Genomic DNA, 72,089 nt, shown 5'->3' with positions numbered 1-72,089 from the left:
ATGACCCAACTTACAAAATTGATGGGTTAGTTAATATTAAAAGCGTTAGAAAGCATTTTCTCTTCTGAATTATTTTTCAACATTCCTCAATTTTTCATGTGTTGAAAAAAATCGTGATAGTCAATGACCACTTAAGCTTCTCTGTAGATGAGATGTTGCGGGTTTTATTTCAGTTATAACCTCAGGTTAGAAATAATTGTCCCTCTTTTTTTTTAAAAAAAAAAAAACACCATCATGAGAAACATCAGGGAACTTTCATTAGTCTCGACATTGGGAATAGCTAAAATAAATGAATAAAATAGTTCCCATCATTCAAGAAACATCTTTCGTTTTAGACGGAAAAAAGCTACTAATTAATAAACACATACAAAAATATTACAAATTATTCCGATGTCTATCTTGCTTTTCATTACTTTAATTTTTTTAACCATGATATCTTGCTTTTTTGGCTCACTAGCATCTTGCTTTTTTATTTTTTAACCATGATATCTTTTTTTTCATTATTTTAATTTATTTTTTTAAATTAAGATTCTCTTTCATCTTACGGCTCACAAGCATGTCCAAACCTACCAAAATGATAGTCAAGTCAATATTAATAGGGTTAAAAAAAAGATAGTTTTTGCAGCTAAAATATTTTTGAACTTTTACAAATATAACCTATGTTATAGAAATAAATTAAAAAAATAATATAACATTTGTTATATTTTATTTTATGATTAATTTATTATTGTTTGGGCTAAAATATGAAACGTTGCTCAGGTAGGTTATAAGGCTAGTTGGGCTGAGTAACTGAAGAGTTAGGCCTAATACTAACAAAGGGGTTGGCCTTAAAGTTCAATAAAGGCTATGATAAAATAAACATGCCGAAATCTCGTCAGTTATAAATATTGGACTGTTGGAACAAGAAGACACGATCTCGAGTAATTTCAGAATCTGTGGACATCATGACCAAGTATCTTGGTGAGACGGGCTAATTACCAAAATTGGAGAACACAAAATAAAGACCGTGCCATAAGTTTCACGAGATCTCTAAGTTTTCGGCAAAACGTGCTAGGTCTTAAGAGAGAAGCTACCACCACTCTGATATTATAAATATAAAATAAAGACACAGAAGAAAGATAATCAACACTCAATCAAAGACTCGCATTTTTATACCTTTTAGCCTTTAGTTTTATCAGTTACTTTTACTTTCAATTTAGACTTGTAACTTCCCGCATTTCAATAAAAATCAAACACTTGTTCTACCAAAGCCTTGTGTATCTTTTATATCTGAGTGAACTATGGTAAAAAAGCTCGGGACCCTTTTGTTATCAATTGAGACTCAGCGTCTTTGGCACGCCTAGTATTTGTTGTTCACCACGAACAATTTTTTGGCACACCTGGTGGGACCTGTGTAACAAAGATGGCAAGGACGAGAAAAGGCAAAAGGACTGATGAAACAGGTGCTGGTTCTCACAAACTAGAAGGGACCTCTACACACGCAGGGTCAAAATGCTTAACATCTGATGCTGAAGTGGCTAAACATCGTGAGCACTTAATGCTGATGTTAATAGATAGCAGCAGCAGAAGCCTTGTCTAAAAGCTAGGAAGTAGACAAGCTAACCTACTGATCACATTCAATAGTTTGGTGGCAGAAGTGTTACGGGAAATTCAAAACTAGATGGATAAGCAGCTAGAAGAGAACTAAATGTTCTTTGCACTACCCTGAAAATGTCAGAATGCATAGAGAAGGAACGACAGCAGATCATAATGCAGGCTCTGCATGATGGCATGAAGAACATAACTGTATCATTAAAAAGCACTCCTTTAAAAGCAGGCTTAAATTTAGGGCTGTATGGAGGACAACAAGCAGGAATCAATATAGGTGTTGGCCTTCAGGGCTGCCTACTTGTAAGGGACATTCCTAACCCTTAATTTTTTCTCACACTAATCCTTTAAGTAATCATTTGTATTATTTACAGGAATCCAGCATGAATGGCCGGGGGGGTATGGGAGTGGTCCCGGAGCATCAAAACAAGCCTCAGAATCAACTAGTGAACATGGAGGCCTTGAAGGATATTATCTAGGATATATATGAATCGAGGCTGAGGCCAATTGGTTGCCCCACTTTCTTAAAGCCATATCTAAAGTACATAGATAGGGACAACCCATACCCTCAGGGATATTGATAAATGATAATTTTACATATTTTTATCCTTTTAATTTAGACTTTTAAATATTTATTTGAGGCTAATTGAGTTTAATTAGATATTATTTAATTTTCTTAGCCAATATTCAGTTTTAGAATTTTAACTAACTAAATCTTTAATTTTAAAATATAAATAATATCTTTAATATTTTTGCACAGGTGCTATTTAATTTTATTTTATTTGTGCAGATTTTCTAGATTCAATTTGAAAGATATTGATGAACAATATTTTGGATAAGAAGAATATGGGCATGCTTGGAGATCAAATCAAGAATCAAATCTTTAAAATTTTATTTGAATTTATTTTGGATTATTTAGTGTAATTTTTAATTAGGGTTATTTAAGGTAGTTTTATCTTTTTAATAAATTATTAGTTTTTATTATAAAAGAAAGAAAGAGAGACGCAGGGGAGAGGGTCCACTTTTCATATATATATATATATATGAATAGATGGGGGACACACAGAGGAAGCACGATCTGGGAAAAAAAATGAAAGAAGGGAAACAGAGCAGCCATCGCCATTCGTCTTTCCTTCCTCCAATTTCTTGGGTGATGGCTTCTCAATTTTTCATTTCATGTTGTTTGATTTTTAATTCTATGGAGAGCTAATTTTTTTGGTGTGATCAATCACAAACCATGATCCTAAATTTTAATCAGAGTCTTTAATATTCAGGGAAGATTTTATTTTAGCTTTATTCCAATTTTCTCTTCTTCTCTCTACCTCTAAATTTTATGCTTTAATTACTATTACTGATTAGAGTAGCTTTATTGCATAATTTTTGAGTTATAAATTTTATCTGAGGTTTTAATTGCTATAATCGATTGATATAGCATTGTAAGAGTAATTTGGCTTGGCTTGGATGATTATCCATGCTTTGTTTTTGGTGTGGCTATAAAACAATTGTTAGGTTGTGGGTTAAGGGAGATTTCAATTAATCTATAACTTAACTTCTTGTTTAATTCTTGAATGGTAATTTGAGAAATATATAATAAAACCAGAATAATAAAGTTGAATAAAATTAATTTATTTTGTGGACGAGGACGATTAAATTTAGGTGATTAGATTGTGATTGATTGCGCTGCTTATTCTTGGTAATTTTCTTAGTTGAATTTCCTCTATTTATTTATTTCTAATTCAGTTTTTAATTTCATTATAAACCCCCCCCATTTTTTAGCTTTTCATAATCATAATTTAAATAGTTACTCTATTGATTCTTAGGGAGACGACCTAGGTTGCGCTTTACTGCAAAATCTAGTTTTTATTAATTTTGGTGCTATTTGACAGTAGTGTCAGATATAAGATCCCTGACTTCATGCTGTTCTCAGGGGATGAAACACAATCAACGCTGGAGCATATTAGGAGGTTCACAATCCAATGTAGGGAGATTGCCAACTATGAGAACTTCACCAACTTAAAGTTGAGATTATTCCCAAACACTCTCATGGGCCCGACATTAATATGGTATACCTCTCTGCCTTGCAACTCGATCATCAACTGGATGGAAATGGAGCAGAAGGTTCATATCCAGTACTATAAGGCAGAATTGGAGGTCAGCATAGCAGAACTTTGCAAGCTCACCTAACAGGTTGGGGAGACAACGGACCAATATTTGGTAAGGTTCAAACAACTAAGGAGCAGATGCCATGTGTTGCTTCTAGAAACTGAATTTGTCAAGCTAGCACAAGCAAGGCTGGGTATAAAGCTTTGAAAGAAATTTTAGGGGATGAAATTTTAAGATTTCTATGAGCTAGGGGCTAAAGTATAAGGATATGAAAGCTGAAGAGATTCCTAAAAGGCCAAATGTAATTCAGTACACCTTTGACACCACCAAAATAGAGGAAATCTTTGATTTCCTCCTCAAAAAAAACTTAATCTCCCTGCCTGTTGACCACAAAATCCATTAGGAAGAACAGAGAGGGAATGAATGCTATAAGTACCATCACTCGTGGAGTCACAACACCAAGGCATGTTAGGGTTTCAAAAACGTCATCCATGACCAGATCAATAAGGGAGTTCTTAAGTTCCCTAAGGAAGAATCTATGGTTGTAAACGAGAACCTGTTCCCACCATTTGCCATAGTCAATATGGTGGAGATAAACTCCAACAAATGATGAATCGAGAGAAATGATGGTAAGCAAACAGATACAAGGCCTTAGATTATCTAGAACAGGGAGGAAGTGGCTCAAGAAAGCTCAAGGACAGTGTAAGACCGCTTAGGGAAACCTATGAGCTCGACTAGTAGGAACTGGACTTCTAGATGGGACATTAGCCCAGAAGGGCAAAGCGTGAAAAGCCTGGGCAACTCTAAGGTGGTTTGAGACCGCCTGGAAGAAACCCAGGACATAGATAACCAGTAAAATGTAAAGAGGAATGGCAAACAACCCTCGAGATGGGATATAGGCTTGAAGGGATTGATAATGACAGAACCAGATGGATCTAAGGTGGCTTGGGACCGTCTAGGGAGCCGTTTGGTAAATTTAATTTCTTTGTTAAGTACTCAGCACCACTAAGAGTAGGTTAACCATTCATATGGACACCAATAGGTTAGGATGTGGGCCCTAATGGCCTACCTTTACTACTATTAACATCATCAGAAAGCACAACAGAGCTTCCTTCAAAACTAAAAGTCATTAAGGGCTCAGGCAGGTTTGTTACACCATCTAACAATGTGCTGCCTCTAAAATAGAGAGTCGTAAGGCACAAAAAGTTCCCAACTGTCTTGACCAGAACTTGGAAATGATGTCTTCAATGAAAGTGGGCTACAAGAAATACCTCGAGCAGTAAAAAACTAAGGTACAGGAAGGCCCTAACGTGCAGGAAACTAACAAGTTTAAAAAGAAGTCCACCGAGGATAAGGATAAGGGGAGTGAGAATGAAAATCAGTGTGATAAGACCATCCACATTAGGGAAATACCTCTTAATTTTTGCTACGTGGTTTCATTAATGCTCCATTCTCAATTTCATTCTACTATTAATAAGACCCAGTACCAATATGAACAGAACTCCTCGGGGCCGGTGTACATGGGCCCGTATCAATATTGCTCAATAGAGCCAAGAGAGGAGGACGAGTATGAATCAATAAAGACATGCATGTAAAGAGAGAAGGCTATAGAGCCTGTCTGCCAAGTCACCTCACAAACTGTAGAAGAAAGCTAAAGCAGGCTGTCTTGGACAAATCAAGTGTTAAGATGACCCAGCACCTAAAGCCTTTTATGCATGTAAAGCACATTTTGATGGGAAGCTAATGATTAGGGTCTTAGTGGACAATAGCTCAACAGTGAACATACTGCCAGTGAGACTTGATGCCAACTAAGGTATCCGTTGTAAGGTTCACCGGGATTGCCTTTAAGGTTCTCGGCATATTACCATTATAGGTTAACATCCGGACTAAATCCTCTGTGATGGCCTTTTTCATGATCAGCACTATAACACAATATCAGGTCCTCTTAGGTCGGGACTGGATCTATACCAATGAGTGCGTACCTTCTTTACTATATCAGATACTTCTTATATGGACAGGGAAAGAGGTAGAAATAGTCTAGGATAAAGATAAGCCATTCACAACAGTCACTGACTTTGTGGATACGAGGTATTATGATGTTGTTATGGGCCTGTTTACATTTTAAAGTATACAGGGAATCCTTTCATGCAAAACAACAACGAACATTATAGTGCCTCTAACATCACAGAGGCGCGAACCCATCATAGAACTGGTAAATGACTGAGTCAGATAAAAGAAAGGTCATAACAGCCGCGACTATTCAAAAGCTATGGTTGTACAATATACAAGAGAGACTGGAAGATTACGAACCTAAAACGTTTAAGGCTGAAGTCGTATATGAAGATGAAACCCAAAGGATAATGCAATTACATGAGCTACACCCTGCACCTCTAAAATTTAAAGATATAGCCCCAGAGATTCAGGATCCACTGGAAAAAGTAAACCTCAAATCCCTAATGAAGCCGAGGATTACTTTTATTAGCTTACTATTAAATGAAGAACAAAAGAATGCCATCAAGGGAGTACTATAGGAGCTTAAGGATTACTTTGCATGGAACTATGATGAAATACTAGGGTTGGCAAGACAGCTGATTAAACATAAGCTTCCTATAAAGATAAGTTATAGACCGCACTAATAAGCCACCAGTAAAATGTCAATTGAGGTGGAGCTGCGAGTAAAGGAGGAGATCAAACGCCTCCTATAGGCCATATTTATACGGCCTTACAGGTATGCCTAGTGGCTTTCAAATATAGTTTCAGTAATAAAAAAATGAAAAGCTGTGAATTTGTATAGATTTCTGAAACATAAACACAACCACACCTAAAGACGTGTATACAATGCCTATTGCAGACAGGTTGATAGATGCTGGGGCCGAAAATGCTTTACTATCATTTATGATTTACTTTTCTAAATATAATCAAATATTCATCATGAAAGAAGACATTTACAAAAACCACTTTTAGGTTCCTAGACTCTATTGGGACATTTGAATGGGTAGTCATGCCATTCGGTTTGAAAAATACTGGGACCAACTATTAGTGGGCTATGAATTTCATCTTCCATGGTATAATAAGAAAATATCTGGAAGTATACATAGATGATATAATGATTAAATTTAAGAAGGCACACAATCATATTGAGCATTTGAGGATGAGTTTCCTCTGAATGAGGAAAGTAGGCCTTAAATTAAATCCATTTAAGTATGCTTTTAGTGTAACTACAGGCAACTTCCTTAGATTTTTGGTCCATAGAAGGTGGATTAAAGTATATCAGAATAAAGCACAGGCTATCTTGGGAGCAAAGGCACTAAGCAGCGAGAAAGAGCTTTAAAGGTTCTTAGGTCATGTCAATTATCTTAGCCATTTCATCCCAAATCCAGCAGGAAAGACAAGAGAGTTTTCTGAGCTCCTAAAACATAAAGACGCCGAAGAATTCACTTGGACCAGACATCATTAGGCGACCCTTGACAAGATTAAAGAACACTTAATAAAGACTCCGGTCTTAGTAGCCCCGAGGAAGAACACCCTATTTTTATTGTATTTAGCTTCCATCGCCACATCCATAGGTTGTATATTAGCTCAAAATGTTGATGGGGGACGTGAGCAAGCGGTCTATTATTTAAGTTGGAATTTAACTCCCATAAAGATTAGATACTCAGCTGTGAAAATAGCATGTTTAGCATTATATTATGCTTGTACTAAATTGAGGCATTATATAATAAACACAGTTGTATATGTGGTTTCTCATTGTGATTTAATTAAATACATACTTAATCAGTCAATCATGATAGGTTGTATAGGAAAATAGAGCTTGACCTTAGCAAAATTCTCATTAATATTCTTACTTCAAAAATTAGTGAAGGGCCAAGCATTAGTAGATTTCCAAGCAAGAACTACCTATTTTTTTAATAGATTCGAGGCGTTAGGTGCTTAAGTTCGATGGGTCGAGTACTGAACAAGCATCTGGGGCCAGGATAGTAATAACTTCTCCTACTGGGGTAAAAATGATATTAGCTCTTCAATTAGATTTTAAATGTACTAATAATCAAGTGGAGTATGAAGCACTACTCACAGGGCTCGATATTCTTCAAGAAATGAGAGCCCGTGATGTGGTCATAGAAGGGGATTCTCAATTAGTCATCAAACAATTAACTGGTGAGTATAAGTGTACAAGCTCGGCTCTAGTAATATATTATGCTGGGGCTTCTTAAATCTTAAATGAGTTCGAGACTGTAACATTGACTCACGTTCCTTGAGTTCGGAATTGGGAGGCCAATAAACTAGCTCAAATAGCATTAAGGCTAAGGCTGTCACCTAAACTCATTAGGAAAATAATTATGGTAGAACAAAAAGAACATCCTTTGGTCTCTTGACGTGGTTTGACAGTAAAATGCGGTGTGATCTCGCAAGGGTTAGCTCGAAATTGGTGATATAATTTCAAAAGTTGTTTGCAAGATTCTAGCCAATGATATCCTTACAAAATGAGAATACACACTCAATACTTCATTCTGATTGGAGATAAATTATATAGAAAAGGCCCCAATGGGTTATTACTTAGGTGTTTGGCCTTTACTGAATATATGAAGGTCTTAAAATAGGTGCATGAGAGAGTGTGTGGGACCCATCAGTTAGGGCCAAAGATGCAGTGGTTGGTGTAAAGGCATGGATATTATTGGCCATTAATGGCTAAAGATTACATCAAATATGCTAAAAGATGCAAGAAGTGCCAGACTCAAGGGCTAACACAACAAGTGTCAGCATCAAACATGTATCCGATTATCAAACCATGACCTTTCCAAGGATGGGTTATGGACGTAATACGAAAAATTTATCCAGCCTCATCCAAGGGCTACTCATTCATCTTAGTAGCCATAGATTATTTCACAAAGTAGGTAAAGGCCTTCTCTATGAAGAAAGTGGAACAGGACGACGTCATTAACTTCATACGTGAGTAAATTGTGTTTCATTTTGGGATTCCTTAAATGATTACAATGGACCAAGGAACAATCTTCACTAGAAGCAACTTTAAAGCCTTCGCTGAGGAGAGTGGGATTAAATTGTTAACGTCCTCACCATATTACCCTCATGTGAATAGGCAGGCTGAATCTTCTAACAAGATAATCCTTATAATTCTAAAGAAGACAATCGAGGAGAACCCTAGGGAACGGCATGTATGATTCCCCAAATCACTATAGGCATATCGAATGTCAAAGAGAGAAGCCATGGGCAGGAGCCCATATGTGTTGACATACGGGAACAAAACTATTTTGCCTATGGAAATAGCAGTCCCTTCTTTACGCGTTGCAAATAGTTTAGAAAGACCGTCTAAAGACTACAATGAAACTATGATAAATGAGTTAATTCAGTTAGATGAAATACGTTTACAAGCACTAGATCATATGATCACCTAGAAGAAAGAAGTTTCAAGCATATATAATAAAAGAATAAAAAGGAAACACTTTCAGGTGGATGAGCTCGTGTGGAAACTTGTGCTACCACCTAGTTTTAAAGATCAAATACTTGGCAAATTTTCACTTAATTAGGAAGGACCATTCAAGATAAGCGAAGTGCTTAAAGGAAATGTATATATGTTATCTAACATTGACGGGACTCCACACAGACGGGCTATAAATGGAAAATATTTAAAGAAATATTGGCCATAATTGTAATATAGTTTGAAGAATAAAGAAACAAAGGACCTGAGGCCTAGAATAGCCTCAAGGCATACAAAGGACATACAATAATAAAAAGAATTTTGCTCTTCATTCCATGGGAATTATGTTACAAGGGACGTATAGTACAAATTAAAGAAAAAAGAATAAAGAATAAAAGTATATATGTCCTCTATTTACAAAAGGTCTGGAGGATTTCCCACGTCACTAAAATTGAGTCCAGCTCATCAGATAGGGTCTAATATTGACTAAAGGCCATCTCGAATTCAAGCATGGAATGAAGCTTTTCATCTAAAATGGCTCATACATCATCCAAAGCTTTAGTCATGACCTCCAGTTCAGATTCAACTGGACCATCTTCAGCTTCAGCCCATGCCAGCTTCTCTTTAGCTGCTGCTAGCTAGCGCCTTAAGTCCGCCACCTTAAACAGTAGTGCCTAAAGATGATCCACGTGAGGAGCGATCTCTTAGACTCGATTAGTGGTAGCAGTCATTTGAGTCTTGGTGGTGAGATACTCATCCATTGTAGACTAATTATTTTCAAATAGTCTGAAAGAAGGGAGTGCTCTTTACGGTAAGGATTGATGATACTGTAACACACCGAGACTTGAGTGCAAAGGAGCACCAGCTCATGCATGTAAACCACCTTCTTTATAGCCTTGGGAGCCTGAATCATCTCCTCATAATTTTACTTGGGGATGAGGAGTAGGTCTCAGCTGAGTTTAAATTGCACAACCCTCCAAGTGTATAACACCAAGTCCGTTTCAGGGATATAGATGCGAGCTAGAAGGGTATCAATAGGAATCGCCTCCGTTGATGCAAGTTAAAGAAAAAGAAGCAAGGTTAGAAATGAAAGAAAAAGAAATGGACTTGAAGGAAAGAGCAAAACAAGCTAATACCTAAATCAGGTACATGAATGTTTAGTTTTTACCCATGGAATGGTGAGGGTTATATGTGGACCGTGTAGCTGATCGCAAGGCATTCTTTACACGGCCCGTCAATATGAAGGAGTCAGTTTGACCCCATATCAAGACGCCTTGGGTGGAGGCCAACGCGACTATCACATCCTCCACGAATGGAATGCTAGTAGCTGCAGGAATGACGACAGTTACTACCTAAAATCCTTTCAAGGACCTCTTAGAGCCCTCGACCTCTAGGGCTCTTACCAAGCTGGTGGGCGAGATCAAACTAAGAGGAGGAACCATCCTTGGGGCCTCAGTAAAGGTAAGACCTTTAACTTCATTGGCCCCAAGCTCTTGCTCCTGGCCAATAGCAACGCCGAGGTCTTCTGGACCACCAGCACTATCTAGGGCCGTGGCAAAAATGGCTCCCTGAACCTCAATGGTGGCCCCTTGATCTTTTACATGCCCCATCACCTCCCGAGCCATATCCCAAGCAACTTCAAGTGGATCTACGGGAATTGGCTTGAGGATTGCTGTAGAGGCAACCCTTTGGGAATCCATGATTGTTGAAGGGTTGGTAAAGGTAAAGGAGGTGACCACCTAAGGGTCTGGCAAAGGCTTAGGTGTTATAGTGGAAATGACCACTAGAGGGTCTAGGAGCTGGGTCTCCACCCCTCCACATTAAAGGGGACTCACCCTGTCGTCGTCTAATTCTGCTGACAAGATCATTGTCCGCTAACGGTTGTGCAGACGCTTTCCCTTTTGAGGAGTACGTTTAGCTAGAAGAGGAATGGAGGAAGGATGATTGATAGGACGAGGTATTGTCTTCTTCCTCCTTTTAGAGTCAGGCGAAGGAGATGGAGCCCGCTTCCTCTTGTTGGGTCCATCTCCTTTGTTTGGACGGCTTAATGAGTGGGTCTTCTTAGCCTCAAGCTTCTTTGGGATCGAGACATGGGAGGATGTGTTGTCCTGATCCATCCCTTGAATAACGATCCTCAACGAAGGGGCTGTTTGGGTCAATGTTTCCCCTTAAGAATGTCATTAGCATGTGAGATTGTGACCAATCACGGCCTATAAAAAGTTAAAACAAGTTAGACTTCATTATAAGGTAAAAGAAGGAAAGGTAGAAGAAAAGTGAACACATAAGATAATACTTACTGGTATGGCTTTTTATTATGCACCTAAAACACTGGGGCCACTATTTATTGAAGTGAAGGTAGATGTCTTTATCTATAAGCTCCACCTTGCATTATCTTTAGGCAGTGTGTGGGACGGCTGTCTGGTCGATAGCCTCCCAGTCCAACAGCTTCACACTAAGCTGGGGGGACAGCCCCCGAGGGATGTATTGGCTCAATCTAAATTGGCCACCACCAATTGATGATAATACGACTCCAAGTAAATCTTCAAAGACTTAGAGGAAGAGCTAGTATATGGTAGCCACATCTTTCTGGGAGTAATGGCTAAGAGGAAAACCTCATCCCTTACTAATGGGGCGGGCTTATTCTTTCAGTCCACCAAATGTCTATACCAAGTAAGAAGGCTGTGGTCCAGAATGTTAAAATCCTTCAAGGTCTTTCATAAGGACTAGCTATGCTGACTGAAGAACTCAAAGAAATTCTTCGAGTCGACTAGAGAATGACTACCCAAAAGGCAAGTGAAGGGGTGCTTGGTGTGGGAATCTTCAAGGAAGGGTTCCCGATAAAGAAGAGGGAAGTAGGCCGTTATCCATAGCTTCAAGAACCAAATGGGCCTATAAAAGTTGCTGAAGGGCTTCTTCATTAGTGACTCCCTTATGCCATCATAGAGGCGGCATGAATACATTGTCCCTAAAGCTATCTGATTGCTGTAGAGGAGGGACTGGGCAATCCTTAGGTGTAGCTGCACGGGCTTCCTACCCCTGGGGCCAGGATCTATTGGCTCAGCAGGATCTAGATGAAGACCAAATGCTCCATAGGGGTGACAGGCCCATCGATCGGCTTCTCAGAGAACAGCTTCATGATCTTCATATAGGAGCTCACACTCCTAATCTTGCTCTCCAAGTTAGCCGAGCTGGTGATGAAGGAGTCATACCTCTCAAGGATTTTGTAGAAGTTCTCTTCTTTGGTGATGGGTAGCCCCAAGTACATGAAGACGTCCCATAAAGTAATGGACATGGGACTTAACTTAAAAATGAAGGCATTACAACCCGGGGCTCAGAAACTTAAAAGGGTAGTCAGAAGGTCGACCAGGATGTAGACATTAGCCAAGAACAGCTAAATAAGGTCATAGAGATCCATCTCCTTCCATAGGGGCGCATAAGTCTGCTTTAAGTGCCTCACCCAGTTGACCCAAGCATGAGAAGACCGGGGCCAATTCTTAAGTTTTTGGTAGGATAACCCAAGGAAAGGCAAGGTCGTCTAGGCCAAGACCAAGTTGTGGATGGAGGTCAGCGGCTATGGATTTGGTTGAGTAGGGGCTGTCACTTCAAACAAGTCGGGTGATATAGTTCGGTACCTGACATTGCTCTTATTGGAGATTTGAAAACTCCAAGGAGAAGTGCTAGAGAAAAACAAAGAGTAGTTAGTGTATTCCCCTAATAGAACATAAAGGCTGAATAGGAATAGTAAAAAGCTTATCAGAAAGTGACAGAATCATGGAACGAAGAATTCTCCTATAATGAAAATAAAGAAATATCAGAATAAGGACCTAATCTAGGAAAATGAGGGTTTTAACAGTCAAATACATATCATCACAAATCCACCGAGAGAGGCAATAGGATTCCGAATAGTTGCTAGAGAATTAGGCAAACTTTCGGTAGATGCGGAAGACAGAGTAATAGTAGAGGTGGCGACAAAAGTAGAAGAAGCCATTTGAGAGCGAAGGGAAGATTGGAGCAAGGGAGTAAATGCTTGAATGCTAAGAAACGGCAAAAAGGGCAATAGAAGTGACCAAAAAAAGAAATGAGTTTATATTAACAAAGGACGCTCAGAAATGAAGTGACGTTTCAGTTTTTCCAAACATGCCATATGGCTTATGTTATTAGCCACAAGCACGCGGGGGCATTGTTTAGGCTAAAATATGAAACATCACTCAGATAGATCACAAGGCTAGTTAGGTTGAGTAACTAAAGAGTCCGGCCTAATACAAACAAAGGGGCTGGTCCTGAAGTTCAATAAAGGCCATGATAAAATAAACATGCCAAAATCCCGTCAATTATAAACATTAGACTGTTTGCCCAAGAAGACATGATCTCAAGTAATTCCAGAATCTGCAAACATTGTGATCAAGTATCTTGGTGAGATGGGCTAATTACCAAAAATGGAGAACACAAAATAAAGACCATGCCATAAGTTTCACGAGATCCCTAATTTCTCGACAAAACGTGTTAGGTCTTATGAGAGAGGCTACCACCACTTTGACATTATAAATAGAAGACAAAGACAAAGAAAAATAAAAGTCAACACTCAATCAAAGACTCACATTTTTACACCTTTTAGCCTTTAGGTTTATCAATTAGTTTTACTTTCAATTTAGATTTGTAACTTCTCGTATTTCAATAAAAATCAAACACTTGTTCTATCAAAACCTTGCGTATCTTTTACATTTAAGTGAACTATGATAAAGGAGCTCAGGATCCTTTTGTTATTAAGTGAGACTTAACGTTTCTAGCACGCCTGGTATTTATCGTTCACCACAAATAATTATATTTATCAATGAATGCCGTTATATATGAATAATAAATTTCTTATAAATTTTTAATCTTTTAATGATAAATTCTTGTATATTAATCTAAACCAACCTGTAAATTTAGAATACTTATATAATTTAAAAAAACTTCAACTCACATCCAAAATATTCTTTTATGTAGCTGGCCGATGAATCTGTCCCCGTAGGTCATTTCGACGCCGCTAAACGAGGGGAAGGAAAGAAGAAAATAGAGGAGCCGACGCGCATATGGAGATGGAGGGTTTGAATAATGACGTGGTGTGGGTTTTTTTAAAAAAAAAAACAGAAGCGTGGATCCCACACTATTTTTGTCTTCTTTTTACATGTTCTTTTTTTAATCTCAAACGGTACATTCTATTCAAATATTTCTGCTTAATTACTATTAATTCTAATTAATTTTTAAAATTTAAATTTAGATGTTACATGTCACAATTCTAAATTTTCAAAAATTTAATTTATATTTTTTTAATATAAAATTTCTCTTGCGGCTGAACCAATTTATTCAATATTTTCCGAGAAGAATTGATCATCATAACTTCAATTTAGTGCAACGTCACCCTTTTATATATATAAAAAAAGTCTAATGTGACCCCTAAAACTTCAAACTAGTGTAAATTGTCTCACTTTTTATCCTTATTAACTATCACGATAATTTAATTTACAACTTAATTAGTTTACGAACACATTTACTTATAAATCTTAGAGGTTGATTTGTAAATTGCATGTGAGGACTTGTGAATAATAACGATATTTAGGTTATTAAATGTTTAAAGTATAGTAATATTTTAATAAAATATTATCAATAAAAATATTCAAATTACTTACTATCACTTTACGATGATCCGTCGACCGGTATATATATGCGGTCAGTCAAAAAGATTTGTCAAATTGCTATTTTGACATTTTAGATTAGTAAAAATTTAAAAATAATACTAGTCCTTTAACATTTATTTATAGTAAATGAAATTTCGGGGTCTAATTCAGTATTACTTTTTTTTTAGAAGAAACTTATTTGTAATTTTTAGAGGATTATAATTTTTTTAATTACTAACGCTCAAAGTAACATAAAATTAACATACGGTTTGTTAATATTTCTGGACTTTGGGACGACATTGCACAAATTTTTCCAACAAGAAACTAACAGCACTTTCTGCCATTTCTTATCTACAGAGAGAGCACGCTTGCTCTAACGATGGATTTTGAAGGATCAACCGAACATATAATTCCTAATTCGGATGGTTTTGAACACATCACATGCCTTCCTACCTATTTCTCTTTCAGTGATGTGAAACATCAGGGAATCTGCAGCAGAAAAATAAAACCGCAGAGACTTTCACTCACTATTAGAAAAAGATTCTTTTTCATCAAACATGGAGTTCACCTATGCACCACCGAATCTACATTGTCGGCATCCAAAATCTAAAAGAGATAATGTATTATTAGAGTTGTCTTTGATGATATCTTTTATATATAAATGCATAATATATAAATATATACTATAATAATATTTCAAGAATCATCTATTATGTAGATAAAATATGGACTAGCCCACATAATTGTATTATAGCTGTTTAACTTGAGAGTTAAATAAGCATCGTCACTAAATTGATTCTACTAAATTATGTCGACTCTTTCTAGTATTAAAAGAAGAATTATTTTCACAATCTCAGATTATGTATTTTCCTCTTTTGTTCTCAAAGCCCTTTTTACTAAAATTTTATTATATACAGTTGATCTCTGTCATAATTTATATATAGATCTAGAATAAAAAGCATATTAAAATAAGTAGTCTTGTACAAAGTATGTGAGAGAAGTTGAATGCCCCAACCCTTTTTACATACTACCTCTGGTTCTTATTAAATTAACATGAAAATAAAATTTATTAAAATTAAATAATAAAGCAAGCAAAACTATAATTAGAACCTAACATCGTGTGGGTAATTTGTATATCTTCAAACAAATTCTAAGATCAGTAAGGATCCTACCTACCTACCGATTGGCTTTGCTTCTTTAATTCTGGTAGCTATAAAATATAAAGAATATATGATTATTGTTTCTTAGAGATTTCAATTTTATTTGTGAATCTTAAATATAATTTATTATATTGTAAATTTTTTAAAATTTAGTTTTATGATAATCGAGGAGAAAAAATATATATTTTGAAATAAATATTTGTAACATTTTAAAAATTTAAATAAGAGTAAGTGAAATACTCTTATGGACGCATAAAAAAATTATTTTTATGGAAAAAGCTAAACGTGGGAATGATCCTGTTTCATCATTTCTCAGCAACTTCTTTCGTTTCACACTGGAAAAAGCTGGTAATCAAGGAACAAAGGCAAAATTATTGCAAACTTCCAATGTCTATCCTGCTTTTCTTTTCCTTTTTTTTTTATTAACAATGAAATATCTTGCTTTTCAATTTTCATTACTTTTTTATTTTTAAATTAACATTATTGTTCCATCTTGTGGTTTACGAGTATGTCCGACGTAACCTAGCTGCAAATTAATGGTTTAATTAATATTAATAGAGTTCTTTTTTTTTTTTTTTTGCTCGCTCATTTGGTATCTGGACAAATAGAGTTAAAAGATAGTTTTATTCTCTCTCTCTCTCTCTCTCTCTCTCTCTCTCTCTCTCTTCCCGGGAATACAAGCCTACGAAAATTCCGTGCAAGAAGACATAAAAAATTACGTCATGTCATATTTCATGAGGTCATCCTGAAGGCAAGGCAGATGATTAAAAATAATTATATTTAAATTGACTTGAAAAACTTAATCACTTCATGTATTAACTTCTCTAAACATGTATTTGAACGTGATAATTTCATTTTTATGACAAAATTTCTTTTTTTTTTTTTGAGAGTTTTCAAAAAGGATGTTGGATGAGCAAAAGACTTTTTATAAAATCAGAATGGATATTCATTTTTAGTGAATTGCACATTCTAATAAAGATTAAACCTTTTTAAAATTTCCTAAAGTCATGCCATAGTACTAGAGTGACAGATTTAAAGAATCCTTTAATTCAATTTTCTTTCTTGTTATGCATGATTTCACTATAAGTTGTAACTCTACCGGGTCTCACTGAAATTCCTAACGTATGTTTCAACATTTATCTAATTTCATGTAGCGGAAATACACAAACGTATGAGAAACATCGAGGAACTTTCATTTCTCTATACATTGGGAAAGCTAAAATAAATAAATAAAATACATTCCATCATTTTTGGTTTCACACAGGAAAAAGCTATAAATCAATAAACACACAAAATTTGCAAACCTTTAGTGATTTTCTTGCTTTTCATTTTTTTTATCATGATATCTTGCTTTTTACTACTTTTTTTTTTTAAAAAAATGAAGATTCCTTTTCCATAGTGTGGTTCACTAGCATGCCACCAATCACAAAAATTGGGAGAATTACACTGCAAGCTCCCAAATTCAATATATATTAAAGGCTCAATAGAATCTGAAATAATTCTATGAACCCAAAGACTTCTCTTTCAAATTTTTTAGTAAACAGATAGAATTTTTTCTTTATGAATGAATGGGCCTTTTACTTTGTAAAATAAACAAATTTTTTGAAAATAAATGAATTTTAATTATTATTTATAGACATTCTGTTATAAATTACATATGGATAACTTGTAAATTTCTTTTCTTTCAAGAAGTGTAAACCATATGGACTATATAAAATAATTGGCATTTTGTTATAAATAAATGAACATTGAATGTTATTTACAGAGTTTCTACTGTAAATTTCATCTAGGTAACTTATAAATTTCCTTTACTTTAGTTAGTGTAAACTACATGGACTATATGTAATGAATGAATATTTTGCTATTAATAAATGAACTTTAAATGTTATTTACGAAATTTCTATTGTAAATACTATTTATGTGACTTGTAAAATTTCTCTCATTCAACAAGCATAAATCACATGAATTATGTAAAATTAATGGACATTTTGTTGTTAATGAATAGACTTTAAATTTTATTTATAAATATTTTGTTGTATATTTTACAAAGGGATAGTTCCATTTTTTCATCCAAAAACTTAATTGTAAGAGAGGCATTTAGACTTACAGAATTATTTCACATTATATTAGCCCTTTAATGCAAATATGTTGGTTCTACTAAATTATGTCCACGCTAGTATTAAAAGAAGAATTATTTTCACAATCTGCGATTATTTATTTTCCTCTTTTGTTCTCAAAACCCTTTTTATTAAAATTTTATTGTATACAATTGATCTCTGCCCACAATTTATAAGTAGTTCTTGAATGACAAGTGTATTAAAATAAGTAGTCTTGTATAAAGTGTTTGCGCGGGGTTGGAGGCCCAATCCTTTTCACTTACCACCTCCAATCTTTATTATAAGTTATTTTCAACTATCTTATTGGAATTAAGGAAATGTGATTAATTAACTCATTAAATAGATCTGTCTTAAAATTAAAAAAAAAATTAACTTTTTCCTATTAGAGAGAGAGAAAGACAACATTTGAAATGTCATATAAAAACACTAAAGTAAAATTAAATTCTACTTTTAGTTGTATAAATAACCCTTTGTATAACTTGTGTTAATTAAGGATACGAAATTCTCTTATAAAAAGTCATATAATAGAGATAAATGTGAGTATATTTGCAGATGTGTATATACACACAAAAATGGGTGTGAATACACACATACACACATGTATGCATGCATCCATGTATGTTTGTATGTATATTTATATGCATATACATGAATATGTATATCTTTTATTAATATACATATATATTAACATATACATACATATTGATGTATTCCTTTTTACAAAATTTGAAGATTTATCCTAATTGTTTGGCTTAAATCATCAATCTATAACGTTTGATTAAACAAATATATCAACCTATTATGACATGTGAAAAATAAATCGAAAATATAAGCTTTTTATATAATTTTTATAATCTTTTTCTGAAAATTAGTAGTATCTTACATTATAGTTTTACTTTAAATATTTTTAGTTTTCAAAAAAATTATATAATTATACATAACTTAACATCATCTAATGATTTCTTATGTTACAACACAACATTTATCTTCAATTTCTTTTAGAAGAGATTAAACAGACATGGCAATTGATGACGAAAACTAGAATGATCTAACACAATGCAGGGTCAGTAAACTTCAACATTAGCACCTGAAATGAAAACAAACAGGCAACAAATAATTAATATCCGTCAATTTTTCATGTAGCTGAAAAAATGATCATATGAAAAACATCAAGGAATTATCATTACTCTACAAACTGAGAAAAGCTAAAATAAATACAAAAAAAAAATTTCATCTCGGCAACGGACCAAGAAAAAAATGATATGTGTGATTCAAGATTTATGTCTAATGTAAATATTATGTTCTTAAAAAATATGTAATTATAAATATTCATTAAATAAGCATGATAAAAAAAATTTATTAAAATTAAATACTAAAGCAAACAAAACAATTATTAGAACCTAACATCGCGTGGGCAATTTATCTCTCTTTAAACAGATTCTAAGATCAACAAGGATTCCACCCACCTACCGATTGGCTAACCTAAATATACAGATATTTTAAAACCATAAAAATAGAAAGAATAATTTTTACGTTATAATATTTCATATTTTATCTAAAATATAAATTACAATATTCAGAAATTAAAAATAAGTAATATAAGTTTAAATTTTAAAGCATAAGCCAATGTTTTGAAAATTAGATTAGATAACAAACCAAAAAAGTTACTGGGTCATGAGAATTTAACCTATTAGATCTAAAGTTGAAACTAGTGAAATACTTCCTCTAGCCCGCATTATAAGACCATTTCTAAAAGATATACCCGGTTCACATTATAAGTCATTGACAGCTGAAGACTTCTCATTTCAAAATGAAATTCCAAAAATGCCAATCCACTTTACTCCATCTTCATTTAGCTATTGATTGACATTTTTGTTTAGTTGGCGTGCTCTCTCTCTCTCACTCTGTCTTTAGCTTTTTCTCTCACCATCTTTGCTCTATTTCTGTCAATCGCCTCTCTACCGCCGAGCTCATTGTTCCTCTACTGCAATTCCTCTTCTGTTGTTATTCGCTCAAGTGTCGCCAATCATTTTGTGGTGTGAAATATCTCTGGATCTTGCCGTTCAAGTTCGATAGAGGAGCGTTTTAAGGGTTTGTCGTGGGATCAACTAATGGCATGCATAGTGGACAATTCTCTTGCCAGGGAAGAAGATTCACAGCCACTCGAGTTCTCTGGAGAGATAACCTCTCTGAATTGAAAGATTTTGAGGGCTCCTCGTCTGAATGATTCTTTAGCAATGGTGATGCAGTTCTAGGGTTCACGAAAGCAAGTGAAAAGAAGATAGTCCACCCTTTTGACCTGAACAAGTTTCCATTCTCAAAGGAATACTATGCATACATGACTGAGGAAGAGAAGGACTGTAAGCGATTTGTGTATGACACTTTACATTATATGCTTTGATTTGTCTAAAATTTCTATACCTTTTGTGTAATTTTGGTTAATCTAGAATTTAAGCTTATGCTGATCAAGGAGTAGATGTTAAGCTCATGGTCTATTAGTCTAATGGATAATGATATTATATTGTGGTAATCTTATTGTGTTAATTATATTTTAAAGGTTATCAAATGTGTATGTCGTTATGATCCTTCTTATGGCAATATTATGTTCTTACCCTTTTATAGTCTATAGTATGTTATCAGATCATGAGTTGGTATTTTAACGATAAGGATTCATCACCAGGCTGTTCTTCTCTTTGCTTGATGTGCCAGATTCACTACTTTGCCTCCCTACTGATATTGAATAATTTCTTTTTTATTTTCTTGTAAATGGCAATATGGATGATTAAACATGAGATTTCTGTGAACCACCTAAGCCCCTATTTACTGGTCGCTAAACTAAGTATGGTAGCTTGCTGTTAAATATAATTGTAGATTTGTCACCAAAAAATATAATTGTAATTGTGTAAGAGCTTGAGCTTGTTCAGATTACTTTTCAGAATCAAAATGGGAAGGGGCCGAAGAGGGGAAAGGTAGAAATGTCTCCATTGTTTGATAACATGTTTGTTTTTTTCATAAACTACATCATTGTGAAATATAGCGAAATAGGGGTTGTTTTATTGATTGAGTAAGTAGTACTAGTGAATTAATTTCTCTTGTGTCAATTGGTTCAGATTTTCATCACTTTGATCAGTTTTTTCCTTTATGTTCTTTGTTTAACATCTATTAGAAAATAAATTGTTTACAAAATATTATTCCTTTTATAATTAGGGGTTGTTTATTTGTTTATGATCAGGGGTTCTTTATTTACAAAATAAATACTATTCCTTTACAAAATAAATTTATGATCAGGGGTTCTTTGTTTAATATTGTTTAACTTTGATTAGTTTTATTCCTTTATGATAGGGGTTGCTTAACATCATTTTTCATTACCAATAGCATCTTTTACAAAATATTAATTGTTAATATTATGTGTTGCAATTTACATAACAAATTGTAACACAAAATATTAATCACCAGAACATAGGGGATTTATAGAAACATCCACCCTTTAATCTCAATCATCCGTTTACTTATGCTAAGTGCTCCAAAACTTCTTCAATTAGGTAAGCATCACACTTAAGTTGATTAGGCAAGTCACCTAATTCTTTCCATCACATCCTTCTTCAAATGGCTATGCTTATACTTATTTGAACCTTTGTCCTTCATAATGTTAATCATAGTAGCTTGTAGTGTTAGGAAGATCCTATTCAATTGCTTGAATGTGTAAACTTCAACTGACTTTTCCACAGTGACAAGATCATCTATAATTTTAGGTGCTTCTTGGTGTTGTAGTGCTTGAATAGCTCTAAAATAACCAAGATCAAAATTGTTTAAATCAGGGGAATTTAGGGGTTTAGAAATCAAGAAAATATCAAACCCACTATCACTTGCTGCCATATGAAAGTCCACATCACTATCATGAATGTGACAAGGAGCATTATCTTGTTGAACAAAAATGGTTTCACTTGTATGACTTATTGGCCATTTGGCTTTGATTTTTGGTAACACCTTATCAATTAAGAAAGATTTCATCACTTCTTTTGTAATTGAAGTGATTAGTTTTGTTTCCATTATACCTCTACTCCTGTTCATACTCCTTTTCCCTGCTGCCTCTTTTGTAACAAATGGAAATAACCTAATCTTCCCAAAAAAAAATTCATTTCCTAGTGCATCAAATCGAGACCTAGCCATAGCAACTAGGAATATAACCTTACCAATATAATTCTTGTTTTTGCATGTTCGATATGGTGACTCTTCCTCTATTACCAAGTAGTAAGTCTGGAATTTCTTTGTCATGTAAAACCATTTTTCATCAATATGGATTATGTTGTGCATTGATTGAAAAGTTGGATCATTTGGTATATATACTTTCTTGTTCTAGCATGGACAAACACTACCTCAATCTAGCAAGCATGTTTTCTTCCTTCAAATATGGTTTGATTACACTGGTGTGGTGCCATAAAACTCCTTTTTTTAGTCTGATCAGTGATGTCTTGTTAACCCCTAGCATACTAGCAAGAGACCTATAAGTAGTTTTTTATCGTACAGGAATTGCCATGACTTGTTCCATGTTCACATTAGGTCTCTTTCTTCCACACCTGTTTGTCTTTCTATGAGTTGCATCACTTGTTTCCTTAACTTGATTCCAAATGTGTTAAATTACTCTCATTGAAACTGAGTATGCTGAAGCTATCTCTCTTGTTGTAATACTGTTCAATTTACCTCTGCAACTTGAATGTAACAAAATCTTATAAATGGCTACACGTTCTTCATTTGATAAGAACCTTTTTTTACATGGTGGTTGGCTTGGTGATTCAATTGTATTACCTCCTGTATCTATTTCTATTTGAAGAGTTTATTGACATTAGATATCAAAAGTCTATACAAGTTTATGTGCACCCCACTTTCTATATAAAATATGAAATTATGTGTGCATAACTTAATGTACAGCGAGTAAGTTAATCATGCCTCTGGCTCTCACACTTGTTCAATGAAAATAACCTTTATTTTCAAGAAACATAGTAAGAGAGTTCCATTCAATTATATGGGATTCACATGTATTCATCTAATAAAACAATTTGTAATGTTATAGTTGATAAAGAAGTTGTTAAAGAAGAAAATCCATCTAGAGTTTGATGTTAAGAGTCTCAAACAAGCAAAATAGGGAAATCAAGAAGCCAATGACTCTACTACTTTGCTTCTAGTTTAAGGTATGGCAGCTGCAGCTTCTATTATCAAAAATTGAGACCTGGGTATTTCTTTTTGTTATGAAAAAAGGTTTTCTATTCTGAATTATTTATAAGCTGGTATTCCTAAAGTTGTTTAATGCACTTTGTTAGCTTGAAATTCAAAAATGGAAGTACTTTCTTATTCTTTTAAGCTTTTTGGTCTTAGTGGAATGATTTTTACATAGGTGTGAAAAGTGAAATGTCTCCTTGCTTAAGTTTCTCTATTTATGTCCTTTTATTCAAATTATATGCTAACTAGTAAGAGAGTGTTATCATTATACCTAACAAGACACTACTCTTAGAACCACATACAAAAGCTTTCCAATTTCCATCAAGCTTAGCTTAGCTTGGCATATTTCTACCACTATTTTTGTATATATGCATGCATGTCCCAAGCTAGATTCAAGATCGAAAAGCCTCTTTCCTAAGTGTCATTTTTCATGGTGATAGCTTGATTATTATCATTTCTAATCTATGGGACCCTCCTACAAAATAGTCATGAAAAGTCCAACGAAGAATGTCAAAATAATCACATTCCAATCCTCCTTAATTATCAATTAAATTTGAATCTATTCACCATTTTACTTAAGAGATTCTATATATTTTAAAATAGCTGATTTGTCATGTCATACCTTAATTGTATTGTAGTAATTTACATGGAAAAATGTTTTCCTAATATTTTATAATGTGGACATCTATGTATGTGAAAAGCTTTTAATAAGCATGTTAGCTGAGCTTTTAATATTTCTGATGTGGACATCTATGCATGTTTTTGTAATAAGCATGTGGACATATATGATAGGTTAGTTGAGGTATTGTTAAGGGGCCTTGGAATGTTTAAAATGTATGAAAGGTGATTATTACTCTAAACATAGTATATTTGGATAGCTTTATTCTTCCTAACAATTGAACATAAATACTAGAAAGTTAAATTTTATATGAGAATATTTTAAGTTTTATAAAGATAAATATTCGTATCATTTCTTTCTTCATTGATTGCATGTTGATTTTTACTTTAATTGTTGTTTAGGAAGACATTCTCAGAGAAGAATATATGTCTAAAAAACTGTTATTGCTGTCCCCACCATCTTTCTTAGTTGGAGCATTGAAATCAAAAGGCGTGCAATAATTTTTCATGATGGAAGGCAATGGTAGAAGGCCGAAGAATTTAGTGGTCTCATGCGTTTTTATTCTTTTGCTCATTTTGTTTTTTCTCTCTTTTTTAGAAGGATGTAACTTTCCAAAAATCTCCCCCAATTCATTTTGGCCTTCCTGCCAAGTAACGTTGTTAGACTTTATTTTATTGACAGAATTTTCTATAAAATATTATGAGAGAGAATTATTTAAAAATAATATTATATTATTCAGATTACTTTTTGGTTTTTCATTTGAAAGTTAATTTTAAAATTTTATTTATAATTAATTTTTATATTATTGTTACATTAATATTGATGAAATTGATAGATATGATTTATAAATAAGATCGGAGGAAATAATAATTAACTAAAAAAAATTATACCTTTATGCGCGCGCGTGTAATACTAAAAATACTGACAATGTCATTATATTCAATGTTGGGGTGCATTCACACGCATCACCCAGTCAATTTTGTCGGCACCATAAAATTCAAAAGAGATTAGGGTTATCTTTGATATCTTTTATTTTTTTAATATGCATAGCATATAAATGTATTGTAATAATATTACGAGAATTATGTATTATGTAGGTAAAAAAACATAAAAGCAAAATACTTTTCATCTCAGTGGCAGACCGAAAAGTGGCATGTGGAGACAAAATTTGTGTGTAATATAAATATTATTTTTTAAAAATATATAGTTACAAAAATATATATAATTTTACTTGTGAATCTTAAATATAATTTATTATATTTTGTAAAATTATAAAATTTACTTTTATGATAATCTGGGAGAAATTAGTTTTAAAATATATTTTTTTCATATGTTAAATATTTAAATAAGAGGAACTGAAACTCTCTTATGGAGGCATAAATGAATTATTTTTTATGGATGAGTTGGTGTAACAAGTTATTTTTAGGGTTTACATGTGAAATTTGCTCTGTCAACAGGGGCATGATAATTACGCCGCAAGTCTAAGCATGTGCCTCGTTTTCCACCGGAAAAAGCTGCAAATCATTGAACATAGGCAGAATTATTACAAACTTGCAATGTTTGTCTTGTCCCCCCCCCCCCCCCCCCCCATTTTACAATAATATCTTGCTTTTCATTAAAATTTTTTGTTAAGAAAATTAAAAAAATATAATTTTTAATCTTTATATTTCACACGTAATTTATTATTGATCTCTAAATTTTATTTTTAATGTTCAAAATTATTATTTTTTATATACATTTTATGTCCCTACATTTATAGAAATACTGACATGGCATTAACAATATTAATTATATTTATGTGGACAGTAATACTATTAATTATATGGTGATGTGTCAGTTAATGACTGATGTGTATTTTTGTGGGTAATAAAAAGAAAAGCTAATGTGTACTCCCTTTGGTCTTTAATGTAAAACATTTTTAACCGTTTCATGTATCTTAAGAAAAGTTATTTTTTTCTTGATATTATAAAAAAATGATATGTACTTTCATTTTTACCTTTGGTTTTAAATAATGAAACAATTATATTAAATACCTTCATGTTAATCAAAAAAGGATAAAATTAAAGAAAATAGTTTAATTATTACAAAGTATCTTGTATTTTGAATCAAAAATTTCTTCTAAAATATGTCCTGCAAATAGGACTTGAGGGAGTATTTTTTTAATAATCATAAAGAGAAATTTTTTTTGAACTAACTCCGAATTTGAACAATATTATATATATATATATATATATATATATTAAAAAATAATAAATTATCCCAAACCTAACCCTAAACCTGATTTTGAAACACAAAATCGTAGGAAAGGTACCCTAAAGTATATAATTGCAACAAACCTAAAATTAAATACGTGACATCTTGTTCATAGCCTTAAACCCTATTTTTGTATATATAATAATTATTAAAAATGTACAAAAGCTTTTCTTTCTTTCTTTTTCCAATAAAAAAATACACATCAACGTGACCGTATAATTAACGATATTATTATTCACATCAGCATAACTAACACGTTTAATACTATATTAGTACTCCTCTAAAAGTGTAGGGATTTAAAGTACAGATGAAAAAAATTGTAAAAATTTAAAATATTAAAAATAAAGTATAAAAATTAATAGCAAATCACATATAAAGTGTAGAGATTAAAAGTTATTTTTTTAAATTAAGATTCTGTGTCTATGTTATGCTTGACAGCTGGTATGTCCCTACCTTTGCTTTTCCATCTTGTGAATCTTTTTTTTTTTTTTGGGAAAAAGATTTAAGACTCCTTTTCCATCTTGTAGTTTGATGGCGTGGCCTCATCTACCAAATTAATAATGGTTTAATTAATATTAATGTAATTTACTACCAAAAAATATTAATATAGTCAAAAGATATTTTTGCTTTTAAATTACTCACTCTAATTTTATTATAAGCCACCCCTAACTACTTTTGTACAATTAAAGAAAGATAGTTAAGTTATTAATTTTATTTTAAAATTCATATAATAAAATTTTCTAAGTTTACTCATATTCAAATAAAAAAATTTTAAATTTGCATTGTATTATCTCTCATTATTAATGAATTTAAATTATGTTAATATTAAAAAGTTAATTAATGCATCAAATAACTTATACTAAGATTTATCAATCTTTTCTAAAATATGTACTTTATAATAAAGGTAAGAGTATTTTTCAATATTTGTCAAATTTTCATGCAGCGAAAACATAGGAGAAACTTTCATCACTTTGCACATTGGAAAGCTAAAATAAATAGATAAAGAAAATGCAGTGTCCGCATTCGGTGCTTATTATAGTTAGGAGTAATTTTGGCTTTTTATTTCAGTCCCAATTTATCCCTGCCATCTATTTAAATTAATTTTTCAATATTTTTAATATTATATTTATTAAAATACAAATATATAAAAATTTTAATATTAAATCTAGATTATTTAGAGTATATTTAAATTATTAATTTGTAAAATTTATAATTTTTTTACTATTAAATCAGTTCATCTAAATTATACGTGAACTATATAAAATTTATTTGGATAGTCAAATTATAAAATTATAAAATTTTTTAATATTAATTGAACTGCTAGATTAAATATGTACTGGCCAAATTGATAATGAATAGATTTGTTAAAATTTTAATTTTTTTATATTTTTATATTAATAAATATAATATTAAAAATATTTAAAAATTAATTTAAACAAATGAGAACTATCAATTTACGTTGAAATAGAGAGCCAGAATTGCTTTTAGCCTTGATGAGTACGCAGTGGCATCAAATGCAAATCCAAAAAACATATGAGGGCAAATTACTACAAAGTATCTTGTAGGGATTCCGACTACTAAGAGGTCTTATAAAATATATAAAATATTTTTAAGTCTCAAATATATTATTTAAAATTTTTTTATGTTAAATTGCTAAAATACCCTTGTTTTACTTTTCTTTTAAAGGAAAAAAACTTAATATCTATCATTAGCTACTAGAGCTCCGATCACTCAAGCCAGCTCTTGTCACAAAGGACTTGCCACCAATGGTCTCATGTTGATGATCGAAGCTCCGACAATCGGTAATAAATTATTTTTGGGAAGGGTGGTCTTAGTGGGATTAAAACCCACGACTCCATTGTTCCCAAAAAGTATATTATCCACTAAGTTATGGAAACCATTTGTTATTGAAATGCAAAAAATTATAGATAATTATATATATAACAAGTTTGGTAAAATAGATTTCAATACCCAATGATGTATAATATAGTTGTTATTCGTACTATCAATGGAAAATATGAACATTCAATAGTCAATGACGTTTAAAATAGTTATTCATGCCAAGTAACCTGTCAATGGAGAATATGCATATTGAGTAATCAATAATGTTTAAAGTATTTATTATTCACGTTAGATGACTTGTTAATGAAAAATATACACATTCAATAGTCAATTATGTATAAGATATTCGTTATTCATGTCAAGTGACTTGTCAATAGATAATATGTACATTTAGTAGTCAATGATATATAAGGTACTTGTTATTCATGGTGAGTGACTTGTCAACAGAGAATATGCACATTTAATAGTCAATAATATAAAAGGTATTTGTTATTCATGTTATGTGACTTGCTAATAAAGAATATGCATAATTAGTAGTCAATGATATATAAGGTACTAGTTATTCATAATGGGGACTTGTCAATGAAGAATATGTACATTTAATAGTCAATCATATATAAGGCACTTGCTTTTCACACTACATAACTACTTTTCACTAAAGACTATGATTTTATACATCATTGACTACTAAATGTACATATTCTTCACTAAAAAGTCACCTAATGTGAATAACAAGTACTTTATACATCATGGACTATTGAGTATGCATATTCTCTGTTGACAAGTCACTTGGTATGAATAATAAATACTTTATACATTATTGACTATTGAATGTGCATATTCTTTATTAACAAGTTACCAAGCATGAATACTGACTACTGAAATCTACTTCACTAATCTTATCTCCCCAAGTTATATATATATATATATATATATATATTTGCACACATATGACATATGATTTCCATAGCTTAGTGGTTCTATGTGTTTTGAGAGCCATGTTGTGTTGGGTTCTAATCTCCCAAGACCACCCTCCCAACAAATTTTTTATTGTCGGTTGCTGAAAAAGTAAAACAAAGGTATTTTAATAATTTAACATGAAATATATTTACAAATAATAGATTTGGGTGTTAGAAGTATTTTGTATGTTGGGGCCTTATGGTAATTGGCACATATCCTTACAAGGGACCTTGAAGTAATTTTCTTAATATATAATTATTAATTCCTATAATTTTATTATATTTTATTATTAATTTTGTTACTTTTTTATCAATGTTTCAAGTCTCTCTATTTTCTTTTATATGCAATATCAGTCCTTCTATTTTTAAATGTTTTTATAGGCACTACCAACAACATAAAAAAAAAAATTTTAACAATGAATAGAAGATTCTAAAAAGTTAACATTAAAAGTAAACAATTTGTGGCGACAATCATAATCATTCCTGAAAGTTAAACTTTTCGTAATTGATTGTCTAATTTTTATTGTCATCACAAATAAAATCAACAATAAAAAGTCTTGCCGTGATAGTTGTTGCGAACTTTTAGTAGCAACTTTTTAATTGTCACTGAAAATTAATTTTTTTTTTGTAGAAAGTGATGATGATGCAACAATAATGATATTAGATTATTTAGCATGTAACTAATGATGTTAAATTTTGTGCTGAATGTTAAAATAAGAATGAGATAACAATCTAATCAGCAATGAGAAATGACAGAAGCATTATGCACAAAAACTACATGCCATTTAACTCGGTTATAAAATTTGATTAGGGCATCTAATGCATAAAAGTAAAAGGCTTGAACCGATTTCAAATCACTTTTCTAACTGACAAATGCCGTTGTTGGAATCTTCATCAAAAAACAATCGTTGACTCATTTTAATATAAACATGTTAATATCTTTATTAACTCCGTTAGTTGCACATAAGATAATTTAACACAATAAGTGACATCGTCTTTGTGGAAATATTTAAAAGTTGATGGACTAATATTGCACAGACAAAAAATTACAAGGCCCTGAAATATAAAAAAAATATAGAGATCAATAATAAAACATGATAAAATTACAGAATCCAGTAATTGTGTTATCCCATCAATAAAATGCTTTCTATCATTTTTTGTTTCATACTGTAAAGTGTAGATTCCTTTTCATTATTTTTTTTATTTTTAAAATGAAGATTCCTTCCTTTTCCATCGTGTGCTTCACTAGCATGCCCTACAAAATTGATGGGTTAGTTAATATTAATAGAGTTAAAAGGTATTTTCTCTTCTGAATTATTTTTCAACATTGTTCAATTTTTCATGTATTGGGGAAAAAAAAAAAAAAAACCAGGAGAAACACCAAGGAACGTACGTCGTTACTCTGCACATTGGGAAAAGCTAAAATAAATAAATAAAATACTTTCCATCATTCAAGAAACATCTGTCGCTGTTTGGCCAAAAAGAAACATTTTTCGTTTTACACGGAAAAAAGCTACTATTAATAAACACATACAAAAATATTACAAATTCTTTCAATGTGTACCTTGCTTTTCATTACTTTTATTTCATTTTTTTTAACCAAGATATCTTGCTTTCTTGGTTAACTAGCATATTTTGTTTTTTTTAACCATGATATCTTGCTTTTAATTACTTTAATTTTTTTTCCGTTTCATAAATTAATATTCTCTTTTCATCTTATGGTTCACTAGCATGTCCCAACCTACTAAAATGAAAATTAGTAAATATTAATAGAATTAAAAAAGACATTTTTGAAGCTAAAATATTTTTCGAGGAGTATTGATCATCATAAATTCAATTAAGTGCAATGTCATCCTTTTATATATGTAAAAAAAAGTCTAACATGGCTCCTAAAATCCCAAACTAGTGTAAATTATCTCATTTTTGTATCCTTACAAAATTATCACAATAATTTAATTTACAACTTAATTATCTTAAAAACACATTTACTTATAAATCTTAGAGGTTGACTTGTAAATGATTGCATCTTAGGACTTGTGAATACATGATATTTAGGTTATTAAATGTTTAAAGTATATATTAATATTTCAATAAAATATTGGCAACAAAAATTATTTAAATTACTTACTAGCAATTTACAATGATGATCTATCGACCGGTATATAACTATATATAGTCAGTCAAAGTGATTTGTCAAAATTTTGACATTTTAGATTAGTAAAAAAGTAATACTAGTCCTTTAACATTTATTTATAGTAAATGAAATTTTGGGGACTAATCAGTATTACTTTTTTTTAGAAGAAACTTATTTATAATTTTTCTATTTACTAACCCTCAAATTAACATACGGTTTGCTATTATTTCTGGACTTTGGGACAACATTGCACTAATTTAAACATTAAATTGACAGGTATTTTAAAGAAAATAGTTGATAGTAAAAATTTCTTTTGGAAATCCTATTAAAATATGTCTCATGATATATCTCCGTTGTTAATATAATGATAAGATATTCCCATCGATCATCGAAAGCCTTCAAGAATTATAGCCTAACAATACATCAAAATTTGGAGCAAAAATGATAGTTAGGCCAAAAAGGTTAGAAAATTAATAATAGTTAAGTTGCTGACATAATTATAACCTGGTGATCTTTCTCTCATTTTTGCTATCGTGTGACCAAAATTAATCTTCTTCAAACGCTCATGTCTTGCATGTATGCCAAGCCACAATGTTTATTTCTTCCTTACTATGAAAACACCTTTTCATCCCAAAAAGCAAATGCTCATATGCGTGCGTATGCACCTGTGCACAAGACACACGTATGTATTTCTTAAAAAAATTATTTATAAATTATTTTTAACATATTTTATCATAACTATAAAAAATATTAAAATTTATTAATTCTGTTTAAAAATTCAATAAGTTTTCAATTTTACTCATATTACACACACACTCTTTAATAACATACTTTATTTTGCCAACACTTAATAAAAGGTAAAAAAAAATTGTAATGAAAAATTGATAATGTGACTTATAAATAAAATTAAAATATCTTTCTCTCTCTCACTTATAAATAGTGCAAGAGAGAGTATGGGTGCCTGCACCTGTATTTTATTTATTGAGTTAATGGATTTAGAGCTTTGTTTATGCTGTTATTAGGTTGAATTTGAGCATGAGGCTTAAAAAGCTAAAATATGGAGACAATTATTGCTTATATATAATTAGTAGAAATATCAAAAATTTTAGTCTCTTATGTTTAATTTACCTCAATTATTTATTTGGTTTTATTATTTAAAAAGGAGATAATATCATTAAAATCTGTTGATATAGATATCAAAATTTAATTTTGAGGTGGTAGCCATGTGCTTAGTGAAAAAGTATAATTATTTAGATAGGAAAAAATAAAACAAACACAAAATATTTTTAAAACAAAAGGCAGCATAAGGGACTAAGATTGATAAAAATTAAACAAATTTGAGGGATAATTTGGGGTGTGTCATGATTAAAAAAAATATCCAACTAAGGTTAGAATAATGAATTGAGATTAATTTGTAAAATGAAGTAGGTTAAAAGATTGTGATTGTAATGTGATTTATATTTGACTATATTTTTTTAGATGTCAATTGAATTAGCTAAAATTTATTTAGATGATTTAATTCAAAAGTGAGCTTAGATGTATAATGGCGTAAAAGGACATGAATTTTATGAGATATATATATATATATATTTGTGACTCATTTGATATCTTTAGAAAAAATAATTAAATTTAAATTAAATTTTTAAAAAGATAAAAATAAAAAAGTCTAAAATAAATTGGTACATTAAAAAATATTAAATTTTAAAATGATAGAATGAACTGATAAATTACAAAGTATTCAATTATAAAAAGTCTACCTCTTGGACCACTTGAGATAAGTCTAACACGAAAATGAAGGTTTATTTTTTTTTCATTTTTTTTAACTTTACCCTCTTATATGTTCACAGAAATTTAATGTTTCAAGTGATAGTGAGGGACTATACATTGGCACTTTTTTTTTTCCTCTAATTTGGTTATAAAAATAAAATACCAATGCAGATTAGCACAATAGGTACTATTTTATGATGTGAATGGCATCAAAAGTATCATATCATATTCATTATAAAATCACTAACAATAAAATTAAAGAATAAAAACTAAGCATGATCATCATAAAAAATTCAGTATATATACATAGGTTAATGAGCAAAATGAACCTTGAACTTTTGGTCAAAAATTGCCTTAGATCCTAAACTTTTAAAATGTGCAAAATACTCTAAACTTTTAAATTTATAGCAAAATGAACCTTGATCGTTTTTTTTAATACCATTACTGTTCATGCGGTATTCATGGTCCCCAGTTAATGCTGATATGTCATTGTTAATTAGCACTATAAACCCTAAACTATTGTGTTAGTAGCATTTTGGACCCTGAACTTTAAAATTTTGAGCAAATTACTCTGACCATTTATGTATAGAATGTTGACCCAAATTAGTTTCAGTGTGGTTCGCCATGACGAAAGACCTATAATTTTATGAACTGAGGTTTTTTTTTCCCTTTTTGTAGTGTTTTTCAAACGATTGATATCTCATGTTTTCATATACTCTATAACTCTAATTTAATATTATTTTGAATAATATTTATTTATTTAATGGTAAAAACTTGGGATTCTATTTGAAAAGAAGTGTAAATATTAGATACTTTTAATTAATCGATTAATTTGAGTTTTAAATTTATTGATGAAATGATCGGCTTTTGCATTCATCGTCTATAATATTTTATGATACTTAAACTTCTTTTCAAATGAGATCCCAAATTTTCACCATTAAATAAATAAACATTATTTAAAATAAGACTAAATCAGAGTTATAGAGTATACAGAAGCATAAAATACCAATCGTTTGGAAAAACATTGAAAAAAGGGCAAAAAATGTCATTTCACAAAATTATAGGTTGTTCGCCACGGCCAATGATGCATTCACCGCGCCAAATCACGCTAAGGCTAATTTAGTCTATATAATAGTTAATGTTCCCATAAATTGTGAGGGTAATTTGCCTAAAATTTTAAAGTTCAGATTTTAAGATACTACTAACATAATAATTTAGGGTTTGTGGCGCTAATTAACAATGACACATCAACATTAATTGTGGCCCATGGTGAACAGTACTGCATAAACAGTAACGACATTAAAAAACATAACAGTCAGGGTTCATTTTGTATATTTTAAGAGTTTAGAGTTCAAAATAATTTCCAAGAGAGAGTTTAGAGTCCACTTTGCTCATTAATCCTATATAAATTGGTGGTATTGGCATAGTATGATTTTACTTTTGTGTGTGTACATATACATATTAATATTTTCAAAAAATATTAAAAATACATTGGAAGGGTTCGGATTATTACCTCTACGTACTCTCACTCTACTCTAGTCTTAGCATCTGAGTTATAAAATTATTTTAAAAAATAAGAAAAATTAATTATTTTTTTCTTATAATTTTAACTCAATTGTAACTTAATCTTTAAGCTTTGACTCATCGTAACTTAATCTTTATAGTTTTAACTCAATCGTAACTTAGTTCATAAACTTTAACTCTTGCAACTCAATCTTTATAGTTTTAACCATTTAAAATATTAGTTCCTATATTTTAACAAATAAAATAGTAAATATTAAAATTATGTTAAAATTTATGACTAATATTTTAACTTATTAAAATATTTTTAATTTTTATAATTTTATTTTTTAAAATATAAAAATAAAAATTTTAAATAGTTAAAACTATAAAAGGCTTGAGGCTAGGCAACTCCAACCCCCAAAAATTTTTTTTTTAAAAAAAATTAACCTTACGAACAAATTATTACCATACGAAACTTCACATACAATCCAATTAATAAAATATTTAGTTCACGAACAAACCATACCAAAGGCTGCAAAATTTGACATATGCAGCATCCAATGTTCGATGACGATATATATATATATATATATATTTGTTTAATCCATCATTATACACAAATTAAATAACATTCAAAAATGGGCAAAGTTTCCAAAACATAGTTCAATGTCTCTGAAACAAACATGCATACAATATCAAGTATGAACAGCACTTATCCTCACTTTCTTTCATAATATATGGATTCAGTATTAGCATCTGAAATGAAAAACAAATAAAGAGGAAATAATAATTAACATCTGTCAACTTTTCACCTATAAAAAGACATAATGATATAGAAGAGATGAAACAAATATATATATATATTGAGGATGAAGCCACAGTGAAAACTAATGATTTATTGATCAAGCATATAATATAAAGATAATTTCATAAGAATCAATTTTCTCCAAATAATCTAAAAGAGATAATTAACGTCTGCCAGCTTTTCACCTAGAGAAAGATTTTGAGGCTTCTTCCTTTGCTCTCTATATATTGGTGTGTCTGTTATTATTTATAAAATCAAATTTTTTATATAAAATATAAAAAAGAAATCTTTGTTTTATTTATACTATAAATTATAATTGCAATAACAACTATCATTTTTTTTATTCTCTTTATTCTATTTATTTGACCGACTAGAAAGACTAAGAATGGAATTGATATGTTCACTCGATCACCATATTTTGTGCGGAATTTTATTTTTTATATAAGCTCACCGACATTTGGTCAAAACTGAGCTTGTGTTGAACTAATCAATTTTCAATTTTCATAACTCTTTATAATTCAAATGTACGTATATATGTTATCTTAATAATTATTTCCTTAGATCATATGTCTATTCATGATCATGCCAAAGACAATTATTAAAATAACGAAAACAATAAATGTAGAGCATTGACTGAAAAACAAAGCACATGTTGTGTAGAGCAACTAACATATGCGAATTATTGTTATAGAGGACGATATAAAGACATCATATTTACCGGTTAATCATTCATCTTACACTGCATTAAGGGATTGTAAGATTGCATCCATTTATCAAATAAATAAATATATATATATATATATATATAATTCATTCACCTTATGTTACATTCATTAAATCTAGACATATTCTAGATTCAACGAACTTGAACATTATAGCTCAAGTTGGGCTGTTCTTATGTATGACCCTGTAGGTCCATATGAAATTGGCAATAGACTAATTACGCTATTAGCCCACAAGTCACAAGTGGCTTCTATTAAGACATTACAACTACCCATTTTACATGAGGATCGATGATCCAATGTAATCTATCATGCAACTATATCATATCCCTTTTGTCACGTAATATTTCAGTTAAGTACGAGACATGAAATTGTTATTCTCCTTTACTTGAACGTTACTTTCTCGATCTCTGAGTAGATTGACAGTAATAATGAAAAAACCCTTTCCATTATAGTATGACCGTATATTTTCTCAGTCTTACTCATCTAGGGGCCCAGTAATGTCTCTCACTTAATGTGAGGGATAAATTTCATCTTGACCACTCATATTTCTTTACATGAATATCACTAAACTCAATTATAGCCTTTATAATCACCTGATTAAAAGTGACTTTTAACTAGGTCAAAGTTTAGTAGTCATCATGTAGGAATCTATGATGATCTCAAGTCAAAGGGTTTAGTGAAATAGTTACATATGAGATAAGCTTATCACTTGTACCATGTAGCTTTTTCATAGAAGGTCGGTCCGACACCTTGTACTCTTTCAAGTGCTTATGACTTTAATTTGTATCTTTATAATTAATCAAAGTCATACTAGTCTTGTTTCATCTATGATCCCTTAAAGATGACTGACCAGAGACATTTAGGACAATCACTATAGTTTGTCCAATGATACAGTTATCATATTGAACATACAATTGTTATGATAATAAAAGAGAAATTTATTAAATAATAATGTGCATCGTATAATAATTGGCCCTAGGACATAATTTCCAACATCAACACCCCAAGTATTTATGAACAGGGAGAATCTGTGGTCCATAATGGGTGAAGGCGTTCTTGGCTAGGGTTGCTTCCTATAAATAGTGAGCTTGGACCAATTCAATTACAGGGCTAGTCAATAAACATGAAAAATTATGGGAGAATGGCATTTGGATTTTGGACTTTGGAGAGCCACAGGACTAATATATTTACACTAACGGCCTTATAGAATCTGATATAATTTTGCAAGTCCAAAGAACTCTTATGCAATTAAATTTTGATGAAAAGATGGAATTGTGCCCTTGGAAATACACAACCGAATATCCATAAATACATTTAAAGATTATTTATTAATAACAAAACCTCTATTTCTTTCACACAGTCCATGTAGTTTATACTTGGAGGAGAAAAAATTTACAAATTACTTAGATGATATTTACAACAAAAACTCTATAATTAATATTCAAAATTTATTTATTAACAACAAAGTGTTCATTAATTTCACATAGTTCACATGACTTACACTTGTTGCAGGAGAGGAAATTTGCAAGTTATTCAAATGAAATTTATAATAAAAACTCCATAAATAATATTCTGAGTTCATTTATTGACAATAAAATATAATTTTATTTTATATAGTTTATGTGGTTTATAGTTATTGAAGGAGAGGAAATTTACAAGTTACCTAGATGAAAATAACAATAAAACCTCCGTAAATAACATTTAAAGTCCATTTATTTATGATAGAATATCCATTTATTTTAAATAATTCATGTCATTTACACTTGATAAACAAGAGGCAATTTTTAGGTCATCCAAATACAATTTACAATAAAACGTCTACAAATAACAATTCAAGTCTACTTATTTTCAACGAATTAAAAGGTCCATTTATTTCATAAAAGGGTAATTCTGTTATTTTAGTTAATAAATTTAATTGTAAGAGACGCCTTTAAGCCTGCAAAATTATATCAAATTTTATTGAGCCTTTAATAAGAATATGTTGGTTCTTACGGCCTGCATCACAAACTTGCAATGCCTATCCATTTGTTTTTCAGACAGTGATATCTTGCTTTTCATTGCTTTCTTTATTTTTAAAATTAAGATTCTTTTTCCATCTTGTGGTTAATAGCATAGGCATGTCCCTACCAACCAAATTAATAATTTTATAAATATTAATAGAGTTAAAAGAGAGTTTTACTCTCAAATTATTTTTTCTAATTACTATTATAAGGTACCTCTAATAATTTCATTGAAGATGATATTAAATTATTAATTTTATCTGAAAATAGAATAAATTTTTAATTTTTACATATTTTTAAATAAAAAATTTTTAAATTGACTTTGTATTCTCTCTCTTAGTTAATGAATTAAAATTGAATTAATATTGAAAAAAACGTTTAATTAATATTCCACCAAGTGATAGCTTATATTAAGAATCATCAATTTCTTTTAGAATGTACGTACCTTATATAATAAAGACAAGATGGAATAATTTTGAACATTTGTCAAATTTTCATGTAGTGAAAATTGGGAGAAACTTTCATAGAGCCAATAAATGGGTGGGCTTGCTTCATATATTACACGGCTCTTATGGACATGGCTTATATAGACTCAGGACAAAAAAGACCCCATTTACCTTAAAATCAATCATTTCTTTAAGGTCAGTCCTTATTGATTAACGAAACCTCAGGACTAGATTGGTAAGCTTTTTTTTATTCTTTATTTTTAATTTTTTTAATATTTAAAAATTTAATTTTTACATTATAATATTTCATTTTTTTCTAAAATAAAAAATAATACTATTTAGAAATTAAAAATAAGTAATATAAGTTCTAATTTTTAAGCAAAAGCCAACGTTTTAGAAATTGGATTCGACAACAAACTGAAAAGGTCAACAAATCATGTTTTTTATGATTTAACCTGTTAGATCTGCAACTGAGATTGACTGGTAATATAATAATTAAATAAAAATTATATTTATACACACACATATATATAATACTAAAAAAACTGACAGTATCATTCTTAGTATCAAAGTTGTTCAATCATAAAATTTTAAGTTTAATTTTCCTATTTTTTCATATGCATATTTTTTTATTTACCTTATTTGTCCCCTTAAAGTAAATGGGTTATTAATTTTCTCCATAGTTTAACTCAAATAATGTCAATAAACAAATCATTCATGTAAAATTTTAACTATAGCACTAGAAAAAGCTACAAATTAATAAGCACACAAAATCATTACGAATTGATCAGTGTTTTTCTCGCTTTTTCACTTGACCATTTTCATCACTTTTTTAATTTTTAAATGAAGACATTCCTTTTCCATCTTGTGGTTCACTAGCATGCCCCCACCTGCAGAAAAATTTAACGGTTTAGTTAAAATTAACAGAGTTAAAAGGCATTTTCTCTTCTAAATTATTTGTCAACATTCCTCAAATTTTCATATGTATTACGTGAAAAATCAAAGAATGTTCATTACTCTACACATCGGGAAAGTTTATGAGAGAATGATAAATAGGTCTCAAAGCACTATTTTAATTTTAGAAGTGGTGTAATAACCAAGCTAATTAATGATAGACTATCACTTGTAGGGGAGTATAGTTCCACCAAATCGAAGCTTATGTAATAACCATTGACCATTCCATGGGTTTGAAGTGTGCTTGGGAGTGAGAGATTAGGAAGATGTGACTGTGTAGTGATTGTGGGGATGTAGGGATGTGGTTGTTTTGATTACATGTGAGATTGAACCCACGACCTCTCACTTATAAGGAATACGGACTCTTTAACAAAGCTTGTTTTGAGCGTTGCTCCTTGACAAACTTGATTTCAGAGGATGATTTTGGTTTCAGATTTGCAAATGCGAAAAAATGAACAGAGACTTGCCTTTTGCGCAGATTTTGGGGAATTGAGTGAGGTTATTTAAGTAATTTTATTTTTCTCCCTACAATCTCCCTTACCTTGGGACTTCAATTTACTAGCGCTTTAGAATATGTGTGGGACTTCATGGCCAAAAGCAAAACAAAAACAAAAAAACAAAAAAAGAATGTGTGGGACTTTTATGTGATTAAATTGGTCCTTTGAGACCCTATCAGTCATTCCTCCAGATTTTATTCTACCTCTCATGCCACCATCAAGACAAGTCAAAGACTGCAATGCTCATGAAGATGAAGGTTTATTTTTTTTATTTAAAGTTAAATATCATTTTGCTAAATTTTTTCAAAAAACATTGGGCATCCCTATACTGATAAGTGAGATAATTTTTTTTCTTAAATAATTTTTTTAAAGAGAAATTTTATCCTTTTATTAAAGAACTGTAAGATTCACTGTTATCTATCTACATGAATTAATTGTAAGTCCCATTGATCATTTGACTTGTTTTATTATTATTGGTTTAAAGTATTAATTTACTTATGAACTCTTTTTTTGGGAATTCTAATAAAATCTTGTAAGAAAATTAAATATTTTAATATTCAATTGTTTAAATATTTTTATTTATAAATATTCATCCCAAATTTATAAATTATTATTTTTTAAATATTAATAGGTCAACTAGTTTTTATAAATTTATGGATGATTTATAAGTTGTGTATGAAAATTTAATAATAATAATAATAATAATAATTTATAAGTCATTTATAAATTTCTGAAAAATTAGTTGGAGTTGATAATATTTAAAAAATAATTTATAAATTTTAAATAAATATTTATAAATAATAATATTTAAGTAAAATATTTAATAATTTTAACAAGATTTTATTAAAACTTTTGGAAAAAGAGTTCATAAGCAAATTAACACTTTAATCATACAATAATAAGCCAGGCCAAACAATCAATGAGATTCACACGTAAACCATGTAGGCAGATAATGTTGAAACTAACGACTTTTTAATGGAAGGATAAAATTACTCCTCAAAAAAATGATTTAAGAGAAATATTGTCCTACTTATCAATACAAGATGTGCAACATTTAAAAAAAATCTCAAAAAAATGATTTTTAACCTTTTTTATTTATTGTTATTTTTTAACTTTACCTCTTATGACATGTTCACTGAAATTTGATTTTTCAAGTGATGTGGGACTATGCATTTGCGTTTTTTTTTCCCCCTTCCTCAGGTGTTAGTACATTTTTTGTACTAATGTATACATGACATCAAAAGTATCATATCATATTCATTATAAAATTACTAAAAGTAAACTAAAAAAATAGAAATTAAACATTATTATCATCATCAACAATTGGGGGTACGTTTGGAGTAAGATATTACTGTGCGTATATATTTTAATTTTTTTAAAAAATAAAAGTACATAATCTATTATCAAATGACATTTTTAAGTTATAAATATTTTTTCAATACATTGGGAGGGTTTGGGCCATTTTAACTCTACTCACACCCTACTCTAGTCGTACTACCTGAGCTAGTATCAAGTTGCTAAGTTATAAAATTATTTTCAAAAATATCATAAATATTAAAAGAAACTTACATTAAGTTATATATATATATATATATATTATATGTATTAAGTTTAAAATACATGACCCTCGCTAGCTACGCTAAATCTCTCTCTGTCTCTCTCAATCAGAAAATTTAATCTTACAAACAAACCACACAAACATCACATACATATCCACAATCAAAATATCACATACATATCCACAATCAAAATATTTAGTTCACTAACAAAATATACAAAAGGCAGCGAAATTTGACATATGCATAATCCAATGTGCCATGAGGACATATGTTTAATCCAACGTTAGTACATTACACACAAAGAGCATTCAAACATCTGCAAAGTTTCCAAAACACAATACTCCAATGTTCCTTAAGCAACCATGCATACAAGATCTTCACTCTCTTTTAGAAGAGATGAAACAAACATACTGTTTCAATATTGGCGCCTGAAATGAGAAACAGAGAGGAAATAATTAACATCTGTCAACTTTTCACCTTTAAAAAGACATAATGATTTAGAAGAGATGAAACAAATATGGAGAATGAAATCAAGATGAAAACATTGATTTATTGTTTAAACATAAAATATATCAAGATAATTTCATAAGAATCACATTTTCCCTAAATAATCTAAAAAAATTTATTATATAAAATCTCAATTGTGAATAACATCTGGTTGAAACATTCATTCAATCTAAATAAAAATGAAATATTCTCAAGCTTCTTTGTCTCTTATTATTTATGAAATCAAATATAATCTTTATTTTATTTATACTTTAAATTATAATTGCAATAACAATTATCATTTGTTCATATTTTTATTCTATTGATTTGATCCATTACAAAGATGTAACATCCTGAAATTTAGACTTGACTGCTTATAGGTGCAAGCAAGAAGTTTTAATTAGTATGATATCTTTCTAATTTGGATAGGAACTCAAACATGAGGAATCTAAGATGTATTTGAGATAAGTGAAAGAGAAATCTTGATAGTTAAAGAATTTTTAAAAATTTACATGTGTCTAGTTATTATATATAATTGAAAATTATGATAGGTGGGAACACAAGAATTACTCCATAAAATTTTAGAGATGCCTAAGAGTATAAAGAAAAATTAAGGGAAACAAAGGCAAAGATAGTAAGGACTATATTGTAAAGATCCTTTGTTTAAATCAAGTAGCATCCTAAGCAACGGGGTGGATTAGGAAGAGTCCTGAATGTAATATATTCATTTTTATTCTTAGGGCATCAAAATAATATTATAAAAACGAGAAGTACAAAATTAGAGATGATAAATATTTATTCAAGTCCAAAGGTTAATTATTTCAAGTAATACAGATTTACCATGTACTTGAGGGAAAAAAAAAGAATAACCCAATATGAGATAAAGTTAAAAGACATATTTCCACTTACAGCTCAAAGGAGAAATAAAAATTATTAAGTCAAGAATTAGCAGAAAATCATTGGCAAAATCATGGACCAAGAAAAGAATAAGTAAATATGTAAAAAAAAAAAAAAAGAAGGACATGAAGGAGAAATTCATGAAGACGAAGTAATAGTTTAAATATTACTAAGTTCATATTTATTTGGATTATAGATATAATCAAGTTACTTTAATTTTGGTTACAAATGGCAATATATAAGATTATAAAAGAAAAACAATAACAAGAAATGTAAAGGAATGATGTGTCACTAAATCGAGTAACATGAGATCACCAACCTTATGTCTGCATTTATATATTCTTTTCCTTTTCACGTTAATCTAGCCATTCATGCAATTAGATTAGTTGGGCATTCAATCAGATTAGAAAGCTTGGCGATGTGGTTCACAATAGCAAGGATTAGGTGTTTTTTTTTATTATTAATTCCATCGCCATTTCAATTGAATGAAACATGGACAATAGGTGGCAAGCTTATTTTTAATGGTGATAATAGATTAGGTGACGTGTGAGCATGAGAAATCAAGAAGAATAGTGCCACAAAATTTAAATTCAGCTATATTTTTTCATGAAGGTGATAAATCTGGTCAATTTAATCAACCAAACAATTCAAGCGGTGAACCATTATATTAGGTGTCAACATTTTGAATTAACAATGTGAACTCTTGGATTACATGGCGATAGAAGAGATTGCTAGAGAAGAAATTATATTAGGTGGCAATCAACTGATTTAGGTGGCACGATTATAGAATTCTATGGAAAGATAATGGAAATGGTGGCAGCATTGAGAATTTACTTGAATAAACATTTAGCTTCGGTGGTGATTTACTAATACTAAAAATACCTACCACTTAACACTACAAAAGAAAAAGGTATTTAGAGACTGTCATGAATCTGTCTCTAATGACTAAAAAATCCATCTCTAATGCATTAGAGACTGATTTTGTGATGAAATCATGCCCATCTCTAAAAGTAGCGTTGCTAAATTTTTTGAGACAGATATTTGTAGGCTGTCTCTAATAGAATTGCATAAATGTTGTCTCAAACTTTAAACTAAACATTTTCAATTATAAATTAAATCTGTCTTGATAATTATTTAGAGACGCATAGATGCCATTGTAAAATAAAAAATAATGTGTATCTAAAATAGAGATGGACCTATGCCATCGCTAAATTATCATTAATCCAGTCTCTAATTTATTGATAAATCCTCTTTGAAATATATTAGAAACATATCATATTTGTCTCTATTTCTTAAAAGATTATCTCTAATTAGAGACGGATAAAAAACGTCTTTATTGTTGATAATGTTAATGAGACGATTTCAAGCGTTTCTAAATCTATCTCAATTTTTTTATGCATTTTTATTTTTTCTTTTACTTTTTGTCATATTAAAATTTGTAAAACTTTCCTGAAACTTCACAATGATAATTATAAATAAGTTACCAACAACATTTTCTATAGGTAGCAACTATAAAATAAAATGCATATGTTGTCACTAGTATCCAAAACATAATACCCACTCTTCTTCAAGACATGTTTAAACACTTTAGCTTTTCATTTTGTTGTGGTTCAGTTCGGCTAGCTAGCTGAGACATAGAAGGAGAGTGAGGGAAAGAGAAATGAAAGGAGAACCAAAAGGATAGAGCGTATAAGAAGCTTGAGCTAGGAGAAAGTGTAACACTTGCCTTGAGTGTTATCCAAAAATCACATAATTCAAACAAACTAAGTGTGGTTAAGGAGTTGATCCTCTAACCAACTTAAGAAATAAATCATTTAAAACCTTAAAAATAATTATAGGTTCTACCTATAGCGCACGGAAGCAAGTTAGACGAAAATGGAATAAAAAGATGCTGTCATGACAGTAATTTATTGCTGTCATGACAGCCCTCCAGGTCCAACTTTCAGGAGGCGGTGTTCCGTCATTCGACCTCCGATTGAAGTGATTTTAAAGCTCACACGTCACATTCAAAGGGTACTATAAGTGTACCAAATTTCAAAAAGATCCAAAGCCTACATGTCACTTTTAAAGAATACTATTAGCATACTAAATTTTGAAAAGATCCAACGGACGGATTGAATTTTGTGCAGGTTACAAAATCAACACTGTAGCTGTCATGACAGCAATTTAATGCTGTCATGACAGCACCTCCAGACCAAATTCCGGAGTGCGTCGTTTCTCCGTCCGATATCCGATCGACGTGATTCCAAAGCCCACACGAAGCTTATAAAAGGTTTTACTTGTGACCCAAATTTTAGAGAAATCCAACGGTCGGATTAAGATTTGGACACCCGGATGCAAAAGTGCAGCTTTTTGGTAAAAACCATTTTCAAAATTGTCCAAATCCCATCCTAATGGTCACAAACCTGTGAAAACACTTTGGACACGTCAAATAAGATTAAAAACACTTGATAGAACATTCAAATGATGGAAAACCCCCATACATCAAAATTTGACCACCCGGGTGCCATTTCCTAAAATGGACCCTAAACCCCCAAAATGCACAAATCATACAAGAGTGGTCACAAATCAATCCAAATACCATGTATTTATATAAATACATATGCTAAACATTTTCACTTGGCTCAGAGCTCCTTGTGGGGCCCACGCACCCACTCTTTCTATCCAAGCTGTATGTTTTCCCATAGCACACCATTTGCAATGAAACCACTTTGCATTTGCTTATAAAATCACATATATATCAAAATAAAGATCTGCTTGTAATAGAAACTTGGTCTACTAAGTAAATCCATCAAAACCACACACCATAACCAAGTTTCCTAGCCACAAGTCTGCAAACAGACAAAAATTCATACACAAGCACACAATCCACACATATTCACACACACACACATAATCATATCCTACTGGCACCCTAATCTTAAATACATTACAATATATTTGCTTAAAAGAAAGGGGTTGCAGTTCTTTACAAATCACAAGCAAACCCCTAGCTTTGCTCTTTTCCCCGTCCACCACTGGATCCTTCGCCTGGACCTAGAATATTGAAAAGAAAGGGGTGAGACAACCACAGTCTCAGTAACAGTGAAATCTATATTGATTATTACAAAGTAAGCCATAATTAAATAAATGAATAATAAATTCAACATAGTATATAATTTAGCCATTTAAAATGCATGAATGCATGACCTAGGCCGGTATGGCCTTTCATGACCAACAGAATGCCCCCTGGCACTCTTTAACTCGCAGGTAAACCTTATACCTACTTGTACCTCCACAGGCACAAAACATAATCTAAGGCATGATCTAATCCACCGAACCGCCTATGCCCCTTCGACGTGAATCCTGAGCAGTCAAAGCTAACTCCCTCCCAGAGCCAGCCCGACTTACTCTCCATGTGAGGGCTACCTTGGCCTAGGCACTCAACCTCACACTTCATATGTCGGATTCCCTCCCCCACTGAGAGGTGTCGAACACTCAATACACTAACCACTTTAGTGCACTGAGCCCACAATACGTAAGACAACACTGAGTACTGACAGTGTGCCATAGAATATCAAAAATCCACACCTTCTCATTGGTGAACTCCCACCGAGATCATGCCTTTTACTCTTGTCTACCTTTCCTGAGTATTGACCATTCAACACTCTAAAGTAGTATAATATTTATAAATCTCATTTCCATAAAAACATTGTTATTAAACAATTAGAAAACATATTTGCACTATAATCAAAGTAGTACCCCATAACCCCTTATAAAGCACATTTAATCTTTTAAAACATGTAATGCATGATAACTAGTAATATTTATTCAAAAATAGCTAAAACAAAGTAATAAGAAATATAAATTCCCCTGTTACCTCAACCCTTTGGTACTAAAAGAGTTCCCCTTGTACAAAATAGGGCTCGGCTTGTTCCTTACTTCTCAATAAGTTCCACCAACAATTTTCTACAACATATAAGTGATCCACATCACTTATCATGACAAATAGTATTAATGAAGACTATAACTTATACCACACAACTTAGGTCAATGAGTCATAATCCACCCTAATGGTCCATATATTAAACCAACCATTCACATAGTATCACTTAACCACCAAAACCATTTATTAGCCATCACTAGGCTAATTTTCAATTTATATAATTTTTTTTAATCAATTAAAAACCTTTACTTAGTGCCACCAACTTTCACCATTAGCCCTTATAATGAAAACCAAACCTTAATTTAAATCTTATTGGGCTCAAATAGCAAAATTATAACTAAATCAATAGGCTTAAACCATTGAGGAGCAAAAACCCAATTTCTCAAGGTTTATTTTGTGCCCAAAACACCTCTTTTCATCCAATTATTCACTCAAAACATTAGATCACTATATAGAAACTCAAAACATGCTCCCTAGAATCCAAAGAAACAAAAGCTTACAAGAATAAAGCCTTTGGGATCAAAATCCAAAAATTTCCTCTTCCAAAAATTGAAGAAAATCAAGAGAAAGAGAAGAGGATTGAAGTAGGGAGTTTACCTATCGTGTAGCCGAGCTCGCAACGGTCGCAAAGACTCCTAGATCCAAGCCTAACTCCCTCCCTTTCTCTTCTCTTCTTCCTCTCTCTCTCTCTCCCGTTTGTGCGTTTGCTTCCTTTCTCATTTTCTCTGCGTTTCTGCATCAGTTTGCTCCTTAAAATGCTGGTCAAAAACTTTGGGGAAAATTACAAGAAAGGGCCCAACATTTTTTATTATTGCACAAAAGCCCGGGTCAACTTTGGTAATTTTTCCCATAGTTAAAAATCAAATAAAACCAAACTTTTGCTTAGTAAAATTCGAACTCTGGGCCTCTATTAAATTATTCTAAATTTTAATTTAATTATAGATATTTTATTTTATTTTTGTTTATTTTTTTTAAATAAATTTGAGTCTTAAAATTTTTAGGATGTTACATTCTCCCCTCCTTTAAAAAGGATTTTGTCCCCAAAATCCAAGCTAATACATGAACCAAAGAGATAAACATACCTAGGGAAACAACTGTGGATATTCCTTCCTCATTTGATCCTCAGTCTCCCAGGTTGCATCTCCCGGAGCTTGCCCCTTTCCAAATCACTTTTACCAACCGGATTGTTTTATTTCTGAGTTGCTTATCCTTAGCATCCACAATACGATCTGGTTCAGTCCGGTAGGTTAAATTCTCTTGAATTTCAACCTCCTCAGGTTCTATCACATGCGACGAGTCTGGCTGGTACTTCTTCAATTGTGACACATGAAACACGTTGTGTAGACCCGCTAACTGAGGCGGTAATGCCAACTGATAAGCCACCGGCCCTACTTTCTTCAAAACCTCAAAAGGACCCATATATCGAGGAGATAACTTTTTAGCCCGAATTGAGCGTCCAACGCCTGTCAATGGGGAAACTTTGAGGAAGACATGATCCCCAATCTCAAAAGACAAGTCCTTACGACGATTATCTGCATAACTTTTCTGTCTACTCTGTGCTGTAAGAAGTTTTTGTTGGATCAATTTGATTTTCTCTGTGGTCTCATCTACCACATCCGGTCCCATCATTGTCCTCTCACTCAACTCATACCAACAAAGAGGCGATCTGCATCGTCTTCCATACAATGCTTCATAAGGAGCCATTTGAATACTGGCATGATAACTGTTATTATAAGCAAACTCTGCCAGAGGTAAATGCTTATCCCAGCTTCCCTGAAGCTCTAGGGCACATGACCTCAACATATCCTCTAATGTCTGGATCGTCCGCTCAGTTTGTCCATCCGTTTGTGGATGATAAGACGTACTAAATTTCAGATCTGTACCCATAGCCCTTTGCATAGCTTGCCATAAATTCGATGTAAACCGAGGATCACGGTCTGAAACAATATCCCTCGGTACCCCATGTAGTCGCACAATCTCCTTAATGTAGATCTCAGCATACCTATCAACCGTATAGGTGGTCTTGACCGGTAAGAAATGTGCTGACTTAGTCAAACGATCTACAATTACCCAGATAGAGTCAAAACTAGCCTGGGTCCTCGGCAAACCAGATACAAAATCCATTGAAATACTCTCCCATTTCATTTAGGAATCTCCAAAGGCTGTAATAACCCCGATGGCTTTTGGTGCTCTATTTTGACCTTCTGACAGGTCAAACACTTACTAACATACTCTGTGACATCCTTTTTCATGCCTGGCCACCACCAATGACGCTGCATGTCATGATACATCTTAGTAGCACCGGGATGAAGGGTGTAGCTACTTCGATGTGCCTCATCCAACAATTTCTTCCGAATAGACTCATTGTTAGGAATACACACCCTATCCTTGAAAACCACATACCCATCATCACTAAACCAATAGTCCATTATCTCACCATTCTCGATGTCTTGACTTATTTTTGACAAAATCGGATCTTGAAGCTGAGCATCTCGTATCTCTTTCCAAAATTCATTAGAAATAACCATAGTATTAAGACCATTCAAAGAGAACTTAGTCATACCCAAAAAAATTTCAACCAAAGATTCCATCAATCTATGCTCCCGAACCATTAAATAGGCTACATGTAAGGTCTTGCGACTAAGAGCATCTGCTACCACATTTGCTTTCCCCGGATGATACTTAAATTCAAAATTATAATCTTTAAGAAACTCCATCCAACGTCTCTGTCTCATATTCAGCTCTTTTTGATCTACCAGGTACTTGAGACTTTTATGGTCGCTCATGACCCTGAACTCTGTTCCATAAAGATAATGACGCCAGATCTTTAACGCAAAGACCACCGCAGCCAACTCGAGATCATGTGTTGGATAATTCTCCTCATGCGGTCTAAGTTGTCTAGATGCATATGCCACTGCTCTCTCATCTTGCATTAGAACACAACCAAGACCCTTATGAGAGGCATCAGTATACACATCATAGGGCTTTTGAGGATCCGAAATCACCAATACTGGAGCTGTTGTTAACCTTTCTTTCAACTCAAGAAAAGCTGTCTCGCACTTATCATCCCAGATAAATGGCCTATCCTTCCTTGTGAGTCTAGTCAAAGGCATAGAAATCTGAGAGAAACCTTTGATAAAACGCCGGTAGTAACCTGCTAATCCCAGAAAACTACGGATCTCAGTTATCGATTTTGGTCTCTCCCATTGCATGACTGCTTCAACTTTATATGGATCAACTGCAATACCATTTGCCGACACGATATGTCCCAAGAACCTAACCTCTCTCATCCAAAACTCGCACTTACTGAGCTTGGCATATAGCTTATGATCTCGCAGAAACCTTAGGACAGTCCTCAAGTGTCTGGCATGCTGCTCCTCATCTTTAGAGTAGATCAGTATATCGTCAATAAAAACTACCACAAACTGATCCAAGAAAGGTCGAAAAATGCGGTTCATATAGTCCATGAAAACCGCAGGCGCATTAGTCAGCCCGAATGGCATAACCAAAAACTCATAATGACCATATCGAGTCCTGAAAGCAGTCTTTGCCACATCCTTCTCACTAACTCTTAGCTGATGGTACCCTGAACGTAAATCAATTTTAGAGAAAATCGTGGCACCAACCAACTGATCTAAGAGATCATCGATGCGAGGCAGTGGGTACTTGTTCTTCACCGTAACCTTATTCAACTGCCTGTAATCGATACACAATCTTAAACTACCATCCTTCTTCTTCACAAATAAGACAGGAGATCCCCAAGGAGAAACACTAGGTCTAATAAATCCCTTATCTAACAGCTCCTCAAGTTGCTTCTTCAACTCAGCTAACTCTGAAGGAGCCATTCTATAGGGAGCCTTTGAAATTGGCTGAGTCCCCGGTACCAAGTCAATTGAGAATTCAACCTCACGTTCTGGAGGTAATCCTGATACATCCTCAGAAAACACCTCTGGGAACTCCCTAACAACCTCAATTTCATCCACTATACCTGTCTCAGACCCTTGGGTAGCGAGCACTACCACGTAAGCCTCACATCCTTGCTCAATCAATCTTTCAACTTGTAAAGAAGAAAGAAAACAAGAATGACCAGGGTATTCTTTGATCACCTCCGGTACTTCTACCAAAGTCACTGTCTTAGTCACACAATCTAAGACAGCACCATAAGCTGTCAACCAATCCATACCAATAATTAAATCAATCCCTTGCATAGGTAATTTGATCATATTCACCCAAGTCGATCGCCCATTAAAAGTCATCTTAGTCCTACACACCACACTGGATCGACCAACTAAACCAGAAGTAGAGGAAACTTCTATATCATGGGGCAACTGGTCAACAGGCATAGCCATTCTATCTAAGCGCTCGGCAGAAATAAAAGAATGCGTCGCACCACAATCAAACAAAGCTTCTAAATCGAGGCCACAGATAGAAACCATACCAGTGATTAGATTCGATGACTTCCTAGCCTCCTCCTGAGATACTGTATACACTCTACCAGGAATCACGTTCCTCCGGTCCGAGCTCTCATGTAAATCAGGGCAGTCACGGATCAAATGGCCTAACTTTCCACACTTGTAACAAGCAAAGCAGCGACCAAAATGAACCCTACCACATCTATTGCAAGGTGACCTCGCTGTGCTTAGAATTGGGGCTTGACTGGTCTGTGAAGAACGTGCTGGAGCGTTCCCAGAGAAACGAGAACCCCCAGATCTCATATTACCACCCCGATTACCTTGAAATCTTGAACCCCTATTTAAATTTCGATTACCAGAAGCAGAAGAAGACCCGATTCTAAAGGAACCACTAGAAGAAGAACCAGAGCTAAAACCCATTCTCTTGGATACACCACCAGTAGGAGCTAACCCAAAAGAAAATCGACCTCGTGTATCCCTACTCCGGCTACTCTCTGTGTCTCGGCCTCGACGAGCGGCAATCCTCAGACGATTGCACATCTCATCATATGTCGCCTCGCCCAACAAAGATAGCTGCTGGCGGTATTCTGGCCTCATCTTTTCTAATAACCTCTTTGCTTTCCACTTGCTATCATTAGAAGCCTTCAGATATGTTGAGAACTTAGACAGCTGATTGAATTTTCTTATAAAAGTCTCCTCGTCTAAGTCCCCCTGCTGAAATGCATGAAACTCTGCCTCTTTCTCATCTCTGAAAGCTGGCGGAAAGTGAAAATCATAAAATCTTTCTTTAAATTCATCCCAAGACATAGATCTTCCATCTGTGGGCTTAACAGAATCCCACCAATGCTTGGCTTCACCAACAAGCTGCATCGTAGCCAAGATAACCTTCTGCTCAGATGTACACCTCACAACAGTAAATAACTGCTCCATCCGATCCAACCACTCTTCAGCTTTCCCATCAAGCATACTACCATCATATGTAGTCGGATTAGAGCGAGAGAATTCCTTCCAAGGTTCAGATATGTCATTCTCTCGATTATTAACAACTGGTGCATGAGCTCCCATAGTACTAGAAGATCCCTGCCCAGCACTTAGGTCAACATGCTGATCTGGAACAGTATGACTTCTAAGATTTTGCTGTATATCCACCATAACTTCAAGCAGCCTAGCCATGACTGCATCTGTCCCCTGTGGTGGTGGTGGAGGTGGAGGCGGAGGTGGAGGCGGAGGAGGTAGAGGTGGTGGTCGTTCCTCATTCCTCGATCTACCCCTTCCCCTTCGAGCCATATTAGAACTGAAAGGTGTACGGCTACAAGCGTACGGACCTTTCTCCCCTCCTAAAGGAACAAGCCAGAGAAAGAAAAACCATATTAGTCCAGGTTAGTGGTAGAAGGGAAAGAGCATAAAAGTAATGTATTTAAGGTGCCAAGTAGGAAAAAGGAATCATAAACCTAAAACTGATACCAAATGTAACACTTGCCTTGAGTGTTATCCAAAAATCACATAATTCAAACAAACTAAGTGTGGTTAAGGAGTTGATCCTCTAACCAACTTAAGAAATAAATCATTTAAAACCTTAAAAATAATTATAGGTTCTACCTATAGCGCACGGAAGCAAGTTAGACGAAAATGGAATAAAAAGATGCTGTCATGACAGTAATTTATTGCTGTCATGACAGCCCTCCTGGGCCAACTTCCAGGAGGCGGTGTTCCGTCATTCGACCTCCGATTGAAGTGATTTTAAAGCTCACACGTCACATTCAAAGGGTACTATAAGTGTACCAAATTTCAAAAAGATCCAACGGTCGGATTAAAAATTAGACATGTTAAAAGATTGACTATTTTTGCTGTCATGACAGCTAAAAAGCTGTCATGACAGCACTTCCGGACCAACTTCCGGAGTGCACCATTTCATCATCTGACCTCCGATCGGAGTGATTCCAAAGCCCACATGTCACTTTTAAAGAATACTATTAGCATACTAAATTTTGAAAAGATCCAACGGACGGATTGAATTTTGTGCAGGTTACAAAATCAACACTGTAGCTGTCATGACAGCAATTTAATGCTGTCATGACAGCACCTCCAGACCAAATTCCGGAGTGCGTCGTTTCTCCGTCCGATATCCGATCGACGTGATTCCAAAGCCCACACGAAGCTTATAAAAGGTTTTACTTGTGACCCAAATTTTAGAGAAATCCAACGGTCGGATTAAGATTTGGACACCCGGATGCAAAAGTGCAGCTTTTTGGTAAAAACCATTTTCAAAATTGTCCAAATCCCATCCTAATGGTCACAAACCTGTGAAAACACTTTGGACACGTCAAATAAGATTAAAAACACTTGATAGAACATTCAAATGATGGAAAACCCCCATACATCAAAATTTGACCACCCGGGTGCCATTTCCTAAAATGGACCCTAAACCCCCAAAATGCACAAATCATACAAGAGTGGTCACAAATCAATCCAAATACCATGTATTTATATAAATACATATGCTAAACATTTTCACTTGGCTCAGAGCTCCTTGTGGGGCCCACGCACCCACTCTCTCTATCCAAGCTGTATGTTTTCCCATAGCACACCATTTGCAATGCAACCACTTTGCATTTGCTTATAAAATCACATATATATCAAAATAAAGATCTGCTTGTAATAGAAACTTGGCTACTAAGTAAATCCATCAAAACCACACACCATAACCAAGTTTCCTAGCCACAAGTCTGCAAACAGACAAAAATTCATACACAAGCACACAATCCACACATATTCACACACACACACATAATCATATCCTACTGGCACCCTAATCTTAAATACATTACAATATATTTGCTCAAAAGAAAGGGGTTGCAGTTCTTTACAAATCACAAGCAAACCCCTAGCTTTGCTCTTTTCCCCGTCCACCACTGGATCCTTCGCCTGGACCTAGAATATTGAAAAGAAAGGGGTGAGACAACCACAGTCTCAGTAACAGTGAAATCTATATTGATTATTACAAAGTAAGCCATAATTAAATAAATGAATAATAAATTCAACATAGTATATAATTTAGCCATTTAAAATGCATGAATGCATGACCTAGGCCGGTATGGCCTTTCATGACCAACAGAATGCCCCCTGGCACTCTTTAACTCGCAGGTAAACCTTATACCTACTTGTACCTCCACAGGCACAAAACATAATCTAAGGCATGATCTAATCCACCGAACCGCCTATGCCCCTTCGACGTGAATCCTGAGCAGTCAAAGCTAACTCCCTCCCAGAGCCAGCCCGACTTACTCTCCATGTGAGGGCTACCTTGGCCTAGGCACTCAACCTCACACTTCATATGTCGGATTCCCTCCCCCACTGAGAGGTGTCGAACACTCAATACACTAACCACTTTAGTGCACTGAGCCCACAATACGTAAGACAACACTGAGTACTGACAGTGTGCCATAGAATATCAAAAATCCACACCTTCTCATTGGTGAACTCCCACCGAGATCATGCCTTTTACTCTTGTCTACCTTTCCTGAGTATTGACCATTCAACACTCTAAAGTAGTATAATATTTATAAATCTCATTTCCATAAAAACATTGTTATTAAACAATTAGAAAACATATTTGCACTATAATCAAAGTAGTACCCCATAACCCCTTATAAAGCACATTTAATCTTTTAAAACATGTAATGCATGATAACTAGTAATATTTATTCAAAAATAGCTAAAACAAAGTAATAAGAAATATAAATTCCCCTGTTACCTCAACCCTTTGGTACTAAAAGAGTTCCCCTTGTACAAAATAGGGCTCGGCTTGTTCCTTACTTCTCAATAAGTTCCACCAACAATTTTCTACAACATATAAGTGATCCACATCACTTATCATGACAAATAGTATTAATGAAGACTATAACTTATACCACACAACTTAGGTCAATGAGTCATAATCCACCCTAATGGTCCATATATTAAACCAACCATTCACATAGTATCACTTAACCACCAAAACCATTTATTAGCCATCACTAGGCTAATTTTCAATTTATATAATTTTTTTTAATCAATTAAAAACCTTTACTTAGTGCCACCAACTTTCACCATTAGCCCTTATAATGAAAACCAAACCTTAATTTAAATCTTATTGGGCTCAAATAGCAAAATTATAACTAAATCAATAGGCTTAAACCATTGAGGAGCAAAAACCCAATTTTTCAAGGTTTATTTTGTGCCCAAAACACCTCTTTTCATCCAATTATTCACTCAAAACATTAGATCACTATATAGAAACTCAAAACATGCTCCCTAGAATCCAAAGAAACAAAAGCTTACAAGAATAAAGCCTTTGGGATCAAAATCCAAAAATTTCCTCTTCCAAAAATTGAAGAAAATCAAGAGAAAGAGAAGAGGATTGAAGTAGGGAGTTTACCTATCGTGTAGCCGAGCTCGCAACGGTCGCAAAGACTCCTAGATCCAAGCCTAACTCCCTCCCTTTCTCTTCTCTTCTTCCTCTCTCTCTCTCTCCCGTTTGTGCGTTTGCTTCCTTTCTCATTTTCTCTGCGTTTCTGCATCAGTTTGCTCCTTAAAATGCTGGTCAAAAACTTTGGGGAAAATTACAAGAAAGGGCCCAACATTTTTTATTATTGCACAAAAGCCCGGGTCAACTTTGGTAATTTTTCCCATAGTTAAAAATCAAATAAAACCAAACTTTTGCTTAGTAAAATTCGAACTCTGGGCTTCTATTAAATTATTCTAAATTTTAATTTAATTATAGATATTTTATTTTATTTTTGTTTATTTTTTTAAATAAATTTGAGTTTTAAAATTTTTAGGATGTTACAGAAAGGAAATGTTATCTCATGCTAGTATACAAAGGTAGCAAACTTATACTTCACTCTTATATGTTTTGGCTTTGTTTGAGTATGTTGACTCAATTATGCGCTTCAAATTGTTTCTGAGTGAGAAGGTTTCAAAGTTTATGTAGCCTCTAAATGTATATTTTAAGTTAAGCAAATTGGAAATTGATGTTTTGCATGCCATGCATTCCATGTTTTAGTCATAACACCCAGGTTATTTGGCATGTATGTGAGTATGTCAACTTGCTTGTGTTTAGCTATGCATATGAGTAAATATATGCTTTGCCATTGAGATTGTTATAATCTCACTCTCCAAATATACTAACCATGCTAGCTTCAAGCAAAAGCAAAGACAAAGGCAAGACAATTCATGAAGCTTGATTCTATGGAATTTGTTGTACTGAATTTTGTATGAATATTCTGACAAGTGCGTGAGGTGTAAGTATGATTATATGCTCTGTATCTATGTCCCCTAGAGTAGCTATATGTGTATGGAAATGTTGTTTCCACATTGAGCAAATCATGCATGAACATATAAGATCAAATTAATCATAACAGAGCATGAATCTATTAAGAAGTATAGTGCTATTTTGGGTCCTAAGGTTGATCTTAACAAGTCCGATGGTCATGGAACTTTTTATGACCAAACATGACATGTCAAAGTTTTATATAAATTTGGAATCATGCAGTTTTGTGCTCCATACATTAAGTTATGAATTATTCAAATTAAAAACATAATCCAAAACCATTTCACTAGAAAAATAGGACATGGGTTATTAATCTATGAAACAGTATAATTTGAACCACACAAAGTCCTATTCCATAATTTTCCATTATAGAGAACTATCTAAAATTTCCATAGAACCTTAGATCATGTTAATTGGATCCCTACAACTCAAGTTATGAAGTTTCCAATTTTGAGCATACAATCTGGATCCAGTATATAGTCCAGTTAAGACAATCCTAAATATTAAATAGCATGTATCCATTGAGAAATATAAAGTTATTTTTAATATTTTTCTGATATAGTTGCATGTATCCATTGAGAAATATAAAGTTATTTTTAATATTTTTCTGATATAGTTAAGGTCTTATAGTTTCCAAATAGTCTAAGATCACATCAATTGGAGTTCTATATCTCTAGTTATAAATTTTGTAAGATAGGACACATAAATCTAAATTCAGTATGATTGAGAACTAAGCAATTTTGAAAATTCATTATACTGTACTAACTGGAGAGGTCAAGTTGTGTGCCATATTTTTATCTAATAGAGGACACCTAGGGATTCATAATATATCCTAGATCACCAAGTTTGGATAAGTATAGTCCAAGATATGAATTTTTAAAGCTAAGGCAAGAAATCTGAAAAGTGAACAGGGGAAAACAGAGCAATTTAGCTAAACAAATAAACTGTATTAAATTGCACAGTAAAATTCAAGTTTAATATTTTTTCTATATAGAGAAATCATTTATCATTAAAAGGAGATATGAATGAGCTCAAAATGAATTTTATAGGATAAGTTATGAATTTTTTAAATTAGTTCAAAAATTCTAGAAATACCAATTTGAAGCAAATCAAGATTGAGCTTGAAATTTTAAATCCTTCTTGTCTTTATGGAACCTAGCATAGCTTCCATTGTTGAATAATAGTTCCTAATATAGGATTTTTCAAAAGATTAAGAAATGAATTGATATGCTCACCTCATCACCATACTTTGTATGGAATTTTACTTTTAATATAAGCTCATCAACATTTGGTCAAAACAAAACTCGTACATGTTGAACTAACCTAATTCCAATTTTCAAAACTCTTTCTAAGTTCGCGTGTGAATAAGCTTTCCTAATTATTATAATTTCATTCGATCATATATATTCTGATCATGCCAAAGATCATTATTAAAATAACAAAAACAATAAATCTAGAGCATTGACTTAAAAAAGAGTACATGTTGTGTTGTGCAGAGATACTAAAAACGAATCATTATAGAGAAGATATAGAGACATCATATTTACCTGTCAATCAGGCATCATATGCAGCATTAAAGGGATTAATTGTAAGCTTGCATCCTTCTTTCATCTCTAATCTTGCAAGATAATCTGCCATTTCTTTGGATGGCTTTGACACCTCCACATTTCGCAGATCAGGCAGTGACCATAGTTCCTTTGGAAGCTCAATCAATCCCCAACAATAATTTATGGACAAATTTTGAAGGCAAGGCATTGCATCTTTGCTCAAATTCCAACGTTTGTATCTCATGCCTCTCATTTTAAAGACTTTGAGATTTTGGAAATATCCACTTTCACAGTCAAGATTGCCAAAGCTACGTCCAATGTGAATATCATCACGAGCTATTTTTAAAATCTCAAGACTAGAAATGGCCCCAAGAATTTAGAGAAATATCTTCAGACTCCAACAGCAATGTTATCTTGGTCAACTTTGATGGAAAAGTTGTATCTATGCGAGGGAAATTGTAACCGTGAATCTTGAGTGTTTGTAGATTAGCCAAGGTTGGAAGGTTTTGCCAAAAAACATGTGGATTGCATATTTCTTCCCTTAACAAAATCCCCAATTTTCTAAGCTCGCACATATGGCATAGTGAGGGACCATTACTGTCTCTAAAAGAAACATAAGAAAGGATTTTCAGATTGTTTGAAGGACCATTAAGAGAGGGAATATACGAATATCTTGGAAGACAAAGACGCTTTAAACATTTCAATTTCTCTATGCTCTTTGGTAGAATCACTGAAATGCCAGCAATCTCTAAAGTTTCTAAATTCCATAGGTCAAATATTGCTTTTGGAATTCTTGATGAATATCCATGAACACAACGTAACTTTAGGTACCTAAGATGGATTAGATGCACAATTCTATTAGGAATTCTTGGTACCATATGAGTAGAGGAGATATCAAGGATTCGAACCAATTTGAAGTCCTTCAAAATGGCTTTCCAACATATGAGATCTCCTCCTCCTCCTCCAAAGAAAATCAAAGAGCGCACAGATGAATGATTAGCACCAAGGCTAGAAGTTGAGGCTTTCTGATACATAAATAATCTTCGAGGGTTGACTAAATTTGAACTTCCAGTGGCAGTAATGATGTCATAGAACTTTTGCCTTTTGCTTTCTTCTATGCAAAATGCTCGTAAAAGATCATGAATGCGACATACCTTCATGCCCCCATCAGTCCTCTTGCTTTCAACTTGAATCAAGCTTCGATCAATGAGCTCCATCAAGTAGTATTCTGCAACATCCTCTGGTAGTTTATTACCAGTTTCTTTTGGTATTAACCCCTCTGCTATCCAAAGTTCTATCAATTTCCTGACATAGATTTTGGAGTTTTTAGGATAATGACCAACATATAGAAAGCATGGTTTCAGATTTTGTGGCAAAAACTTATAACTCAATGCCAAAATATCTATGCATTTAGCTTTTTGTTGAAAATGATGCCAAATTTCATTTTCAGCAACATAGGACCAACATGCCTTAGATCTCTCCAGTTTTGCTAATATGCCAGCCAATACCACAATGGATAATGGTAATCCATCACAACTTTCAACAATTTTCTTGCCAAGATCTTCCAATTCAGGAGGACATTGTTCTCCCATAAACACCCTCTTTAATAAAAGTTCCCAGCTTTGTTCTTCATTGAGAGATGGAAGCCGATATACATACTCTTGAGATTCAGTTGTAACATGAGCTACTTGTCCTGATTGACTAGTGATCAATATTCTACTCTCGTTTTTGTCATCAGGAAAAGCATCATTTATAGCATGCCATACTTCAGGTCTCCATATGTCATCAAGAACAACAAAATATGGCTTTTTCCTTAAGCTTTCACGGATTTTTTTTCTTTAACAAATTCTCCGTACTCATATTTTGGAAATAACCATCGTCCAATTCTTTTTGGATCGCTTGCCTTAGATTTTCTATGCCTATTCCATGATAACTACTTGATCCCACTTGAGCCAAGAGAAAGAGTAATATTGCTTCAATTTTCCAATCTTCTAAAACATCAACCCATGCAAACTTATCAAAACATCTCTTGAGCTGATTATTTTGATAAATCTTTCTAGCAAGAGTGGTTTTTCCCTGCCCACCCGTACCGATGATGGAGACGACCTTACGCTCTTTATGCCCACCCCTAAGTCGCTCGATCATAGCATCTGAGTAGACATTAAAGCCAACCACATCATCTTTCTCAACATTTCTCCTACGGTCCTTCAAAACAACCTCAGTATCCATCTTTGTCTCCATCATTGACTGTACCTCCCCCTGGACATTATGAAGCAATTTTATGGTAAGTTGTTGGTTGCTTTGTATTGCTTCAGCAAGATCGTGAAGAAGCTTTGCATGACTTACGTAATTGGTCAAATCCCACCACCGTTTGATTCTTTGCCGATTAAGGTTGCAGATGTAAGTGTCGATCACATCCTCAGCTTCATGAACAGCCTCTAGGAGTTGGTCATTGTTTAGCTTTTGCTTTGAGTCCTTAAGGAGAGCATTCAATGTTTCCATCTGATTTTGAAGCAACTTGATGTTCTGCTTTACATCACTAGGCAAATTGTATTCTTGTAGAAATTGCCCAGATAATTTTTCCAACAAGAAACTGACAGCAATGTCTGCCATTTCTTATCTATAATGACAACACACTCACTCCAATGATTTTAAAGGATCAACCCGACATATACATTCTAATTCAAATGGTTTTGAACACAACGCATGCCTTCTAGTATATTTCTTTATCGATAATGAGAAACACCAGGGAACTATTAGTCTAGAGAAATGAAGTGAAAAAGGGTAGACTTTCAATCACTATTAGACTGAGACTCTTTTTCAATGAGAAACATCAGGGAATCTGCAGGGAAAGAAAAGGACTTGCCATCACTACAAGAATAAGATTCCTTTTCAATCATGGGGTTTACTTTTGCATCACTCAATCCAAGTTGTTGGCACCCGAAATCCAAACGAGATAACACATTGTGAGGGTTATCTTTGATATATATATATATATATATATATTTATTTATTTATTTATATCACAGAAATATATTAGAATAATATTATGAGATATATATGGGCAAAATACGGGCTAGCCCATATAATTGTGTGTTATGGCTAGGTTAACTTGAGAGTTAAGTGAGCATCTAAATTGGCTTTAATAAATCATGTCCGCTCTCTCTAGTATTAAAGGAAGAACTTTTTTTCTTTTGTTTTTTATCTTATTACTCACAATATCATCCTATTGGAACTAAACGTGGGAATCTCTCCTTATGGAGACCTGAACTTTAGTTCGCCACGTTGTGAGAAATTAATCTATTTTGCTAAATCCAAACCTATTGATATTAGAAAAATATTTTTATAATATTTGGTTATGTAGTTTTATCTTGGGAAAATTGGTCAAAAGGATTAGATTGGAAAACAAATTAGTCCTAAGGACCAAATTTCATTGAAGGACCATGCTAAATTGTTTATTTATTTTACAAATTCAAGTCAAACCAAAATGCCCTTGTCATAATAAAGGAATTTAAAAATGAAGACCACTCTATGCTTGGTTTCTTCTCGAGAGTTGAATAGGAGAAGATAGCAAGGGACGTTTCTAAGGGGCCATTGACAGTGGTGTGAGTTGTGAGCAAGTCATGAGCGAAGAGTTCTAAGAAAGACAACCCTATCTCTTTCACAATGCCTTAATTGGACGAGTTTCAAGGTTCTCAAGATTCTAAAGGTGGAGAAAATGGTGGCCTCAGTGAAACACATTGGTGGCAAAAATGAGTATTGCTTTGCTTGCCCAATTAGAGAGGTATGTTACATGAATGATTTCTATTGGTTTCCCAATTTGATGCATAATATCTTTATGATCACTCACTTCTACTTGATTAAAAGAAAATGTTCTCAAACAAGACCATGTAGCTTGCAATTACTATTTGTGTGGGAGGATGCCTTGTTCAATAGGTTAGTTAGTTATGCTTGTATTCTTCTATCTAACTCTAAACTTAAAACTCCCCCCACCCAAGCCTTTTTTCTATTGTAAGTATAATCTACTTAATTTTTCTAATGAGTTCAAGCCATCTTTCATTTGGATTTATTTTGCCATCTTTTAATGCTATCATCATTCCTACACAAGAAGTTAATCATATTGGTTTTTCTTATGAATGTAATCAGCTTGTAATTAGCAAACTTGATGAATTGTGACACTTTCAACTAGTTGCCTTTGTGAGGATTTTAGAAATGCTGTTAGTACTAATGTATTACTTACTAGTGAAAGAAAGCCACTAATGTCCTAAGCATAAAGGCAAAAGTAGATTGTATTGTTCACATGTAAAGAAAACCAAATTATAGAGGGTACTTTTGATCCGTTGAAAATTTGACCAGTTGAGTATAAAGACTTTTTTGAGAGCTAACCAATTCTTAATCTTCCTTAACTGAAGTGCAAAATTTTTCTCTAAATGACCTTTCTCTTAAAGAGCACAATCAGTATTACTAGAAGGAGAAGCTAATACTTTATGGCATCTATAACAACTTTGTGAAGACCAAGCCTTTGCTTGAAGCATCTTAGCAATATTGTAAATCCCTTTGAAAGGAGGACTCTTGACTCAAAGAGATGCTTCAAGGAGTAGAATCCCAACAAACCTCTTGTAAGATGGAGACTCATTAGACAAAATTGGGTGCTCCATCTCCATAACCCCTACTATCTCCATAACTTTTATATCTATAAATTATAATGAGTGTTTTTAACTTCCATAAGCTCTCAATAAGTACTGTTAAGCACTTTCAAATCTTGTAACCCCCCTTATTTAGGATTAAGTTCTTTGATAAACTCTCCATTAGCATTAATTTCTTGTCTAATTGAGACTAGTATAAATAGCCTTCATTTCATTGTATTTGGATCATGAAAAAATAATACAATTTTTTTTATTAAAGTAAGAGTGTTCTCTCTATCTCCCTTGGCTCCTGAGCCAGTTTGGTATCAAAGTAGGGTCTTAAGTCTAATGGGGAGTGACTAAGAGACGAGGAGATATGAGTTTGGCTTGGAAAAGTGAGGTTATAAAGGTTAGTTTGCCATTGCCACTATTAAATAACTGCTTTTAGTCAGTTTCAAGTGAAACACATGTTATCATCATGCTCAGAAGGTCCAAAAACCTAGGACTAGAGATTATCCACAAATGTCTGATAGATGTTGAAGATGATCATGTCAACAACTTGTCAGCTTGACGTGTCGAATCGGTGACACATCAGCCTATCTAAAGAAAGTAAAGTTTCTTGGTATTTATGGAGTCTTTATGATTCAGAGTTATTCATTAATCTCTATATTTTGGTGATGATGTTGAACTTGACTCGAGGGTGAGTCATGTCCAACCCAGAGAGAATGAGATAAAATTAGGTGCTCCATCTCCATAACCCTTACTATCTCCATAACTTTCATATCCATAAATTATAATCAGTGTTTGTAACTTCCATAAGCTCTCAATAAGTGCTAGTAGGTACTTTTAAATCTCGTAACCCCCTCCATTTAGGATTAAGTTCTTCTGTAACTTCTCCATTAGCATTAATTTCTTGTCTAATTGAGACTAGTATAAATAGCCTTTATTCCATTGTATTTGGATCACAAAAGAATAATACAATTTTTTATTAAAGTGAGAGTATTCTCTCTTTTTCCCTTGGCTCTTGAGCCAACTTATGTTGGTGAGATCAATGCAAGGTGATGGAGGTTGAAGTATGCTTAAAGATTGCAACAGAACAAGTAGGCACTATAAGAACACTAGTTAAGAGATAAAAGTGAAGCAACTTGCAACAAAGACAGCTCTAAAAAAGTCCAAACTTGAATTACAGAGATAGCATTTAATATCTTAATATTTGTACAAGAAGAAAAAAAAAACCTTAATTGATATGATTAACAGAAATTAGAAAATGCTAGTTGATGTATAAAAATAGTGTTCTATATAGCAATGTATAACTTGGCCTTAGTGTTTGCCATTAAATATATATAGTTTAAGTTGTATTTTACTTTTTTTTACAGTGTCAATTAATTTTGCTTCCTTAAGAAGCTATTCTTTGTAACAGCAGTAGCTTGCTGCATAAAAATGGTGGCCCAGTCTTTTTTTACAGAATTGTAACATTATTGGAATCCTAATCCTTATAACTACACTAGAAGTTCATCTTTTTCTTAGTTCGTACTTTGCACATTGACATACCAAAACTAATGAAATTATTATTATTCTTTCTTTTATATTTTAGTTGTTCATAGTAATATGTAAAATTGAAAATTCAATTGTCTTTCATGTAAAATTGTTGAATCCTCACATTTCATTGCAACAATTATATGTAATATGTTGTGAATTACATATAAATAAAATACACTAGGAGAACCCACTATGAGTGTCCTTATAATTATACGAAAAAAACAAGTAATTCCATATAAATCAAGAAGGGAAAAACTTCATAAGGATGGCTAATAATCAATTTACATGTAATCCACTGAGGATGGTTGAGGATCAATTTACATGTAATCCTTAGGAGATTACATGTAAACCTATTAAACAAAAAGGAAGGCCCTGTCAGTAGCCAAGAATCATATGAAAATGACCATGGATTACATGTAAATCAATAATGGGGAAAAATTGTGAGCATAACTAACAATTTACATGTAATCTCTACTAAATTACATGTAAACCTATCACACAAAAAGGCAACCCTTGTCAGTTTCCAAGAATTACATGAAAATGACTACGGATTACATGTAAAACTTATTAGTATAACACAAGGCAAAACCTTTGCACTCAATCCATAAGCCTTGCACCCTAATCGAGAAGCCTTGTACCCTAAGCCAGAAGGCTTGTACCAAGAGCAAACTTACATGAAAATGCATTATGTTTACATGTAAATGAATATTAGCAGCACACTACATATGGCCCTTGCACTCGAAACTAGAACCCTTGCACCCTAAGTCATAAGGCTTGCACTTGACCCAAATCCTTTGTACCCCAACTAGAAGGTTTGCACTAAGAGCAGAATTACATGAAAATGCCTTATGTTTAAATGTAAATTAATGTTGGTAGCATGCTACACATGGCCCTTGTACCCGAAGCCAAAAGGCTTGGACTCTAAGCTAGAATCCTTTCACCCTAAGCTAAAACCTTACACTCAAAGCCAAAAACCCTTGCAATCCAAGCTAGAAGGCATGCACTGATAGAAAATCACATCAAAACACCTTAAGTTTACATGTAAATCAAACTTGCCATCCTACTACGCATAACACTTACACCCGAAGCCAGAAAGCTTGCGCCCTAAGATAAATTTATTACTTTATTCATTTAATAATTCATTATCTAACCTAAATGCCCCTAAAATATGGTAGAAAAAATGTAATAAATGAAGGAATAGGATGTGAATGTTTTTGACTGTTGGATATCAACATTTTGAGCATGCTCGAGAATGGTGGTTTGATATCCATCTTCAACCGAGAATAGTGGATGAACTTATCATCAACCATGTATTTCTTTCTTATTTTGAGGATGCTAAATAATGTTTTATTTATGGAATTGATGCTTGGCTTGACCACAATTACATAACACTGATGGATCTTTGTTAATGCATTTGAAAGTGGGGGAGCATTTGTTCAATGCAAATGTGGTTCTACTGACTCTTCGTTCATCCTACAACATCCATCTAGCTTTAAGTATTCTCAAGGTACTATCTCTGACCTATAAAACAGGGCTTCCTTTGAAGGTTGATTCTTTAAAATTATAAGACATATTTACAAGAGAAATTGTTGAAGCATCAATAGAGTGGTTTTGAGATAGTATAATGGTGTTGTGATGCTATTTTTTTATTGTAAGCTTCACTACCTAACTACCAAACATGACCTATAGCACACGCACCAAACTTAGAAATCACATGACATTAGTTCTTCACTCCATTAGTTTTAATGCATTTCTCTCATATGTGAAGCTTGTAGTTCTTGTTTTTCATTATCTTACAGAGTAATATGATTAATGTGCAAAAGAGTGAGATATGTTACTTCTTTCACATGGGTGGGACCATTATGATAGCTTCTGAATGATTCTTATATGATAGTGAGATAGCATGTGAAAGAATGGTAAGAGAAGGAACCATAATTTTGAGTTAAGGGGCATCATATCTTCATGCCTAGGTATTGAATTAGAAGGATGTATCATTAAGTTTACACTGATAGACTTAGACAAGCAGACTTTAGTAGATGTAGAAGATGATAAGGCTGTAAGGCAAGTAGTGAAGTTTAATCATAAATGTGCACACTTGTACATCCTACAAGAAGCATGTGAATTTAGACACGAAGGTCACCCACAATCAATAGCAATTTCATGAGGGTGAGCTACAATAATTATTAAAAAGTATTTTTTACTTTCCAAGAAATGATACTTACATGATTATTGATTGTGGTGCAAGTTAGAACCATGCCTTGGGATATCATAAGTACTGTTACAAATAATTATTAGATCTTCATCAATAACTTTATCACAATAGTTCCCATTCGTACCTCAAAGTGCCCTTGCACCCATTCTTAATCTTAGTTCTGAGAAGTGGAAGGACTTGTTAACAGGTTTAAATTAAAGGTTTGAACATGCTATTAAAGTAAGAGAAGAACTCTTCAAGTATAGTATAGCTCACAATTTTGCACATGAGTTTAAGAGGAATGCTGCTAGCAAAGTTATAACAAATTATAAGGTCGATTGTTGTCCTAGAAGATCACTGTTTATGAGGTGGGGGAAGAAGGGTTAAATTTTATAAGAGTGAAAACTTTCATTAGAGAACACAACCACTCTTCTCAAGATAATTTAATTGTTATGAGGTCATTTCAATCAACCTTGGCTTCTAGTGCTATTAGTGAGGGTTGAATATTGTGTTGGCAAGTCTCCTGATGAGATTAACTCAAGTTGCGTAGGGAATGTAATGTGTCTTTAAACTATAATCAAGCATGGATGGGCAAAGAGAAAGCTTTAGCAGACATGGAAGGACGGCCTAACCAATCATACATGTTAATTCCTTAGCATTGTGACAGATTAGTAGAGGCAGTTCAAAAAATAATGGGACATGGGTATTGACCACAAGTTTCATAGCGTCTTCATTAGTTATAGGTATTGTATAGAGGGTTTTGTTGGAGGATGTCAGCTTGTCATGTACATTGATGGAGCTTTCCTTAGTGGACCTTACCATGGAATAAAGTTATTAGCATCAGCTCATGATGCTGATAATAACTTGTACCCTATTTATTTTGCCATTGTATTTGGTAAGACAAATAAGAGTGTCTTTAGTTCATGTGTTTCTTGAAGGAGATTTTAGGATGCCTTACAATTGTCATAGTTTCTGATAGACACAACGCAATCATCCATACAGTTCAATCTGTGTTTAGGAATGAGAGGTATATGTTCTGCTATTAGCATATAAAAGAGAACTTTAGTTTATAATATTCAAAGATGTATAGAGGTTCAAATGTGAATACTAGAATTAGGAAAGACTATACATTGAAGATGTTGGACGAGATTGCATATGCTAAGGTTGAGGAAGATTTCTAAAGAGCCATGAAAAATATGCAAGCTTACAATCCTCCACTAGTAAGGTAGGTTGAAGAATAAGTAGACATTAATAGGTAGGTAATATCATGATGCCCCCTATAAGAGATAGGACAATATAATGTCAAATCTGGCCAAGTCATATAATGTATGGCTTGTGATTGAGAGGAAACATCAAGTATTTATATTAATAAAGGAGTATTGAGAGAAGCTTGCTAATAAGTTGTTTGCTACGCATGATGCAATAGCTGTATGGTGTAATGGAGTGAAACCAAACATTAAAGCTAAGTTTAAGGTAAATGTAGGCAAATTTGAGTCCCCATGTTATGTAAACATGTTTGAGGCATACATCTCCATCAACCTAGTATTTTTTCACAAAATTTCTCAATGCTACCCTAAATCCACTCATGTTTAGATCAACCTAACAATGTGCAAACATAGTCAATTGAATACATGTGCCTTGCATTTCTACCTTTCTAACATGGTGTTTTTCATAAATCATCATAATGCTTAACTCAGTACACTCATGAACACATTGTGCAAGGACTATAATAAGGTTAAATTGAAATAGGGTTTCATAATAATAAATTATAAAGGCAAAAAAACCTAATCCAAATGCATCTAAACAATTTAAACATGACGAAGTAAAAGATCTTACCTAGTATGACCAAAAAGAAAGATGATAGACAAGAGTCTCGCATTGGTTGATTTCCTAGAGAATGATGATTAAAATGCTAGAAAAATTTTGCACCAACTTGATGGGTTAAATCGTTAGTGCATAGGTTCAAGCTTTCTAGCATAGGTGTAAGCCTTCTAGTTAGGGTGTAAGGGTTCTGGCTTGGGTGCAAGCCTTCTAACTTCAAATACTAGCGTTCTAACTAAGGGTGCAAGCCATCTAGCTTATGGTGTATGTGTTCAATTTTTTATGATCACAACATAGATTTACATGCAAAGTTAAGGCATTTACATGAAATTATGGCATAGGTGCAAGCCTTCTGGCTTGAGTACAAGCATTCTAGCTAAGGGTGTAAATCATTTGGCTTGAGTATATGTGTTCTATGTTGTGTGATCACAACATAGATTTACATGTAAAGCTAATGCATTTACATGTAATTATGGTGTGGGTGCAAGACTTCTGGTAGGGTGCAAGGTTTTTGGCTTGGGTGCAAATCTTTTGGCTTTGGGTGTAAGCCTTCTGCCTAAAGGTACAAGCCATTTAACTTGAGGTGCATGTGTTCTGTGTTATGTGATCTTAATATTAATTTACATGTAAACTTAAAGTATTTTCATGTAATTATGCTATTAGTATAACACTTTTGGCTTAAGGTGTAATGGTTCTGGTTTGCATGTAAGCCATGTAGCTTAGGTGTAAGGGTTCTAGTTTAAGGTGCAAGGGTTTTGGCTCTAGTACAAGCCATCTGGCTTAGGGTATAAGCCTTCTAGCTTTAGTGCAAGCCTTATACCTTTGGGTGCAAGCCATCTCGCTTAGAGTGCAAGCCTTTTAGCTTCAAGTATAAACCTTCTAGCATAGGTGTAAGGGTTCTCCTGTGGTTGATTTACATGTAATCAAAGGTTGTTTTCATGTAATTTTAGGGCATCAACATCCATGTCCCCTCCGTGTCATCAATTTACATGTTATCCTTATCTATTTTTATGTAATTCTGGGACATTTCTAAGGGGTGCTCTCTATACGTTTCCTTTACATGTATCCTACTAGGGATTAAATGTAAATTGCTCACCAGTTACGTTCACGCATTTTATCCCATAATGATTTACATGTAAAATGTGGTGGATTTCATGCAATTTTGGGACACTATTAGAGGGTGTTCTCTATGCGTTTCATTTACATATAATTCGTTAGGAATTACATGTAAATTGCTCACAAGCTATGCTTGCGTATTTTATTCCCATTGTGATTTACATGTAAAAATGTGATGGTTTTCATATAATTTTAGGACATTATCGGGGGTGCTCTTTATATGTTTCATTTACATGTAATTCGCTAAGGATTATGTGTAAATTGCTCACCAGACATGTTCATACATGTTATCCCCATAGTAATTTACATGTAAAATGTGGTTGTTTTCATGTAATTTTGGGACATTGTCAAGGGGTACTCTCTATGCGTTTCATTTACATGCAAAACACTAAGGATTACATGTACATTGTTCACCAGCCATGCTTGTGCATCTATCCTCATAGTAATTGTAAAATGTGGTGGTTTTCATATAATTTTAGGATACTGCTGGGGGTGCTCTCTGTGCGTTCATTTACATGTAATCTGCTAAGGATAATGTGTAAATTGCTCACTAAGCATGCTCGCTCATGTTATCCCCATAGTAATTTACAGGTAAAATGTGGCTGTTTTTATGTAATTTTAGGACATTATCAGGGGTGCTCTCTATGTGTTTCATTTACATGTAAAACATTAGGTATTACATATAAATTGTTCACTAATCATGCTCACCTATGTTATCCCCATAGTGATTTACATGTAAAATGTGGTTTTCATGTAAATCAATACAATCTCTTCCTCATGCATGCTTGCAAGTTTTTCCTCATATTGTTTTACATATAATCCCTGGTGTTTTACATGAAAATTAGGGTCATTAACAATTGAAATTACATAGAATTAGTCACTATAAGGATAGAATTTTTGAAGAATCATATTGAAGACATAATTTTTTTCACATTTGGAATCACAAATATGAATGTTTATGTACATACATAAAATCTATACAATAAATAATCTATAACATATATACATTGAATAATCTATAATAACATTTGTACAACAAAAAGTACATCCTCTTCCTAGCTTTCTTTCATCTTAAACCTTTGTCACGTTCCAATTCCTTCATGATTTTGTCTCACTTGTCATTCCCTGAATGGGTTAACAGCTGCTATACCAATTTGGCCTTATCTGTAGGCAAATCAACCTATGTAACGTCATCCCCGTCATTACTAAATACACAGAACACTAAACATGAAACAATATTATAATAACTGAGATGTCATTAATCCCATAAATAATTATCATAACCCAAGTTAGAATATTTAAGAAAAATGGGATCCCAAGCAAACCCTTTTGAAAGATCATTTTAGATCAAACTATAATTTAAAATTAATAAATAAAATAATGAAAGCATGAGAAATCATCCTATGAAAATAATAGAAAGAACAAAACAATTTTAGAACAATAAAGCACAATGAGCCATAACACAGTACATCATCCACATTAGTAGACTGCACAGAGGGAAACGTCCCTCTTTGTGCCTCATGCCACAGCTTGATAAACTATGCACTGCGGCATGCATCCCTTATCATGACAACAAACTACTATCATAACAGCTCTTCGAACCAACTTCTAGAGCACATCATTTTGCCATCGATGTCCAGTTTGAGCCATTCAAGTGTCCATATATAGCTCTTAAAGCCACTAGCTATTGGCATTAGTCCTACACCCAAACAATAAGCTAAATGAGACTTGGACACTCAAATAAAAAATGGCACATTTTCTTTCAAAAATCACTACTAAGGTGCCCAAACTTCTAAACCAAATGCCAGTAGCCATAGAACTACTTGGACTAACTCATATAGACTATCAACAACCTATACAAACATTCAAACCATAATAATAATAGTCCATACAAGATTTGGCTATCAAAACCCCAATTTTAACATAAATTCCGCAAGGGCTAACAACATTACATAATCAATCTAATGGCCAATCTAATACATGAATTAAAACAAAACTCACACTTACACTAGTATCTCGACCTCCCATAATCAATACAATACCATTAGCACATCCAGGCCGAGATACCCACAATTAACAACATATCATGCAAGTGTGTATAAAATGACATATATGTCCTAAGTTAGCATATGCATACAATATTCGTTATAGACCAAAATAAATAAAAGGCGCTACACAATTTGGCTAGTCTCCTCGATGCTTGGTCTCACCTTCCTTTCCCTTACTCTTATCGAAGCCTTCATCTATAAAATGTAACTACAGGGTGAGTTGAGGACTCACTGACTAAATAGTTTAATCAATTATTTGTGTGTGAGAATGGTTGGTGCTTATGTGAAGTGGCATAACAAAACATGTAACAAGTCATAAAAATCCACACATATAGTTATAATATGATATGCATGATCAACATACCACTTTATATCCTTCTTATATCTTCTGACTGAATCTATGGGCTGACAACTCGATAGAACCAAGTTCATGTAATTAGACTGGCCCAAGCTCACCATTAGTAAAAGGTAGCCCCAGCCAAAAGCGCCTTTATCCATTATGAACTTTAGATTCCCTTTGTTCATAAATGCTAGGGGTGTCGATACCCAATCTACCACTTGTAGTATTGGAACTTTCGAATGATATAATACTTAGCACCAGAGCCTCCATAGTGCCAGTGTACTATATAGATTTCCAAATAATGTCCCAAAAACACACTAGGTGAACTCTTACCCTCTTACAATGATCATGCCCAACGTGTTTAAGGCATCCAACACATTTTCATAACATTTCCATAATCATAGATTCTTATTTCTACTTACATAACTTCACAAATAGTTATACATATGTAACATCCTGAATTTCAATCCTAATAACTAGTTGCTAATTAGGA

General features: G+C 32.9%; 3 protein-coding genes across 3 annotated transcripts; all 3 read right to left on the bottom strand.

Moving 5' to 3' along the window:
• Positions 1-48,517: 48,517 nt before the first annotated feature.
• On the bottom strand, positions 48,518-58,228 carry LOC129302668 (uncharacterized). Its single transcript, XM_054941574.1, has 4 exons — positions 57,917-58,228; positions 55,476-55,710; positions 48,886-52,395; positions 48,518-48,537 (listed from the first exon to the last, which is right to left on the bottom strand). The coding sequence occupies exons 2-4, from the start codon at positions 55,615-55,617 to the stop codon at positions 48,518-48,520; spliced, it is 3,672 nt and encodes a 1,223-aa protein (XP_054797549.1). The 5' UTR covers positions 55,618-55,710; positions 57,917-58,228.
• Positions 58,229-58,272: 44 nt separating this feature from the next.
• On the bottom strand, positions 58,273-59,508 carry LOC129302667 (toMV susceptible protein tm-2-like). Its single transcript, XM_054941573.1, has one exon. The coding sequence runs from the start codon at positions 59,506-59,508 to the stop codon at positions 58,273-58,275; it is 1,236 nt and encodes a 411-aa protein (XP_054797548.1).
• Positions 59,509-59,643: 135 nt separating this feature from the next.
• LOC129302666 (putative disease resistance protein At1g58400) lies at positions 59,644-60,529 on the bottom strand. Its single transcript, XM_054941572.1, has 2 exons — positions 60,263-60,529; positions 59,644-60,175 (listed from the first exon to the last, which is right to left on the bottom strand). The coding sequence occupies exons 1-2, from the start codon at positions 60,527-60,529 to the stop codon at positions 59,738-59,740; spliced, it is 705 nt and encodes a 234-aa protein (XP_054797547.1). The 3' UTR covers positions 59,644-59,737.
• Between the last annotated feature and the right edge of the window lie 11,560 nt (positions 60,530-72,089).

The sequence above is a fragment of the Prosopis cineraria genome, unplaced genomic scaffold (genome assembly GCF_029017545.1).
Source record: "Prosopis cineraria cultivar Desert tree isolate PC_DT_omini unplaced genomic scaffold, ASM2901754v1 PC2, whole genome shotgun sequence".
In the NCBI taxonomy this organism is placed as follows: Eukaryota; Viridiplantae; Streptophyta; class Magnoliopsida; order Fabales; family Fabaceae; genus Prosopis; species Prosopis cineraria.
Note: the sequence above shows the minus strand (reverse complement) of the source record. Positions and strands in the feature narration are given on the sequence as shown.

Bases quoted from the DNA above. Each gene is read 5' to 3' on its own strand.
- LOC129302668 (XM_054941574.1), bottom strand. From the start codon at position 55,617: ATGCAGAAACGCAGAGAAAATGAGAAAGGAAGCAAACGCACAAACGGG. The intron at 52,396-55,475 runs GTAAACTCCCTA...TTGTTCCTTTAG, and splicing joins CGAGCTCGGCTACACGATAG to GAGGGGAGAAAGGTCCGTAC. The intron at 48,538-48,885 runs TCACAGAGTATG...AGCTATGCAAAG, and splicing joins GCCAGGCATGAAAAAGGATG to GGCTATGGGTACAGATCTGA.
- LOC129302667 (XM_054941573.1), bottom strand. From the start codon at position 59,508: ATGGGAGAACAATGTCCTCCTGAATTGGAAGATCTTGGCAAGAAAATT.
- LOC129302666 (XM_054941572.1), bottom strand. From the start codon at position 60,529: ATGGCAGACATTGCTGTCAGTTTCTTGTTGGAAAAATTATCTGGGCAA. The intron at 60,176-60,262 runs GTAAGTCATGCA...CATAATGTCCAG, and splicing joins GGTGGGATTTGACCAATTAC to GGGGAGGTACAGTCAATGAT.